Here is a 72,089-nt window from a genome sequence, read left to right as displayed (position 1 = left end):
TTCACGGAAACACACATTCTGCTTCTCCAGCCTGCGTGGACTTTGTTTAATCTCTCCGCAGCAAACCTGCCTCCGCTGACGTGCGTCTCAAAGCACAAACAAGCACAAAGACACTGATTTACTAATGAATCTGTCCAGCTCTCTGATGGCTGATAAGGACAGGAAGTTATAATTGAAACTGACCAATCAGCTGTCTGCTAGACTAGATAAGGAAGCAAAGCTTCACCAGAAACCTGCAGCATCCTGCTCTGAACCAAAAAATGGACTTTCTGTCTAATCACGGATTCATGTCCATCATGTTTGTTTCAATTTTAATCTAATTAAACATCATCAGACTATGTACGTCTTTTATTGGGCTGTACTAGATGATTAAACAAGAATTTAAATGGACTGAAATTTAGCGGAGGGATTTATTAGGACAGAATAAGCGTAATCTGGTTGGACTTCACTAATTTAATTTGGATAAATTATGGTTTTGGTTTTTATTTCATGTACTAATGCAACTTTTAATCAATCTAAACTGGGTTTTATTTGGGCAAAACTAAAAAAAAAATCATCTAACTGAGCTAAATTTGAATTGTGTTTTTAATTGCAGAAAACTATGATCTGATCCGCTTAAACAGGTTAGAAACAGGATTGCAATCGGTTTAGGTCAGTTTTTTACTAACACGGGTCTTCAGCGTCCACCGTCCTTCATGTCTTTGTTGTGTCTTTGTTAAAGCACATCTTATTTAAATGATTGCATTACATCCTGAACCATTAAGTACTGCAGAAGAAGTCAGGTGTGAGGAAGCAGGAAAGGCAGCACTGTCTTTCCCACGGAGGAGGAGACGGTGAGCCTGCAAGGATATATATGGAACTGAGGGAGGAAAGGAGATGCCAACACGCTTCAGTAATGAAAGAACCGTGTTTTAATTGGACTGAACTGACTGACTTAATGACCTGGATATTGTTATATTCATTCCTCTCTGCTCAGGTTACATGTTTATTTCTTGGCATTCTGCTCCTGTCGCGTTAATTAGTCGTCTCCTCTCAGCTTCTCTGTCTTTCGCTCTGCCTCAGCTGTTGCTCATTTTCACCAGATTGCTCCCACCTGCACTCTATGCCTTCCTCCACACTTCCCTCAGTATTAAATTGTATTTATATAGCACCAATTCACATCACGTCATCTCAAGGCTCTTTACAAAGTCAAATTAAACCAGATCCTCCAGGTTGGTGAGAAAGTTTCCTCTCTAAGGAAACCCAGCAGGTTGCATCAAGTCTCTCCAAGCAGCATTCACTCCTCCTGAAAGAGCGTAGAGCCACAGTGGACAGTCGTCTGCATTGTTGATGGCTTTGCAGCAATCCCTCATACTGAGCATGCATGAAGCGACAGTGGAGAGGAAAACTCCCCTTAAACTGGGAGGAAAAACTAAAATTTGCACCTCCAGTTTTCCCTGTGCCACGCCGCCTCTAAGTTTTGCTGTTAATTTTATTAAAGGTCCTGGATATCTGTGCATGACATCAACACTGTTGCTTATCAGAAAAAAAAATTCCCTGGTTTGATTCCTGGGCTGTTTCTCCATGTTATTTGGATGTGCTTTCTGTGCATGCATGGGTTCTCACCGGGTACTCCAGTTTTATTTTATTTTATTGTTGAGAAGTGGGTTGCATTTGGAAAAACTATTTCAGCCATAGATTCAGCTATGCTTTGACCAGACATCACTAGAATTAGCTAGATTTTAACTGGACAGAACTTTACGTGATGTATTGTGTGGTTGAAAGCAGGACCAAGATGCACGCAAGAGTTTGGAAGGATCACGGTTGAGGTTTAATAAAGTGAACTTGCAGAAAATGCATGAGGAGAACAGAACATGGAGTTTGGGCAGAGTAATGGGAGGAGCCAATAATGAATAATAGATATGTTTCACGATCGTATTAAAATGTTTTCAGATTAAATAGTCGGATTGTACCGTTTATATAGGCACACGATCAATTAATACGATCATAATATGCGTGTATATGCGCCTGGCTTTATTCAGAATAGAACCACTCTGACGTACGCAGTTATCACATTTCCCAAAAAAACAAAACAAAAAAAAAAACACAGAAGAAGCATAACTTCCGTCTTTGTTTTGAACAAAAAATAGGAAACAAAGCAGCATTATAGGAGTCTTTTTCTCTTCTGAGCTCCCAGGCTGGACTTGCACCAGCTTCTAATTACGGTTGAAATGTTACTGAACAAATAATAATTTTGATCTTTTTTAATGTTTCTAACAGAAAGGTTGTATTGGGAGCACAGACAGTTTTACTTAACGACGTATTTCCTGCACTCACAAACGTGGAAATACGTCACGTTAACGTCGGACGCACATGCGCACCGCTCCTCTCATTCGGATTACAATTTCATTCTGACTGAAATTAATCTGATCACAATATTCTGAATGGCTTGTTTACGTGGCATATTTTTACTTCTGATTAGTTTTGTCCATGGGAACGTAGCTAATGATATTTATACTGAGGAAACAGTGGAGAAAAGGTGAGTTAATCAGGGGGATTTAAAACAGCTGTGGAGGAGAACAAACCAGGGAACAGGGAGTAAAGGTGATTAATTAACTCTAAGCAGGGATAAAATATACAGACACTGGTCTGAGTGGACAAACTATAACAAACAGAGAACAGAACACAAGAAATAAATTAGAAACTAAACCTGAAGAAATGAACATATATGGCAACACTAGTTCAACAATAATGTAGAGAAACAAACTGTATATGGCAAGACCATTTGAACATAAGTAAACAACCAAGCGTGTCAAGATGGTGATTATTTGAGCTTTATCACATTTTAATAAGAAAGAATATATTACTAAACTAGAATTGTTTGAACTGTATGCTATTATTCTGGAGTTACTTTTTTATCATGTTGCTAAACTGTTTTAATTGGTCTCTATGAGTCTGAACCACACTCGAATTAATGTGATCTGGATGAGTTTTAATTGAAAAACTCTTTTTTTAAAATGATCTCATCAATTTTCTTCTGAACTGAATGAGAAGAGTTTAAACATCAAGGTAAAAAAAAAAAAAAACTTCCCTCCTGTCTTTCTTTATCTGCCAAAGATTCATCCTCGGTGTCAGAAAGCTGCAGAGGTGAACACAAGCAGAAAGAAAAGATGTTGAATAAAACATAAAGTCACAAAGCAGCCAGACCGGCACAGACATGTATACGCTTCCTAAAGGTGTAAATTTATGGTAGGTCTCCTCTCTTTCACACATTCATTACAAAGTAAAATAACTCAGGAATTTGACTTTTTCCCTCTTCTCAGGTTGTTAGAAAGTGAGGACGAGGTTTTAAATAACAAGGTCCAAGTCGACGCCTGACTAATCCTGACACACGAGAGACGGGCGTTTAAAAAAAAAAAGACGACCACGAGTCACAGAGGAGGCACCGGGTCCTGAATCGGATCTGGCCCCCAGGCGGAAATGTCCATGTGAATTTCAATTCAAGCTCAAAGGATGAGGAACGAGCGACTGAGGCTTCTCGTGAGGGAGCGAAGACTCAGAGCAGCTTCCAGTTTAATTGACGGACAGCCGGGGAAATCTGCTTTCACACAAATCTCCACAATCAGCCGCCAAGACAGAACATTTACAGGACTTTTCTAGCTCTCTTCCTTTTATTTTTATTTTTTTTAGCTTTTTGGCTAAATTAAACATTTGGGATAATTAAAAGAGTCTTTAAATCAGGCAAAAATTCACTTGATAAACACAAAAAGCTGCTTTTTTTCAAGTAGTTTCATTTATTAAGGCAAAAAGATGTCAACACCAAACTGGCCACTAGTGAAAAAATAAATTATCCCCTAAAATCTAAAATCTGGTTGTTCATTGGCAGCAAAAACTGACATTTAGGTGTTAGCCGGCAATAATCACTCTTTTACATCTCTGATGGATGCTGGCCCACTCTTCATTGCAGAATTGATTTAATCCAGCCACATTGGAGGGTTTTTAAAAGCCTAAACAGGAATCAACTCCAGACTTTAACTGTTTGAGCAAACAGCTCTCTGTAGCGCCGCCCTGGTGGTAAAAGTCTAAACAGGTTGTGTCCAGGATGTGCGGGATCTGCAGAGACGTTAGCTTCATCTTTCCTGATCCTTGACCTGTACAGGTCCTGGATGGAGGGAAGGTCAGCCCTGAGGATCTTCTCTGCAGACCCGATTGGTCTTTGCAGCTTAGACCGGTCCTGTTTTGTGAATAATGCCAAATTACTCAGTGACGGACGAACACAGGAGAGACTGAATGATGGCGGTAAAGAGAAGATGACCAGCAGCTGCTGTTGAAAGTTCGGCTTCTTGAGTTGCCACAGAAAGTCCAGCCTCTCCGTCTGAAGAGTGTCTATGTGTGAGTAGGGAAGTTCACCACCATAATAACCAGTGGTAATAAAAATGATTTGTACAATCCAATGAAATTTGCCATCTCCGTTTAAACCGTCGCTTAGGGAGAAGTGGGCTGTTTTCTGGAGTTCCAAAGCCTTGGAAATTACTTTCTATCTCTGTCAGACTGACTTTGGTTCTCCTCTCTTCTTTAATCCCTTTAGATCAGTGCTTCTCAAATAGTGGGGTGCGCCCCCTACGGGGGGCGTGAAGTTATTGCAGGAAAGGCGCAACAGCAGCCCTGCCTTCTAAATCCTTCTAAACGTGACAACAGCACCCCCTGCTGTTCGTTCTGTACCTGCAGTCAGAATTACGATGAATACTATTAACAAAAAAAGTAAAAAACTTAATGTTAACTGGACTTTGTCTTTCACAACAATGGCTTGATATTATTTTTGCCACATGGAGGTTTATAGAGCAAAGTTGACTGCAGGTACGAGTCGGGCTACAAAACTTTTATGTTGTTGTCAATATTATAGTTAAAAAAGTGTCACAATGTTGAAACATTCTAGTTATTAGAAACCATTGTTATATGTTATAAATGAACCCGTATATATGTTAAAAATTTCAAAAGGGATTCTGGGTAATCTTCAGTACAACAGTTTTAATGCATTTAAAACACAAAAAAACGATAAAAGTTAAATTTTTGGCCCATTTTATTGGAATCGGGTGTGTGTGTGTGTGTGTGTGGGGGGGGGGGGGGGGGGGGGGGTATCAGATAATGAAGTAATCAGGATCGGGTGTGGTTTGTGAAACTTATCTCAATTTTCCAAATAATTTGGATTAATCTTTACTAATTAAGATTAATTAATTAATTATCCCCCAGTAAATAAAATCATCATTTGAAATCGTCCTTTTGACGTTTACTCAGGATATCTTTGACTGATTTGAACCATTTAGGAAATCTGCTAGGGCTTATTACTTTTCATAGCACAGCATTATTTATCAGGCTTTAATTATTTGTGGCGTTTTGATGATTTTATTTTGGTTTAGTATCAACTTTTCTTTCATTTCCTACAACACCTGTGCTCAAGTAGACACTCTAGTTTACCATCATTTACAGGATGTTACAGCTCCTGTCTGGAAACAACAGCAGGATTCATGTTTAGTTGCTTGTCATCAAGAAGTAAAAGAGTTGCCGTTAGATTGAAGATTTCTGTTGTGACAGCCAAAAGTGAGAAAGGAAGGAGCGCGCATCCGTCTTCTCATCCGTGTTGTCCGTCACCGTCCTTCCCTCCCGCTCTGCAAAGCGGCGGCCATCAGTCACGTCTTCCTCTGCCGTAAAGGCCCACTCCCTGCATGCACCGAGGCGAGGCTGCAGATTTACAACTTTAGCCTTTCCGTCCAAACTTCGCTCTCCTTCCCTTCATCAGACCCGCTGATCCGTGAGAGTTTAGCGAGGCAAATCGATGGAATAAGGCAGAAACATGCAAAGGAAAAATCTCCATTGATTTGTGCCTCGCTGTGACAATAGATTAAACTCAGACCGGCGCCGTCTCTTGCTTCTGTTCTGGATTATAGAAGTTTGGGTTTTAGTCAAAAAGAGGAAAGTTGTTGAATTTAGATGCACCGACTGTGGAGTCAAAGCACGTTTTATGTTACATGCAACTTGTAGTGTTTTCAACTAAATCTCGGCAACATAATCTTTCTATCTATCTATCTATCTATCTATCTATCTATCTATCTATCTATCTATCTATTATATATATATATATATATATATATATATATATATATATATATATATATATGTATATATATATATATATATATATATATATATATATATATATATATATATATATATATATATATATATATATATATATATATATGTATGTATGTATGTATGTATGTATGTATGTATGTATGTATGTATGTATATATATATGTATGTATGTATGTATATATATATATATTGCACATATACATACATACATACATACATACATACATACATACATACATACATACATACATACATACATACATACATAAATCCAATATATATTCAGAGAAAACTAATATGAACCTCTACATATTAATACTGACTGAATATACTTTGTTGTATGTGCAAACTGGTGTTTGAAATTATATCTTCTCCTACTAAACATAAATAAAAAAAAAAAAAAGTGTCCTTCTGCTTCTCTTTCTTTTCCTGGACGGACAAATTTTTACCTTCGTTCACCTGCAGATAGGGGCCACAAAAAAAAATATCACAAGAGCTGCAGCTGGCCTTCGGGCTGCACTTTGGACACACCTGGCTTAGATATTACCTGCATTGTTGTGTGCAATTTTAAGTCACTGTGGATAAACGCATCTGTCAAATTCAGAAAGATCAACACATCCCACATATCAGCTCTTCGTTGATGGAACAGAAACATTGACTAAAAACGACAGATGGAGGAAATCCCCAAAGACCCAGTTCTATCCATCCTGACATGAATACATAAACCTGACGAATGCATAAAATAAGAGGCAAAGCTGCTTTAATACCCGATAAAAGCCTTAAATGTCATCAATTAGGATACGACAAGAGCTTTTCCTTCCAAGTGAAACTCTGCTGCTGGTTTATATTTTACTTTTAGCACGGTCAGAGTACGACGGCACAGCAGGCGGGAGAAGCGCCACCGGATCTCAGCCCTTCAGACAACCTTCATACCGAAGGCATGAATCAAGTCCGAGCAGGCAGAGACAAGACGGAGCGTCAGGTTCTGACACCGGAGTCCCATTTCACCTGAGAAACAGCCCGTCTGAGCAGGTGTGAAATTAAATCATGACCGCGGTGATTTAAAGCAAGGAGCTCAGACCCGTAGGGCTGCTCTGACGGTAGCCTGCAGGGTTGGACACGTGGATCCTACATATGTTCCTTGTAAAACTTCCAGACGTTCCCAGACCCAACTTTAAAGAGTTTTCAGTCATTTCTGTTAATTTTATCACACATAACGAAAATCACCTTGACTTTACGACTGATAACTCAGCAGCGGACAAAAAAAAACAACAAAGGAAGGAAGGAAGGAAGGAAGGCAGATACAGGGGAGGAATGATTGAAGGACTAAGGAAGATAGGAAACGGACAGAATGATATGATGGAGGAAGGAAATGGACAATGAAAGATGGAAGGATACGTTATGGGAAAAAGAAAGGACAAAAGGGAGGATTTGAGCTAAGACACAAGGACGGAAACAAGGACGGAAGGAAGGACACAAAGGAGGACAAAGAAGAGGAGCAAAGAAGGGAAAGAAAGCCCGAAAGGAGGGACATTGGTAAGGAAAGGAGATAATGAATGTAAGAAAGGAGATGAGGCAACACGATGGAAGGAGAGAAAGAATAAAAGACAAGGAGAAAGAGAAGAAAAGGTGCACGAAACAGAGGCGGAGGACTGAGCTTCCAGCTCCTCAGTGTTTACAGCTCGGTCCTCCAACACTTTCCAGAGAGATTACATCAGCATCTCATCATGATTCAGGTGACCAAGTCCTCCACTCACACCATGCAGTAGTTTCTAATGACTCACGGCAGTGATGGTGGGTCACTGACTTACATCTGACTCCATGTCCCTAAAAACAGCAGCAGGTTGCTCAGTGAGAGCCTCCAGAACTGACAAAGACTCCTGGATAGATGTGAAACGTCTTCAGAAAGGACTGAACAAATGTCCCGTTGCCTCCAATTTAAGCCTGTTTGCTGCTGCGATGACCCGGATGACTGAGAATTTACACAGACATATTGTTTATTTTGTGATTTATGTTTAATTGCAACTGTTTTGCTTTGTTATTTACTTTGTTGTCACTGCAGCCTTGTGACAGAGTGCTCCATCATGCTGGAAAATCCACCGATTATCACCAAACTACTCCTGGATCGTTGCAGGAAGTTCATCTTGCATGGTTGGGATAAATCAGAGAAAATAACTCCAATCTTCTGCTGTGCATCCTGCAGAGTTTTAGTATGTCCCTAATGTCTTGTCTTGTTTCCATCCAGACTCACCTGCAGCAAGCTCTGCACCGGTGGCAACACAATCCTCTATCAGATGGTCCTGAAGGAAGCTAAACCTCTTAGCTCTGCTCTTTCAGCTATGTTATCAGCATTACTAACAACAGAAGTCGGTGATGTTTAACCACATCTGTCTCTCTCTTTAAAATCTGCTAATTGCAAACATTCAGAGCAGATTCACCTGTGGCGAAACAAAGCTGATCATCTAGGCAAGAATACAGGGAACGTGGGTTCCTGGCATTAAGATGAGGTTTTAAAAAGCTTCAACACAGCTGAAAAGTTTTTATTGTCCCATTTTTACAACTTAAACGCCTTTTGATGTGATGCCACAGAAAGTGACAGTTTTCTGGCTGAAAGAGGGGCTTCTTCACTTCTTCTCGCTTAAAACAAAAGTCAAATTTGGATGTTTTGAGATATTTATGGTAAAAAAAATGATGTGGAATCCATAGAAGCAATGTGCATCTGAAAACCACTACTAAATTAGGGGTTTGTTCTATATTTTGGAATCAAAATGAAAATACATTTTAGCAGCAGTAGGACTAATCCTTTATTTCACTTTTGTTGTACAATTACACCAAAACCGTAATCTCTTCTAGTTTCTGGTCTCTTTGCACAATAATCTCAGAACAAATTTAGAATGAAAACTGAAGCTGTAAAAGTCTGAAAAACAGATTTCTGCATAAACTCTTAGGCCAGGTCTGCATTTTCAACTTGCATGAGTGAAAATGTGGGAAAAGTCCTCAAACTAAACTAGGAGAGTCCTTGCAGAAGCCCCCCCCCCCCCCCCCGCCCCCCTCGCTCCCACTAAGCCAAAATAATGAATTTATTAAGGCTTCAGATTTGTTTATTGGTGGAATAGTGAAAGTTATTCAGAAAAAGTGGTAATTTTTACAAACTGGGCACAGATAACTGAGTAAGATGGTGGAAAATACTCGAGGCGACCTTCAGAACGGATGGGATTTAGGTGGAGGTCCTGATACGAGCGGCTGCTAGACGCAGATATAGACAGAATGTCCCATTAGATTAGGAAGGAGGGAAGCATTTCTGCAGGTTCATCCCAGGGTGAAATAACCTGCAGGTCAGCATGCAGTCACGGATGTCTACAGGCAGGGAATCTGGACAATACTGGAACGAGCTGAGCTGTTTGCTCAAATTTACAGGAAATTATTTCAATAATTGTATATAGACTGATATTAATGTAAACATGATCCCTGAGGGAAATGTGACAAAAATATGCAACCATAAATGCATTTTAAAGGCACCACTGTGTGCAATTCATCCAGGGAAAAATTAGCACCAATATGACCTTGTTGTCCATCCAGACACCGCAGGAAAAAACACAAATAGGTGAAATCTGTAAATGAGCTGAAAAGGCTGTTTTTTATGGTGAGCGTGTTCGAGCCCAACATGGTGATAAACTAAATTAAACCCACCACTAAGCACAATCTGCAGCAAAATGAAGGATTGTATCGAGGGTGAAGTTAATGACTAATGAATTATTTAACAGCTGTCTGTTTTTATGATCCAAGAGCTTGTTAAATATGTTCTGTTTACTGGAGCACAAATAGCTCTTTCTCTCCGTTTAAAGCAAACTCTTGCAGCATTTATGGGAGTATGTCATGCTGGATATGGCTACATAATATTTTCACGACTTTAAATAAACTTATAGGTTACCTTCCTGGAAGGAACAGGTTCGTTTCCAGAATTTACAGGAAAGTCATCTTTTCGTTCTGGGTTAAGTTTTGGAAAGGAACCTGCAAGTTACTGTTTGTGGCCTCCAAAGTAACGTCCACAATGAAACTTGAGGATATCAAAAATGAGCTTTTAGGTTTTGAAAAGTATCCCGATTCCAGAAAGTTACCTATAAGTTCTGGTTATGTTTTAGAAAGTAACCCATAAGGTCTCAAATGGAAACAGTTACTTCCCGGAAAGTAACCTATAAGAAACTGTAACTTCCAGTGCAATGGCAGTAAGATTGGGAAATTAAACTAAAAGCTCTTGAAAAAAGTATTCTTTTAAGATCAGGAAATATATTTCAGAAAGTATCCTGTAATTTTAGAAAGTAGCTTTTAGTTTCAGAAAATTCACAAGCAATGAGTTCCAGAAAGTGGCTTTTGAAAGAAACTTGTACATTTTGGAAAAGTAATCTAGTTTTGGGAAAAGGAACTTTTTACATCCAGAGAATAGTTTGTAAATTCAGCATCAAGATTTGGAAAGTAACCTGTAAATGTTTTGGACAAATAACATGTAGGTTCTGGAAAATGAACTGTGAAAGTAAGCTGCGTGCAATCAGGGAATGTGACCTCTAGGTTTTGCGAAGCAACTGGTAATTTCCAGGATGTATGCTGTAAATTTCAAGGAAATCAATTTGTAACTACTGGAAAGGAAACCATTAAGGTTCGAGGTAAGTTTCAGAAACATTTCCATATCCTCTGTGAAATAACCCTGGAAGTTCTGGATACGTTACCACAGCGGTGAAAAGGGAAAAGTGATGCCTGTACATTTCTGAAATGTAACATTTAAGTTTCAGAAAGTAACCAAGTCCTAAAGCATTGATTCCCAAAGGTATGGCCTGGACCCTACTTGGGATCATGGATCTTGTATCTGGGCATAAAGCCTTGGGAGGGTTTGAGAAAGCAACCTATAAGTTTCAAAAACGTAACTTATAAAGGCTGGAAAATAACCTGTAAATTGAGGATGGTAACCCATAAGTCCAGAAAGCATTATTTCAATGCAAGAGAGCAACTCCTGTGTTTTAGAAAGTATGCTCTGTAAAGTAACCAGTAGGTTTCACAAAAGTAACCAATAAGTGTTCCAAAAATAACCTATTTGTCATTTATTGTGTCTTGCAAGTTCAGAAAAAGTAACATGTAAGTTTCAGGAAAGTAAAATGAATTCTCTGGGAAAATAAGAAAAAACATTTGGGGAAAGTGACCTGTAGGATTTGGAGAGTAACCTGTAAGATTCTGGGGAAAAGTAACCTGCAAATTCCAGGAAAGTATTATACAGGTTGCAGAAAGCAACCTATGTGTCTAGTCTGGAAAAGATTACCTTATAAATCTGGAAACCTGTGAGTTTTAGAACATAATCTCTATGATTCAGGGGAATAATGTGTAAATTCTAGGCAGTAATGCGCAAATTCAATGATCTTAACCTGAAAGTTTCAGAAAGTGACCATAAAATAATGAAGTAAGTTCAGGAAAGTGTGAGATGTGGGTTGTACTGCGTCCCAAGTAGATCTATGTGAAAAGTCCTTTAAAACCTCTTTCAAAGTTTCCACTTACGTCTGATCTCTCTCTTTTAGAACTTCGTTACCTCCTCACCTGCATTTATGAATAAAAACAAACATTTGAATGAAATTAAAATCGGAGTTAAAGGTAAAACCCAACTTCTGACTCTACTCACACACGAGATCCACATTTAATCCTTTCAATTTGATTTGTTTTTAACAGCTCAAACATCAACTCTCATTCCTTTTTTTCAACCTTCATGGAAAAGTCAAACCTGAGCTCAAATAGCCAAGACATTTTCCTCTGACACCCGGGTCAGGCCACGCAGATGTTCAGATATCCATGGAGCACGAATCACCTGAAAAGCTGCCCTGCTTGTTTGTTTTACCAGCACCATGAACGCTCTGAGGTGAAAAGTAAAACAACAGTTGCTTTTTCCTCACAAGAAATCTCAATAGATAAGACTCCAGAAAGTAAATGTGATCACTTTCAGAGCCCAGTGACTGTTAGTCCGGAGCAGATGCTGTAAAAAACAGTCGTCACTCATCACCTGGTACCAGAGCCAATCGGGTATTAGCATTACTGATGAAATGAACCAGGATTAGGTATGTCTAAAAGAAGGTTGGGGGTTTATTTTGTTATATAAGGTCTTCCGAGGGCGTGATGTGTGTGTGTGTGACTGTTTTTAAGGCGGTTTCTTTCCTTAAACGAGTGTTGAAGCTAATAGGATCAGCAGAGTGCTGTGAACACAATGAGGAACAGCTGAAGGGATTTTGACTTGGCTGCTAACCTTACCAGGCAGTTTAACTGATGGGCTGAAGTCATCAAACATGGGAGAAACTGTTTTCATGTAAACAAAGAAACAAGGAATGATCGGGGGTTGGTTTCTGTTGTTTTAACACAGTTGTTAAAAATCGTTGAGCAACAGCCTTCTGTTGTATTTTCCAGCCAAGCAGCCGAAGGTTTCCCCCAATCTTTTAAAGTAGTCCTGATCAAGACTCAGCTTTCTTGAGGTCTTTCAAGGTTTTTCTTTGGATTAATGTATTTGAGCGACCCTGTGAGTTGAGAAGTCGTCTAACAATCGGAAGGTTGTGGGTGCAATTCCAGCTTTACCCTGTCACATGTCAATTGGTGCCTTTCTCCAGCGGTCATTGGGTGACAGTCAGGGTAGACCTTTGACAGCTTGCCAGTCTGACAGAAATTCACATATTTTCCAGGGAGCATTTGGACCACATGGGTCGTCTGTAAACAGGAGATGGAGACTCCAATAACACTTTGAGCCTTCTGGTTGTCCCAGGCTGGGTCATACAGTAATGGGTTTAAATGGGGAACCCAGACACCCCTGCCCTTAGCAACCATATCCAGCTTATTCTGGTGAACCCTGGGATTCATTGTCCACACAGTTCTGGGCCTTGAAAGAGAGAAAAAACCAAGGAGAATCCCTGATCCGATGATCAGCATCTCTACTCTGAATTTCCTGAAAATGATGAAGCTCGTTTCTGGGATCTTGTTAGTCCTTGGGGAGAGCTGGACTGAATACAGAGTGGTAATTAAAGAGGTTTGCCGTGCCTGCAACACTGCAGACAAAGCCCCAATCCATCTAACCATATCCTGCTTTGTCACACAACCACTTTGAAAAGAGTAATTTGAACTTCTTCTGCTTGAGTCAGAGACTGGCCCTGATCAGGACAGAGTAGTTCATATTTTTCTGTTTCATAACCACAGCCTCTGATTGAAGAACAAGATCTGTGACCAGAGGCAACCCAGCAGTCTCTGATCTGTACTAAGGATGCTGATCCAGATCTTGCTTGAGTTGTTGCTAGAAGCCATTATTCAATTATATTCAATTTTATTCATATAACATAATATAGTGTCAATTCACAAGACATGTTATCTCAAGGCTCTTTCCAAAGTCAGACTCCATCAGATCCTCCAGGTTGGTCAGAAAGTTTCCTCTCTAAGGAAACCCAGCAGGTTGCATCAAGTCTCTCCAAGCAGCATTCACTCCTCCTGAAAGAGCGTAGAGCCACAGTGGTCTGCATTGTTGATGGTTTTGCAGCAATCCCTCATACTGAGCATGCATGAAGCGACAGTGGAGAGGAAAACTCCCCTTTAACAGGGAGGAGAACCTCCAGCAGAACCAGAACCAGGCTCAGTGTGAACGCTCATCTGCCTCGACCCACTGGGGCTTAGAGAAGACAGAGCAGAGACACAGAAAGCACAGAAGCTCACATTGACCCAGGAGTACTTTCTATGTTAGATGGTAATAGTGGATGATCTGCCTCCCCTGATGATGTCACAGCTAACAGAACACCAGACCAGGTGTACCTTCTATGAAGAGAAAAAAACAGAGAACAAAAAGTTAAAAGCTGAAATAACAACAAACAATGCAGATTTGAGAGCAGTAGGAGAATTCAGCAGAGTGAGAGAAATAGACCCTGATGTCCTCCAGCAGCCTAAGCCTATAGCAGCATAACTATAGAGATAGCTCAGGGTAACATGAGCCACTCTAACTATAAGCTTTGTCAGAAAGAAAAGTTTTAACATTAGTCTTAAAAGTAGACAGGGTGTCTGCCTCACGGACCAAAACTGGGAGTTGGTTCCACAGGAGAGAAGCCTGATAACTAAAGGATCTGCCTCCCATTCTACTTTTAGAGACTCTAGGAACCACCAGCAGACCTGCAGTCTGAGAGCGAAGTGCTCTGTTAGGAACATACGGGGTAATCAGAGCTCTGATATATGATGGAGCTTGATTATTAAGGGCTTTATACGTTAGAAGGAGAATTTTAAATTCTATTCTTGATTTAGCAGAAAACCAAAGAAGCGAAGCTAAAAGTAGAGAAATATGATCCCGCTTGTTGATTTTCATCAGAACTCTTGCTGCAGCATTTTGGATCAGTTGAAGACTTCGAACTGCATTTTGTGGACTTCCTGATAGTAAAGAATTACAATAGTCCAGCCTTGAAGTAACAAATGCATGGACTAGTTTTTCAGCATCACTCCTGGACAAAATATTTCTGATTTTGGCGATATTCCAGAGCCTATCCCTTCAGAAAGATCTTATAAATGTTTAACTTTACACAAAATAAAAGAACATCTATCACACCTGTGCCACTTTTCATTTGTTCTGAGTGCAAAAGTTGAGATGGTTTGTCTGATCAGGATGCCCCCTGGGCGCCTCCCTTTGGAGGGTTTCCGGACACGTCCCACAAGGAGGCGTTCCCGTCTTGCCTGGGAACACCTTGGGATCCCCCAGAATGCACTGGAGGATGTCGCTGGGGACACGGATGTCTGGGCTTCCCTCCTGGATCTCTTGCCCTCATGACCCGATCTTGGAGAGTTTCAAATACCTGGGTGTTCACGTCAACAATAAGCTGGACTGGACACATAACACCGACGCCCTGTATAAGGAGGGCCAGAGCCGGCTCCACCTCCTCAGGAGGCTGAGATCCTTTGGAGTGAGCAGGCCTCTGCTAAAAACTTTCTATGACTCTGTGGTGGCCTCAGCCCTCCTCTACGCTGTTGTCTGCTGGGCTCCTGGCAGTGCAGAGCGGGACAGAAAGAGACTGAACAAGCTGGTGAGGAAGGCCACTTCTGTCCTGGGCTGCACTCTGGACTCTGTGGAGGAAGTAGCTGAGAGGAGGGTGTTGTCCAAGCTCACATCCATCATGGACAACACCTTCCACCCGCTGCACCAGACTGTAGAGGAGCTGAGCAGCTCCTTCAGTGACAGACTTAGACATCCTGTCTGTAAAAAGGAGCGCTACCGCAGGTCATTCATTCCTGCTGCTATCAGATTTTATAATGCTGCACTGTAACTGTAACCATAACTGTAATAATTAATGTGCAATAACTAATGTGCAATAATCTATTTAATACACTGTACTACAACCCGTGCAATAATCCTGATCTAGTGACTTCTGCTGCTATCAACACCTGAACATATGTCAGTACACATGTATGTATGTATGTACAAATGTATACAATGTATATGCACATATATACGTGTAGGTACGTATGTATGTAGGGGCATAGATATATGTATATATATATAAGTATATATATATGTTTATATATATATAGACCACTATGAATGTAAATAAGACATCATATGCCCATTCCTATTTCTTTTGTATTTCTTGGTATTCTTTTTGATCCATTGTATATATGAAGATTCACTGTATATAACTGAATGCACCTTCCCTACTCTGCACCTTCTTGTATGAGCCGATGTGACGAGGGAATTTCTCCATTGTGAGATCAATAAAGACCATCTTATCTTATCTTATCTTATCTTATCTTATCTTATCTTATCTTATCTTATCTTATCAGTGGAAGACAGTGGATGGATGGATAAAGTTGAAATTTCATGTAAAGAAATCAGCAGATGAAAGTTATAATGAAAGAAAAATTCATTTGTCACTGATGAGAACGCTTTATTAATACTACAACCACTGTTTGTAAAATCTAATAATGTCCAATTTCGTGATTTGGTCTATTACAAAATAATGCAAATAATGTACAGAGCAAAATTAAACATATTCCCTGTTGGTGTGCAAAGATTCTTTAAATTATACAAATCCAAATATGAATTGACACAGGTTTGTAAATTTACAAAACAGCAAGTTAAAAAAGACTTAAAGGAGACGTATTTTTGTTGCCAGAATTAAATAATAGAATGATGAAAGCATGGATCCTCGAATGTGTAATTCATTAATAGTTTTTAAAAAAAATTTATAAGTTTTTTTTATGGTTTCTCTTTTCTTCTTTTTCAGAATATTAATTTCTATATTGAAGTAATCATAAGATGTTTTTGCTCTTGTTATGTTCCATTTTCGTCTTTCCTATATCCTAAGAACAGTGATGGTTAGTTTAATTTGATGTGTAGGACAGGCACAAACATGAGCATTGTGCTTCCACCTTATCCCTTTTCAGTAATTTTTCTGTTGATGCTCTTTGTCTTGTTGCCTTTAGTGCTGACAAATTATTTGATGATTGACTGAAAATAAATAAATAAAAACATATATATATATATAGAATTAGTGATGCAACATGAATATACTAATGAAGAAAATTACCTGTTATAATATTAAACATAAATAACAGCAAAACACAAGCAGCTATTGTTGCTATTTTAGTGCTAAAAAGGGTAGTCACTGAGATGTTAATGAAAAAAGTAATTTTGGAAAACAAACTATCATTAAGTTTCTGAGCTGGATCTGTGTTAATAAGCAGCATCTTAGAAGAGTTTTCCTTCAACCGGACTGCTTTGATGAACATTTTTCAGCATAGATTTCAGTGTGTGACTTCTTTAAAACTCTATCACAGGTTTACAGGAACAAGCTCAACAACAGTTTGTCCCATAAAAAACTCTGAGACTGAAGCCAAACTAGTAAACAGTGAAGTCTGGAGTTTGTGTTGTTTATTGTCTCCAGTAGCCAACCCTGAGATGGGTTCGGAGCTGTGCTTTTGTGGGCGTGTTGCTGGGCCTTGTTGATGATGATGTTCTGCCTGGGGTGTATTGCGTTACCTGCTGCTGCAGTGAGCCGTGTTAACTCGGACGTCGTGATCTACCTGCAGCAGCAGCGATTTAATTCAGGCTGCAAAAGAAGCCGGGGCGAAAAACCCCCACAGATGGCCCGATCCATCCGGTGGGAAATCTCCGACATGGGCATCTGCCCAACAACACTCCCAAGTATATGTGGATGTGTTTGTGTGAGAGGGGGACTGCAGCCCTTTATCTGACTTACGGCTGTATTTTTGTAGCTTAAGGAAATGGAACGCATCAAACTCATTTTGTGTCTGAGAGGACTGGATATTGCAGCCAAAAACCTGGAAAACATGTTTTGATGTTTTGTCTAAAAACAGTTTGTAAAAGTGTAACCAGATCTCCTGACATGAGATCCCCTATTCTGGGGAGATATTTCTTGTTATCTGGTTCAGTCTGAGCTATTATTATGAGCCCTTAATAAGGGCTTTAACGCTTGACAACACATATCTACACTATACTGCCAAACGTATTTGCTTAAGATAAGATAAGATAGTCTTTATTGATCTCACCTTGGAGAAATTCACTAGTCACATCAGCTCAAAAGTCAGGCAATAGTCAGGAGAAGGTGCCAAAATTAGGAACTGCCATGACTCACATATGAACTTAAGTGACATACCATTTTTAATAAATAGGGTTTTTGCATTTCATTTCTGAGCTCTGCACGCTTCTTGGCTACACGTCAAGATGGAAAGCTCTGCGACCTGGAGGAGGCGGGGTGTGAAGTGCCTCCTTTAGATTTAAAGAGACAACACCAAAATGAGTTGCTCTCAGACGCATCTCAGAGCAGGGGTAAAAAGAGGGGATGAATTAACAAGGAATTGAGACCAAAGCGTTCCAGTTCGACTTTATTTAAACCACAATTGAATAATTTCAATGCGAAAAGGAAGGATTTAAAAGCATATGTCCCCTTTAACACAAACCGACCTCGATCCAACCCATCTTTTTTGGAGTACAGTTGCAAGACATCTGGCAAAAATTAGTCCTGAAGGTTGCTTTATGTTTGATGCAGGTACTCTAGAGGGCAGTGTTGCACTCCTGTGCCAAGCATACAACACCCCATTACACGTAGAAGTACATTTAAAAGCTCAGAAAAGTGCCATGGCATCACTGTAGAAACTATTTCATGCAGTTGATATTGCTGCATATCTAAATTCTCCAAATAATTTAATTAAAAAATAACATCAGCTTGTTGCTTTGTCAGGCCCAATGTCCCTCCTAAGTAAAAGAGTTGGTTGTAGTAATGATATGTGGATCTACCTAATTGACTTCACTCTGATTGGCTACAACCATATTTGGAAAACTGGTCAACCCCCCCCCCCCCCCCCCCCCCCCCAAACCTCCTCAATCTACTCCTCTCTCCCCACAACACTCAGTCATAAATCTGTATTATGGTACCAGTTCCAAACACTTCTTCCATACATTTGAGAGCATTTAGAAATTAAACATTTCTGACCACCGTCAGACATATCAGCTCCCCTTTTTAGTAACCGCTGTGAAGTATTAGGTTGAATATGTGATATTCGTGTTATGATATGGTGAATCAGCTGTGACAATGCGACAAAGTTGACCGCCTTTGAGCTGGTCCTTTGGTGTTCACTTTTGACATTCAAACGTCCTCATCAGAGCACAACAGATCATATTATACCCCTAAAACCTCAGAAAAGGTAAAGTTGCTGTCATGACCCCTTTAAGCTTCTTACTTTCTTTCAAGAGTGACGGTGATTTCTGTTCAGGAATTGTTCATTTTTGGGCCGAATCATAAAGATATCTATATTTACGAACCTCTGCCAGAAGGAGTGCGTGTTCGTCAGCCATTTTTTTTCTGTGTGGGACTGTCCGCATAGTTAAAAAAGTTCCTAGCTGCGCAGAGCGGAAACTTTTGGCCGTGGTAGCCAAAATGACGTAACATGGCCATGCAGACCTTGCGGATGCTTCAAGCATAAACCAGGCTTTAGTGTTGAAAATGCTACTTTCATTGAATAGGAAATGCAGAGGACATCGTCTCCTTCGGCTTGCAGCAAACGTTCGCTGCTCCAACATCAGAAACCTGCATTGAATGAGCTGCTCCTGACGTTCAAAATGACGTTGTACCTTTAATAATGGCACAAATGTGCACGATAGCAATGCAGTACCAAGGTGTTCCATGTTTGCATTTGTGAATTTCCAGATCTGTGCTACTTCACTCTTGTTATAAGTTATAGCTCACTTGTAAAAAGTACAATGTAAAAGCAAACCACATCAAACTAAATAATGAGATACAGTCTGTTTTTGGTCCGGGCCGAACAAGCAGACCAAAGGACTTTCCTGGTGTGGATACACCCTCAAACGTTAATAGGGTTCTTTTGCTTTCTAAAGTCTAAACCTGGTTCTGTGTTGTTGATTTTTTTTTTCTTCCTGTTACATTAAGGAAACAATAGAAACAGAGCATTGATAGTTTAGGTTTCCAGCTTCCGAAGGCAGATAAATCTGACAGCGTAACCTCAAATTAATCAGCACACGGTTTTCTGTTCACTTCATTGACTCTTGTGACGCTCTGTCAGTCTGAATCAGAGGGACCTGCCGTACATCACACATCCAGCACACACTCACAGGGGCCGTATTGATCTGAAGGTGGGAGCTATAAAATGAGCGGTGATGGATTGGTGTGGTGGGCGGCTCGGCCTTGTCACTGGTGATTTTCCTGCCAGCTCCCTGCCGGTTGATCAATAAGGAGTCGGTTTCTGCATATTCACTAAATACATCATTCCTGCGAAAGCAAATGACAGAAAAGCATGTTCCAGTCTCGCATAAATAAATAACACCTGTTATACCTAGAGCTCAACATTTGAAGAGAAACGACACAAGCGTCTTGGCTCTTTCATCTTTTTCTTAATTTGACTTGTTGAATTGAAGGTGAACCTTGACTTTTTTATTTCATTTGGAAACTCCCTGTAGCATGAGATTGAAAGAGAATGTTAAACACTGGTGAAATTTTAAAAAGTCTAAGGCCTTGACTGTCTTAGGCAGAAACCTTTATCGCTGTCATATCTGAGTTTTCCATGGAAACAGCCTCTGGCTCAGTGCTTATATATTTAGCTGTGTCTATTTACTGAACATTGACTAAAATATTGCCGTGAGTAACTCCCACTTTTTCTTTTATCCATGGAAGGTACTCCTGGCTCAATTCTGTACTGTATAGCTGTCTCCTCGTTGTGCAATTGGCACAATAAGCCTGTGAACACTTTATGCTTTATTTCCTATTGAAAGCACCCCTGGCTAAATGCTTCTGTTTAAACATTTAACTATACATTATTAATTACATGTACTCTACCAGTGTCTTTTGCCACTGTGAATAACTTTGTCCCCTTCTTGAGCGGCGCTCTTGGTGCCCTTTGTTTTTCATACTCATAGAAAGTAAGGCTGGCTCACTGCTAATGTGTAGCTGTGCTTCCTTTCTGGACATAATTGGTGGTGCTTTAAAAGACATGCTTTCGTTTTTCTCATTAAAGGCTGCCTAACTGTGTCCGTTCCTCAGATGGAGCTATTGGTGTCAAATACTTAATTATTTCCTGTATTTTTCCCATAGAAAGTGCCCCTGGCTAAGTGCTTTCTTGAACGGAGCTATTGGTGGCATAAGAGTGTTCTCTTGGTTTTTCCTCTTTCACAGAAAGTACACCTGGCTCAGTGCTGACGGGTTTAGCTTTGTTTACTGTCTTTGAATTACGTGTAGACTACTCTCACACTGTTTTGCCTATAGAAGGTTCCCTTGGTTCAGTGCCTCTCTCTGTTTATCTCTGTATTTTTCTTAGGTAAAGTCAAGATAGTCCAAAATGTTGATTAGAAATATAAACAGCAATAAAATTTACATATTCACCATCTTTTTTAAATCTATTTAAAATGATTCATTGAAAGCAAAGTGGAACCAAAGTCAGCTTTCTTGTTTGTGTCACAAACTTGGTGAATGAAGCTGATCCTTATCTTGTAATCTGTTTTATATTGTTACCGCAACACTTGTTTTCTCCCTTTGTTTTGCACATTTACAACTGTTTGATGACGATGATGAGGCTTTTGTCTGCTGCTCTTCTTCATCCTAAGTGGTGGCATGTCGGATGTCAGAACTTGGACTGCTGCTGATGGTGAAAATATTTAATGATCTATAACCGATGTGTGACGTTTATCAGCGAGGAGCGGGGAGGCTGGAGGTGTGAGCTGTCCATGGGCTCGGTTCGGTCCGGGCGATGACGCACAAGAGAAGGAAAAAGGAGAGGGCTGTTCCGCTCCCAGCATCACTTCTCCTCCCCTGAACTCTCTGGCTGAGCAGCTCTCCGCTGCAGGAACTCGGCAGCGGAGCTGAAGTAGATGGAAGAAGACGTTCATTATTCTGAGCTGTCAGTCTGCGCCGAGCACCGACCCGCGGGAAGGAGACGCGCGTAAACGCTCCGCGCCATGCCGGCTGTCCTCTCCCTCCTCTGACCGCCTCTGCCTCGCTGCTTCCCGCATGGTTCTGGCGGGAAACCATGAAGACCACGCGGAAATGTCGCGCGCTGCTGTCGGTAGCTTTGAACCTGGCGGCTCTGTTCTTCTCCACCACCGCCTTCATCACCACGTACTGGTGCGAGGGCACCCAGCGCGTCCCCAAGCCCAACTGCAGCAAGCAGCGGCGGCACAACTGCATCGACTACGGCGTAAACGAGACGGACCAGAGCAAGGTGCACTACAGCTGGGAGACCGGGGACGACCGCTTCCTGTTCCGCCGCTTCCACACCGGCATCTGGTACTCCTGCGAGGAGAACATCCACGGAGCAGGTGGGTACGTCCCCCCCGGAGACAGGAGGTGTCCAACAGCAATCCAAACCAGCGCGGAAAATGGGGGTTTGGCTCTCTTTTTACCTGCCTGCATCAGGAGAGTCTCTGTTTAAACAAACGTCTTTACTATAGGTTTTGGCGTCTTTACGCACGCAAAAGATCAAACAAAAAACCCTTCCTTCAAAATCAATTTGTATGTTAGTTACCTTCTATCGTTGTAAAGCGGTTTTCTTGCATGCATGCAGTTACTATAAATAAAACAGGTACTAGAAACGCTTCTCGTCGTTTTGAGGTAGAGATAAAGTTTAAAGAGTTTCCAGGTTTGGGTAAAATGTGGAGCTGCATGGATGTGGAAAAGTTTGGATTGTGCTGAGGGTTTAATAATGAACGTTTAACAATTAATCTACAAAACAGTCTGCAATTTCTTTTTCAAGTTTTAGACTGTTTACAATCACCACTTCAATGGATTTTAATGGGATTTTATGTGATGGACCCACAAAGTAGCGCACAATAGGAAAATGACGTATTGTGTAAATTTGTATTCTAGGCAAGTTTATTGATAAAGCACTTCCCAGTAATAAGACAATTCAAAGTGTAATAAAATCACATTTTAATCAGAAACTCCTTTAACATCCTGCCTGAACAAACAGCATCATGGAGACCAAGGAACCCAGCGGACAGGTCAGAGAGAAAGTTCTGGTTCAGTTTAAAGCAGGGTCAGGTTCTACAGCGACATCCCAAGCTTTGAACATCTCCCAGAGCTCTGATCAATCCATCATCTGCACAGGGAGAGAGAGGATGGTTCCTGCAGTCAAAATGTGCAAATCTGACCTCTTTGGAATAGTGTAAAGAAGAAAAACCTTAAGGGGTGTCAATCCAGGATGAAAACCCAGTAGAGGCTGGATCGTCACCTTCCTTAAACATACAGTCAGATTTACTTCAGAGCGAGAATCTGATGGAGGAAATTATGTTCACAGATGATTTTCTTCCTAAATGCCTTCAGCTGAAACTGCAGTGAAAGGTTGTTTTGGAAAGCATCAACTTGTTGCATTGTGAGGTTTTTATTTGGGAAAAATGTTGAAAACTTGGTGTTTTTTCATTTAATTTATAGATTATGCACTTTGTGTCGGGCCTATTACACAAAAAAACCCGATAAAGCACATCGCTCTCCTGACTCTTTTACTCTTCTTGTGTCTCTGTGGCTTCCACTAAACTCATTAACCCCCCCCTTCAGAAAAAAAAAATACACCAAATTATTTACAAAACCATCAAACTGTGTCTTTGTCAAGGACTCATTTCACAACATATGAATTAGTGAGATGCAAAGAGTCTCAGAGAACCCTGGTTCTGTTGGTGGTTCTGCTGTTTTTTTTTTTCTATCTGAGGGAAGGAGATTGATCATTTATTTGGTAATTGGCTGAAAAAAATAGTTCCTGGTGTGTTTGGTGCAACAAATCAGAGGGCAGAAAGCAGAAGATGTATCCTGGGTGAAAGCATGTTCTGACTCCCGTTTTCAAGGCTGTTCCTGAGGTCCAATTTTAAATAAAAGCATTAAATGAAGCATGTGTGAGAAACAGAACCATGCTTCCCTTCTTTCGACTGAAAGTAAGAAAATTTTACTCTCTTCTATTCGTCCTCAGACCTCCTGAGTTGTTGAGAAAAATGTGCAATTAATCGTGACTTCAGACTGTTTCACCAAAGACTCGCTGGGTTAGAAAGCTCATGGCACCCCTGAAGTGACTTTATCTGGAAACTCTAAGTATCAGAAAACACAGACTGCCTGTCAGTGTTTGGTATTAACTCTGCACAAATAAATAAAAAAAACGGCCAGCAGCAGATTCTGCAGATTTTTTTGGTGGATGTTATATTTTGTTGAACATAATTTAACGTGGCTGCCTGGGTCACGATAAAACCTGGTTTTGGGATGTTGCATCACTCCCAGCTGCGTAAGTTCATGTCAGGCTTCCAGCAGAATTTAAGGTCATCGTTGGGTCAACTGGTTCTTGCATTTAAATCTGAGCTCTTTAAGCAGTCTCACGTATTTAATGCTGCAACACATTCCAGAAAAGGAAAAAAAAAAAAGGTGACTTCATTCAGATTATCTTACTTTGAAAGGTTCCCAATCCTTCTCCCAGCATTTAAGCCCTTCTGGCGCTGAGGACGTGAAGCACTGTTTTGTTTCCGTCTTCCTGCAAACACTCATTTTTCACCACAAAGGTTGCCAGGAGGAAGCGAGGATGAGGAAGCACAGACGGATCAGGCTTCGTTTAGAGTAATGATGTTGCTCCGGTCTGTGGCGGTGACGGAGTAGCTGAACCCAAGAAAAGAGCTCTCTACTGGTTCGTCTACGTCCCAGCAGCCCATATTTATGGTCGTTAGAGATGGTTGTCCCATTTTTGGTTATTAGATTAATGCAACACATGTTCTAAAGTCTCTACCGATCTTTCCCGAATTAATGTTTTACCATCAGGGACGTGGAAATGAGAGCTTTGCCAAGGACGCTGATGCAGCTGTTATGGATCGTCGTGTAGAAGCGCAACCAGGAGGCTGGCTGGATCACAATAGATGTGATTTAATTAGAGACTTAGACTTAGAAAAACTTTATTGTCATTTTGTGTGCACAGAGTGTGTACAGAACGAAATTTCGTTTGCATACAGCTTGAGAATTTCAGTGAATTGCAGTGGATTTCAGAATAAAGTAACTTTGCAGGATAAAGTTACAGGATAAAGTGCAGCAGTGATTTCACAGTACAGCAATTAAAATGTAAACAATGCAGGACACATGTGTACAGAGTCCAGTTTTAGCTTCAGCAGTTCAACAGTCTGATGGCAGCAGGGAAAAAGCTTTTACAGAACCTGGTGGACCTGCAGCGGATGCTGCGGAACCTCTTCCCAGAAGGTAGCAGGGAGAACAGTCCATGGTGGGGGTGTGATGGGTCTCTGATGATGTTACGGCTCGGGACACACAGCGCTGCGATGAAATGTCTTTAATGGAGTGAAGAGGAGCCCCAATGATTCCTTCTGCTGTCCTCACCACTCTCCTCACGTTCTTCCAGTCAGAGGCATTGCAGTCTCCACACCACACAGAGAGACAGCTGGTCAGAATGCTCTCTATGGTGCTTCTGTAGAAGGTCTTGAGGATGGGCGGGGGCAATGCTAAGTAAAGTCATCTAATCAGAGAGATTGTGCTTTTATTTTGAAAATCTTAAGTGCTGCAAGAACTGAAGGACGTTCCTTTGCTCTTGCCGCTCTGATAGCAAATGTCTGTTCTTGCGGAGAACGTATTGTTCTTTAGTAATGCGAGGTCTGCTGGAGAGGAAGCGGGTGTAACGATTAACCGCATGTAGACCAGAATTAACCGAGGGAGCTGGGTAGCGAAATGTCGAGCATCAAACACAGAATTACTATACTGAACAGGACTAAAACCTAAAATTATGAAATGAACCGAGGGAATTTAGTGATGGGGGAAAAAACTAACAAAGATGAAGTGAGGAGAAAACCAGGTTATCAAAATAAAAACAGAAACTAGAAGTCAAAGGAACCAAACCAACTCCTAAAAACATACAATGATCACTGATCAGCTGAAGACAATATCTTTATTTCTTTTTGGGATTTGTCAACAGGCTGGATGCTCCTCTTCCTCTTTGCTCCAGTTCTTCCAGCAAACATCTGACCATGTTCCCACCGTCCAGATGCCTTCTCTGGATCAGGTTAATAAAAGCTTTATGTCCACCTGGTTCTCTCTGGATTTGGCACAAATTTCAACTCCTCATTTGGATTTCTGTGCTTCGTGTCTGTAGAGTTGACTTAATAGGAAAATATTACAAATCCTGGGTATTTTCTCTCAAATTTACACTTTTTTTATTGCCTAATTTTTTACCCTGACCTTCTGAATGGATTTCAAACCCTCACAACTGTCTCCTATCGAGCAACACTCTGGTTCTATTTGGCTTTGCAGGTTTGAACGTGTGTCTGACCCAGTTCAGTGTAAACCTTATTAAGTAGCTCAACTAAAAGGGTTGAATTTCAGCTCAGTTTCATGCTGTTGTGGTGATGGTTTAAAGCGAAATTAGCGTGAAAACAAATTTCTGTAAATTTAGTTTGAGGAGAAAAAGCTAAAAAGCAGAACGGCCTTTGATCCGGACAAGATCCTGACAGGTTTACTCACTTTTTTCTCTCTTCAATCATTCAATTACTTATGTCTCTGACATTTCTTTAAAAATATGTTTGTTTATTAGTGTTAGTGGTTATGCTGTAGCAAATTTGGTAGCACTTGCAGCAAGAAGGTCCTGGGCTCAAATCCTGGCCTGGGCTCTTTTTGAATGGAGTGCGCATCCTCTCCTTGGGCATGTGTGGGTTTTTTCTGGTTACTCCTGCTTCTACGGCCATGACTATTGTATTTGTGTGTACGGTTGTTTGCCCTGCATGTCTCTATGTTGCAGAACCCAGCCACCCTACAGAGAAAGCCCATTTCGGATGCTTTTACCCGGGTTCTTTCTAATTTAAAAAGACTTTTAAGCTCTATTTGGTTGTAATGAGCAGACTGGACTAAGCAAACATTAATGTCCCATCAGTGTATAAAACCCACATGGAAATAAAGTTTGCTATAACCGTAAATACGCACTCAAACCACATCAGCAAAGTATTGTTTCAGGGTTGCTAGCGGGCGGCTTAGCCTGCTAGCTCCTAGTCCTTTACCCAGTCAAACCTTCAAAACAAAAAACAAAAAAACACATCAAAGATTAGATTAGATTAGATTCAACTTTATTGTCATTACACAGGTACAGGTACAAGGCAACGAAATGCAGTTTAGGTCTAACCAGAAGTGCAATAGCAGCAAGTGCAGGATAAACAATGTTCTAATAAGTTCAGGACATGGTTTTTTACTGAATAAACATAGAGATGAATACTATTATAGACAGACTTTTACTGATAGATTTGTCCTATGAGTATAATATATAGATAACTAGTATTGTGAACTAAATTTACAGCTGGATATGTACCGAATATAATATACAGGTGGATATTACTATAAATAGAGTTTTACAGATATGTACAGATATGTATATATAGATAACTAGGGTAAACCATTCTAACCTTCCCCAGTTTATTTCTCTGCCAAACCTTTGCATTTGTCTGTCAAAGAATATATATTTGTAGTATACATGTAAGTTGAACATTTTGAAATCCTTGCAGTTCCTCCCTCGGTATCTGTGTAACCCCAGCAGCATGTTGAAGTCTCTTGCTCTATTATGGCATTAGTCTACAGCGGTGGTGTCCAAGTCCAGTTCTCTAGAGCTGCTAACTTGCAGGTTTTGGTTGCATCCCTGCTCCAAGCCCTGAAGCTAGTAGAAAATACAGACAATTTATTCATATCATTACTGTCTATTTAGTATTTCTGACTGAATTATCTGAGAAGTATACTGACTGATTTTTAGGAGATGTCTTGTCAGTTAGGCTGTTTTCTCTTCCGCATCCCACAATGCAATGCACACGTGGCTATGGGAATGCTTTTGGACCAGGTATAACTCTGGTAGCTTTGTCAGATGGACGTCAGATCACATTCACACTATAAACGAACCACTCTAGAGTTCGTTTGAAGCCGTCTATGTTTATCCAAACAGGCTGGTGCCTATCTCCAGTAGTCATTAGGCAAGAGGCGGCGTCCACAGGTCGCCATTACAGACACACCAAGACCGTTTCCTCCAATCCTCCAAACTCTCGAGCGGCTTGTTTATGGTTTGCTTTGATCCAAACGGGACCAATGTTCACGAGCATGCAAACTACTATATTTGGAGGGGCAAAGTCAAATTTCGACTTGCACCATAAACCCAACATCATGTATCTTCTCGTAGGGCTGGACGATATGGCCTAAACTTAATATCACGATATATTGAGCACTGGTGCGCGGTCTGCATTCGTCATCGATGTAATGTACAGTCAGACTAACGTACGGGATCATAGTGCGGCTGGACAAGGGAGCAGATGTGGTTGCAATGTACTTAACAGCTGCTCCTCTTCCTCCTCTACCGCCGGCATGTGAAATTTCCTCCATTTTCTCAACCTCCCCGTCTTCTTTCACCTCAGATAGGATGAGGTCACGTGACTACAGACTGTGCGTCTTAAAGGGACATGAACATAGCCTACACAGTCAAAAAAAAGTCAAAATTGGCTTTTCATTTATTTTTTTTAAAGGTATACTATGCAACGGGGTTGATTTTCCAGCGAGGCTCCCCCCAGAGGGCAAAAGTAAAAGTGCACTGTTGTAAAGATGCTCAGCTGTTCTGGTTTCTCCATCAAGCCAGGCGCGGTTGTTTTGAGCTTAGCAGACAGGCGAACGCAACGAAAAGTGGAAAAACAGCAGTACAAACAATGACTAACACAGTGAAGGTATGAACATCAAGCTTCTTGCAGCGCTATCTTGGCGCGGCGGCCGCCTCGCCAGTTTTATTATTATTATTTATTTTTTTTTATGTTGGCGAGACGCTACCGCCACCGCCTCGCCAAGCCACCGCCGCCGTCGCCTCGCCGCGGCCGCCGCGGTAGCGTCTCGCCAACATAAAAAAATAAAAATAAAAAATAATAATAATAATAATAATAATACTCGATATGCTTGCATGTTTATTTGACGTTAACACGCGGTTCTTTGTTGTTGCTTTCACGCGTGCATATAGTGAATGGCAGGGCAAAAACACATGGAGTTCTCGCCGTAAAGCGAGACTTCTGTGAGTGCGGGCCGAGGGCTCCTGCAATTGCAAGTGCGGTATTTCCCCCACAGACCCCCAGGGCGGCCGAGAAAACCTTTGTTTGACCTGAAATGACTCATTTAATCATCCAAAACGGTATGGAACACATTAATTAACTGAAAAATGTTGCATAGTATGCCTTTAAATACCAAAAACACTGACATGGGCCAAATGACATCGGTTACTTTCATTAATCTCGGTATTGGTTAAATTTTTGGTTTATCGCCCAGTTCTTTCTTCTCATCTTGTCGGCTTGATGTATTGTTGACTCTTTACCCAACACCAATCTCATTGTAGCCTCGCAGTGCCAGGCGGCCACGCCCAGAACACCTTAAACTGTGAAAAATTATTTATCTGTCTGTTTCTATAGAAAGTAAAAAAAAAATGTACGCGATTCTACTACAAAAGTGTGTTGTTACTTATCCTGTAGCTGGAGAACAGAAATAAGACGATATCCTCAAATTACTTTGATGTATTTTGGTGCTCAGAATGAGATTATTCAGCGTCCCTGTTCTCCTTTTCCACACGCAGCTTTCTCTGAAAACACCATTGTATTTACGAGTGTCTGGGGTCTTGAAGCGTTCACTAACTCGTGTTGGACCTGACGTGGAGAAAAGCCTGACTTACTGAAGGTCAACCAGGCGGTTAAAGGTTAAATTAAAGTAGTCATGGACTCTTCAGTGAGGATTATTCGCCTCATTACATCACAACAATCTGCTCCGACTGGCTGAGAGACACATAAGGAGCTCAGCTTGGTACTGTTTTAACGGCAGTAATGAGAACAGAGGGGGCTTAAAATTCAGACCATTTCATGCTGAAATGACCTTTGTCACAAATACAGAGTTGTTAATGTTGGTGCTTTAATCTTATTCAGTTCTTCTCGGCTGTCTTAAAAAGGTCCAAGGAGCCATTTAACTTTTGGTTGATCAGTTTTTGTGTGATCTCTGGTTTATTGTGTGGAGTTTGGACCCATGCGGCTGGAGGAGAACGTGTAGGAGCGTCATAGCTGCTGGTGCATTTTGTGTTTTCGCTGGATTAAATATTTGGGTCTCTGTCTAGGTGGTTGGTAAGAAGTTAAGTTGTTATTTCTGTGTTTTTGGACTGAACTGAGATTGTCTGTTCAATTCAATTCAATTCAATTCAATTTTATTTATATAGCGCCAAATCATGAAACATGTCATCTCAAGGCACTTCACAAAGTCAAGTTCAATCATATTATACAGATTGGGTCAGATTAAATCAGTTGTGCTTTAAATCAGAAAAGGAATTTATTTTTGGTTCAAACACTCAATGTTTGCTGAACAGGAGGAATTAGAGCTGCTATAAAAGCTACTATAAAAGAAGTACATGAACGTTATTATCCTCTATCCCTCCATCTCTGCTTCCTTCCATCTATCCACCACCAATTGGCCAATCATCCAAGTCAAGTTTATTTGTGTAGGACATTTTAGCAGCAAGGCTAAAAGTACTTTACATCATGAAAACATGGAAACAGTCACTGGTTGTGAGACCAGTAACAAACATTAAATTGTATCAGGTGAACACATCAATAAACATCAATTATGTTGGTCAGTGTTCCTTTTATTATGGCTGAAAGCAGCTCTAAACAGGTGGGATTTCAGTCTGGATTTAAAGGAACTCAGGCTTTCAGCACTTTTACAGTTTTTTTGGAGTTTGTTCCAGATCAGTAGAGCATAGGAACTAAATGCTGCTTCTCCATGTCTGGTTCTGGTTCTGGTTCTGCAGAGCAGGCTGGAGCCAGAAGACCTGAGTGGTCTGGAGGGTTGATGCCCTGATAACAAGTCTGTGATGTATTTAGGTGCTAATTCAGGGATTTATAGACTAACAGAAGGATTTTAAAGTCTATTCTCTGAGATACAGGGAGCCATGGAAGAACTTCAGAACCGGGTCCATGTTCTCTACGTTCTTAGTCTTAGTGGAAGGACTTCAGAACCGGGTCCATGTTCTCTACGTTCTTAGTCTTAGTGAGGACTTCAGAACCGGGTCCATGTTCTCTACTTTCTTAGTCTTAGTGAGGACTTCAGAACCGGGTCCATGTTCTCTACGTTCTTAGTCTTAGTGAGGACTTTAGAACCGGGTCCATGTTCTCTACTTTCTTAGTCTTAGTGAGGACTTCAGAACCGGGTCCATGTTCTCTACGTTCTTAGTCTTAGTGGAAGGACTTCAGAACCGGGTCCATGTTCTCTACGTTCTTAGTCTTAGTGGAAGGACTTCAGAACCGGGTCCATGTTCTCTACGTTCTTAGTCTTAGTGAGGACTTCAGAACCGGGTCCATGTTCTCTACGTTCTTAGTCTTAGTGGAAGGACTTCAGAACCGGGTCCATGTTCTCTACTTTCCTAGTCTTAGTGAGGACTTCAGAACCGGGTCCATGTTCTCTACGTTCTTAGTCTTAGTGAGGACTTCAGAACCGGGTCCACGTTCTCTAAGTTCTTAGTCTTAGTGGAAGGACTTCAGAACCGGGTCCATGTTCTCTACTTTCCTAGTCTTAGTGAGGACTTCAGAACCGGGTCCATGTTCTCTACGTTCTTAGTCTTAGTGAGGACTTCAGAACCGGGTCCATGTTCTCTACGTTCTTAGTCTTAGTGAGGACTTCAGAACCGGGTCCATGTTCTCTACATTATTAGTCTTAGTGAGGACTTCAGAACCGGGTCCATGTTCTCTACGTTCTTAGTCTTAGTGAGTACTTCAGAACCGGGTCCATGTTCTCTACGTTCTTAGTCTTAGTGAGGACTTCATAACCGGGTCCATGTTCTCTACGTTCTTAGTCTTAGTGGAAGGACTTCAGAACCGGGTCCATGTTCTCTACTTTCCTAGTCTTAGTGAGGACTTCAGAACCGGGTCCATGTTCTCTACGTTCTTAGTCTTAGTGAGGACTTCAGAACCGGGTCCATGTTCTCTACGTTCTTAGTCTTAGTGGAAGGACTTCAGAACCGGGTCCATGTTCTCTACTTTCCTAGTCTTAGTGAGGACTTCAGAACCGGGTCCATGTTCTCTACGTTCTTAGTCTTAGTGAGGACTTCAGAACCGGGTCCATGTTCTCTACGTTCTTAGTCTTAGTGAGGACTTCAGAACCGGGTCCATGTTCTCTACATTATTAGTCTTAGTGAGGACTTCAGAACCGGGTCCATGTTCTCTACGTTCTTAGTCTTAGTGAGTACTTCAGAACCGGGTCCATGTTCTCTACGTTCTTAGTCTTAGTGAGGACGCGGGCAGCAGCGTTCTGGATCAGCTGCAGTGTTCTGATCCACTTTTTAGGCAGACCTGTGAAAACACCGTTGCAGTGATCAGTTCCACTAAAGATAAACATGGATTAGTTACTCTAGATCTCGTTGGGACATCAGTCCTCTAATCCTGGAAATGTTCCTCAGGTGATAGAAAGCCGACCTTGTAATTGTCTTTAGATGCTTTTGGAGGTTCAGGTCTGAGTCCATCACTACACCCAGATTTCAGGCCTGATCACCAGTTTCTAGCTGAAGCTGCTGAAGCTGCTGATGACTCTAGTTTGTTCATTTTCAGGTCCAAAAATAATAACTTCAGTTTTGTTTCTGTTCAGCTGGAGAAAGTTTTGGCTAATTCATGCATTGATTTGTTCTAAGCATCCGTTCAGGTCATGGATGGGTCAGATTCACCTGGTGACATTGTAACGTAGAGCTGAGTATCATCTGCATAGTTATGGTTACTAGTCTTGTTTCTTGTTAAAATCTCAGCTAATGGGAGCGTATAGATATTGAATTGAAGGGGTCCCAGGACTGAACCTTGGGGAACCCCACATGTGACTTTTGTTCACTCTGAGGAGAAGTTACCTATAGACACAAAGAAGTCGCTGTTCTTTAGGAAGGATTTGAACCAACTGAGTTCTGTACCAGAGAGTCCAGCTCTCCAGTCACTTTAATAATATATCATGGTCAACAGTGTCAAAAGCTGCGCTGAGGTCCAACAGAACCAGAACTGTGATTCTTCCAGTCTTTATTTATGTGGATGTCAATGAACACTTTGATGATGGCGGTCTCTGTACTGTGGTGACCACGGAAACCGGACTAAAAGCATCAAAGTGGTTGGTTCTTTGCTTTTTCAGTAATTTTACTGATAAATGGCAGGTTGGAGATTGGCCCGTAATTCTACAGATGGGATTTGTCCAGATTGTTCTTTTTTTTTTATTATTAGTGGTTTAGTAACTGCTGTTCTTAAAGCCTGGAGAAAAACCCCAGATGAGATGAATTTACTGTTTGGATCAGGTCAGATGAAATGACAGGCCGGACTTTTTAAGGAAGGTTGTAGGTAGAACATCAAGACAGCAGGAAGAGGAGCTTAACTGATTTATAATTTCTTCTAAGCTTTTATAGTTAAGTGGTTTAAATGTAGTCATTTTCTCTGCATTTATTATTCATCCATCCAGTCCTTGGTATTTGTCAGTTTCGTATTTTAGCCTCTTCTGCTTCACCTTCTTTGAACTCTTGTTTTTATACTTTAAAAATGTAAAAAATTAACCATGAATTCTTATAAGGAGAACGAATTTAGAAACCCCTGCCAAAGTCATTTCTATAATTTCATTTGGATTTGGTTCATATCAGTTAAAACAGAATAGGATAGAAATATCCTTTATTGTTCTTCAGATGGAAAATCAGGAGCACCAGCAGCAATTTGACAGGCAGATGGAAGCATGCAGATCAAACAAAGCAAAATATAATAAAATAAAAATAAGAGAGTTTACAGTAATGGCAGATTCACATGAGTTACATAATGTGCTGTCATCACTGGCATACTCAGATTTAAATAAATATGCTATTTTATTACATATACATATAATTTGACAAAGTTTGTGATAAAAACATGAACTTACAGTAATTATGCCAGTCTGCTGTATAATTAGTCTGACTATATCTGCATTTCAATACTTTCCACTCTTTATGTTTTAACTAAATAATTCAGATTGACACTCAGGTACATTACCTGTTGTTTCTCACAACCATCCATACTCATCAGAGTTGTAATTAACCTCCAGACGACATCAAACCCCTGATTAAACAGGCTGCACAGCTGCAGGGGGATTGCAATGAAAGGCTGATCCCAACAGGAATTATGCGACTTTGAAGTGAAACTGTGAGAAAAGATGTTTGAAAGCCCCTGAAGCCCGAAATGAATCAGTTTCATTACATCCTGATGTACTGAAAATGTGATAAGTGGAGTTATTTTTCTCTCTTTTTTTGCATGTAATTAACATTTCATAGCGGCGCTGTGGTGCCCTGCGTGCCGTAGGAAGGTGTAAGTAGGAATACTGATTGTGCTGTTGGTCCTGTCGTCAGGTCATGGATGAGCCCGCTCACTCTTTAATTACATTTTAAATTCATGTCCTAATCAGACGCTGAGCCGCTCACCTTTTGGCTGCTGCACACTTTTAACGCAGCGCAGCCGTAACGTTCCCTAGATTATTTTATTTTTTTACCACTTGATCTCCTTTAACCTCAGAGAGAAAAAAAAATGGAGAGATCTTAGATGAGATTCTAAAATAGATCCTAACTTCACACAGATTGCAGTTACAGGCTAGCAAAACTGGTTTGGCCCTTTTGGATTTTTCCTACCAAGCAGTATTTTGTCTAATACTAGCAGACAGAAACAAGCAGGTAAAATAAAAAGACAAACACTTGAAAGACCTTCAGAAACCAAGCTCCACTGATCCAGATAACTTTAACAGAGCGAGTCAGTATGGGAGCGGATCCATTAAACGACTCGACCTTTTCTTTCTCCACCTGAAATCAGGTTGCAGAGGTGTCCAGAAGTGGATAAATGGTGTTGTGGCCCAGGCTGCTGTAATGTTGGTCACGTTTAAGCTGAGCCGAAAGGCAGAGCTTTCCTTTTTGCCGGTCCGTACACGTTCCAGCTCTCCTCTACCATCAGGAGATATGGATGAAGAAAGAAAGGACGAGGTGCTGGAGGCAAGCGGCTGAGATGAGCTTCCTGCATCGGGCTCTGCTTTAGAGAGAAGGTGAAGAGCTCCTTCCTCTGATGGTGATCAAAAGTTGTCCGTTTCAGTAGTCCAGGAGTCTGATCAGGAAGCCTGTTCAGCTGGGAGGAGACCCTGAAATTGGTGGACGGGCTATTTTTGCCTTTCTTATTTTTTCTCATTTTACGTGTCCTGTCTGGCAGTGTAGCATTAAGAATTGCCGTCTTAATGCCAAACAGAGCTCAACAGATTTTAGTTTAACATGTGGAGCATTACTGATTTTGCCATTGTGCTTCCGGCGGCACCAAGCGGGAGAACGGAAGGTAAAATGTGTGATTAGCTAGCTGAGCACCCAGAGCCGTTTCTTTACCAGCAGGCTCCCACCTGTCAGTGAGAACAGAGAGAGACGGTGACGCTGCGTCCTGCAGACCTCCTGTTTGGAGCAGCTCAGTGTGACATATGAAACAGTTGGATGTAAAGACTTCTTGTTGCTGAGAAGTTTATAGTTTGACATGTACCTAAGTACGCCTCGAGTACGCAGGGACCTCTGCGAAAGTTAACAACCCCTGAGTATGTGGGGGGCCTTTACATGAATGCACTTCTAGTTTAGACATTACAGTCAGGCAGTCTGGTAGAAAGCTCAGGGGTCCTATCAGGTAATGACACATGCTGCGTCTCAATTTGCAGGCTGCATCCTTCGAATGACGCAGCCTGCAGGCTGGTTACGTCAAACGATGCACAGAGTCTGTCCCATTTTAAAAGGGAGCCTTCGAATTCCCCAAATTCTGAGGATGCACCGCTACCATCCTCAGTGGCCTCGCCTGCCATAAGATTACCCGAGGTGCTTTGCGTGCTTTTTTAGTGATAGTGAAAGTAGTGATTTAAAGGCATACTAGGCGGCCGCCTCGCCAAGAAAGCGCTGCGGGAAACCCTGATGTTCATACTTTCACTGTGTTAGTCATTGTTTGTACTGCCGTTTTTCCACATTTCGTTGCGTTCGCCTGTCTGCTAAGCTCAAAACAACCTCGCCTGGCTTGACGGAGAAACCAGGACAGCTGAGCATCTTTATGACAGTGCACTTTTACTTTCGCCCTCTGGGGGGAGCCTCGCTGGAAAATCAACCCCGGTTGCATAGTATACCTTTAAGTCAGTTATTTACAGGGTTTGTACACATTTAACTATTCAATTAAAATTACTAAAGTTACAAACATAAGCTTATATCAAGTCTTACAAATAAATATAAAATTTTAGATTTAAACATATTCGCTGTTTTTCCCGGGGTGGGGTAGACATGATGACGTCGTGTCGCAACCAGGAAGTGTTCCAAAGGCTAGACCGTCCCATTTACCAACGGTTGAGGATCCTCCGGAGCATCCTCCGATGGCTGGGTCCTCCTAAGGCTGAGTAGGCTGGGTCCTTCGAAGGACGCAGCTACAGTGTACCGTAATACTCTGAAGATCCATTGAGCGGAGCGGCTTTGTCGCATTTTAACCGATTTTTGAGAGCATTGTGCCACATAAAATCGGCCAGTAAGCAGAACTGTTTAGGTTTAAGCAATTTAAGTGATGCAGGCCGCAGGACAGGATGTGACGTTCTGGCAGAGAGTGCTGGAGTGAGGCAGGTATAAATAGGGAGAGTGACAGGTGAGCAGAGTTGGCAGTAATTAGTGCAGCAGGTGGAGCTGATGGTGGTGCGGGCTCCGCCGAAGTGGATCCAGTCACGGGCCCAGAGACCCGAGGCCCTGGGCTGCCTCGTGAAACAGCCGTCAGGTGTTTTTCCTTCCTGAGAGTGGAACGTGACAGGATCCTCTAAAGTGAGCAGGAAAGGGTCTCTGGACCTGATACCCTGAAACCCAGCATCAGATATGTGAAACACAATGAATGGGCGGATGGTGGGACGAGTTAAAGAGACAGCAGATCGCTGAGTCCCCGCTGCAGGCCCACAGAAAGTAATTTCTCTTGTCGTCCTACCAGGCGAGCGACATCAACTCCTACCTGAATGTGCTGATGCCATGATTTTTTCTGGGCTCCTTCCTGGTTTTGACTCTTCAACATTCAGCAACTACTCTCTTCTACTGTATGCATGCAGATGTATGCTGCTGGATTACTTTTATCTGGTTCTGATTTCTGATGTTTTCTACTGTTCAATTTGAATTTATCACTAAATTAAAAATGCTCCTGGTGGATAATAAATTGTCCGCTGTTGATTCTTGCATAGGTTGTTGTTTTCTTAACACACATACACATGTCTATATATATATATATATATATATATATATATATATATATATATATATATATATATATATATATATATGTATATATATATATATATATATATATATATATATATATATATATATATATATACTAGGTAGATAGATAGATAGATAGATAGAATGATAGAATGATAGAATGATAGATAGATAGATAGATAGATAGATAGATAGATAGATAGATAGATAGATAGATAGATAGATAGATAGATAGATAGATAGATAGATAGATAGATAGATAGATAGATAGATAGATAGATAGATAGATAGAAAAACTAAGCTTAAAGAGTTTCTAAAATGATAAACAAGCATACTTGGAGCTTAAATTAGTCCCGAGAACACAGAAACCACCTTTACTTTTGTCACAAAGCAAAAAATTGTAACCAAATCCATTGAGATCACAGTTGGAAATCTAAAATGTGAATTATTAGGTCTTCCTGAACATTTATGTCCGTTTTAGGGCTAGTTTCATGGAGCTGTGGCCTTATGTATCTGATTTGCTTTTTCACTCAAACTCTAAATCTGCATCTCAAAAAAATAGACTAAACCGGAAAAGGTAACATTTAATCTGATGACCCAAAGGAAAGATTGGGTTTAATAATTTGCATTGATACAGCAGCTCCCTTCAACAAATTTTAATTTAACTTGAAAGTTTCTCCAAATGTTGTGCTGCATTCCACACTGTGATGGTGAGGACTGGTGGAAGTTGTGCAGAGGACAGACGCTGACTCCCTCCACAAGAGGGCTAAGCCACACAGGTTCAATGCAATAGAAGCTGCTGTGTCCAAGCATATTTAAGGAAAGTTGAGTGGAAGGAAAAAGTGTAGTGCAAAAAAAAGGTGCACCAACAACAGGAGTAACCGAAGCCTTGAGAGGATTGAGAAACATTCATAAGGTGCGGACAGCAGCTGGAGCCCGAGTTTCAAAATCCATGGTAACGCGAAGAAAGTGGAGAATCTATGAAGTATTGTTAAGAGGAAGATGAGAGACACCAACGTTGCAGATGAGCTGAAGGACGCTATCAGAGCCACCTGAACACAGCACATGAACATATTTTTCAGCAGGTCCTTATTTCTGTTTTAAAAATCCTGTTTAAGTGGTTTGATGAAATATTTAAATTCTCAGAGGAACTGAACTTTGGGTTTTTCGTTATCTGTAAACCACGAGCGTCAGAATTAACAGAAGCAAACACCAGAAATTTACTCTGCAGGCGATGAATCTGTGTAATAAACGAGTTACACGTTTTTTTAAATTAATTCCTGGATTAAATTAGCTTTTTAAAGAAGCATTAAAACACTCTCAGTGCGTCTTATGAGCAGCTTCAGTCATCGTTTCAGAGCACCTCTAGGTATTCTGGTTCTAACCGTCTGTCTCAGCGCCTCAAACTGAAATTATTCAGTTGCCTTGTCTTTATTTGGGCTTTGTGGAGCGTGTTTGGTCGGGGGTGTCAGCGGCGGTGTGGGGGCATCAGTAATCAGGCCGGTTATGGATGGCCCTGCTTCTTCTCCGTGGCACCGTAGAGGTTGAGTTATGGCTCGTGTTGCAGCTGCTGATCTGTGACCCGCCGGGTCGCCCTGAGCTCTGATGAACTCCCTGCAGCCGCCCGAGCGTGCCAGAAAGAAATAACACGAAGCCGAGGAGGCTCCAAACACCCCCGGGGAGAGAAGTTATTAAGTCCGCTCTCCGCCGCTCTGAATAGTGGATAAAATTCATCAACTACAACAAATGTAAATCATATGACAATTATTACAATAGATGTGCTTTCAAAATGAAGTTTGCCTCTTATTTAGTGCCGGAAATCTCTCTAAACTTATATTTGTGTTACATAAATTTCAGAGGACTCAACACGAAAGGCACAACCGCAACAGAAACGCTCTTTTTGCTTAATATACGCATCTATATTTTATAATTAGGGTAATTAAAGAGTCGGCACTGACTCACCTCACACGTCTCCAAACATGTCCAAACGGAGATTATTCAGCGGTTGTTCTCAGTGGAAAGCTGCAGCCGGCTGGTTAAAGGTGAAACTTCACTTGTCTTTCCTGTCCTTCCGTCCATCATCAACGCCCTCGTGTCCATGCGGGGTCAGAGGGGGGCTGGCGTCTATCTCCAGGAGGCGGAGTGCACCATGAGCAAGGCATCGGTCCATCACAGTCACAGCTGAGGGCAATTCAATTTAGCCAATTAACCTAACTGTCATGTTTTTGGACTGAGGGAGGAAGGCGGAGTACCCAGAGAGAACCCACGCATGCACAGGGAGAACATGCAGACTCCAAGACTCCAGGCTGGGATTTGAACCCAGGACCTTTTTGCTGCTACGCAACAGTAGGGCTGGACGATAATTCAATAACAATATATATCGATCGATAGACGTGTGGCGCGATAGGGAAAAATAGAGTCGATAAAAGTTCGATATAGAAACAGTTTTCCTTCCAGCCTTTCAGCCTATCATATTCGTTGATGCTACAGTCACTACTTCCTCTCGACCAATCGTAATCGCGGACTCAGGCAACGCCGTCACAAAGCGCCGCCCTCTCAAACCACAACACAGAGCACGTGAATATGTCGCAGCAAGGATCGGCGGAGGAAACGGTCCTAAAACGGGGTTTTACTAGTTCGCCAGTCTGACAGAAATAAACCAAAGTGATTTGTAAAACTTACAAGGAACCGGTAAAAACAAAGTCTGGTAACGCAACCAACTTGTTTCATCACGTAAGCCGCTCACTCCGCACGCGCTGCTGCGCGAGCTGTGTCAGCCCCACGCGGCTCCGCGGATATGCTGCTGTTGTCTGCAGCTGAAAAACCTGGCTTCAAACAATTACTCGCCACTCTTGATCCGCGATATAAAGTTCTGAGACGCAAGTTTTTCTCTAACAGCGCTCCCTAAATTGTGCAACTAGTGCAGAGAATCAGTGCAATATGAGCTGCAGTCTGCGTCCTCCTTACACGCCACAACCTCGGACCTCAGCCGTGCGTCAGCCTCTCAATTATGAAACCTGAGAAGTAACTAGTGTACTATTCCCACCTAAATTTCCTTTTATTTATTTATTTGGTATATTTATTTTGGTCATTTTACTGGTTACTATAGTTTATTCTTTGTCATTATTTAATAACGTAACTCAGGTCTCTTAAGTTATTTTGTTTTAAAAAAATTCTGTTATGTTTAAAAAAGTTGGTTAAATAAAGATTTAATTGAAATTCTGTGTTTTTGTTCTTTATTAAAATTAAATCATTTAGCAATATCATAAAATGTCCAGGCAGAGCTGCACATAAAATATGGTTTTAAATATTTTCAATAATTATCGATATCGATCATATGCATTTTTTTTATCAATAAGCTTTTTTTCTATATCGTCCAGCCCTACGCAACAGTGCTACAAACACACAGTTCAGTCCATGTATCATGTGTGGTTCTATAAAAGTTATAAATAGCATAGTTTATACAATATTAATGTGCCTTATTTACAGCTTATATCATCATTTATACATCTAAACACACTATTGACCTACAACTACAATGTATAAAAATTACCCAACTGTCCAGATTTTATTTTTAAATTTAAAACATTCTTTTTCTTACATTTTAACAGTTTTAGTACTTGGATACTTCTCTGTTTCTCAGCTGTTGGACTGGCTGCTATAAACCTAAGTTTATTGTAGCGACTTATCCACACTTTGACAAAAAGGCTGATTTCTATACATCTACAATAAAGAACGATTACTATCAGGATGGTTCCTCACATTTAGTAATAAAATTAAACCATATTCGCCAACCTAGAAACTGTATGATTATTATTAACCAAGCTAATGACCAAATGTCACTTAACTATCCAAAATGCAGAAGATTTTTGACAATTATATGCTCGTTTGGTAACTCTAGAAATGGTGCCGAGAAAAAGTATTCACCTCCTCAGAGACTTCTTTCTGTTTTTTTTCCCCTTTTTGTTTTGTTACATTTAAGTGTTTCAGATCCTGAAACTCGTTTTAATATCCAGGAGGAAATGCTAATTAAATTTCTCCAGCCACACTCAGGCCTTAATACTGTTCTACTGTCTAGAAATCAACCAAGTAGAACCCGTCCGCCAGCATGAAGCAGGCTAAAAGAGCAACAACACATCTGACACCGATGAAATAAACAAAATCACTCACATTTATTAGTTTAAAAGAGGCTTTTCTGGTCAGAACCTTTATCCACACATGGCGTAAACGCAGAACAGTGGAGAACCTCAGACATGGCGGTGGCAGAGGGATGGTCCGGGGCTTCTTGGTTCTTCAGGACGACTCGCATTGATTGATTAATCCTAAAATAGAAGGTTTTGGAATGGCCTAGTCAAAGTACTGACCTGAGCTACTGTGATATGACCTTAATCAGGTCATTCATGCTTAAAACGCTCCACTGGTTAAAGGCTTTAGTGTTGCAAGGGTTGGTACAAATGTCCTTTTTTAAACGGTGCATAGTTGTTGCAGATTGCTTTTCTCCTATCAACAAATGAAAAAATTTGAACACAGCTTTTTTTTTTATTATTTCACTGAGAAAGAAACAAATTCAGGTTGTCTGAAAAGGGGGTCTGGAGGAAAACCAATGGAGGTTTCTGCTTCTGCAAGCTCACTTCAGCCAAATACTGGACGCCTTATCTAAAAGACAGCAGCAAAACTATGATCAAAGATCAAGATCGACTCAAAACTGATCAGCTAAATGAAACAAATTTAATTTTAAACATTGATATTAGTAGCAGCGATAAATAAACCCAACACATCTTTGATAAAATATTCTAAATTAGGCATCTTTATTGCTGACGTCTTTGTAACCCTGGCTAATATCTGACTGCCACAGATCAGTTTTGAAGCATTTAAACTCCAGTTTTTAAGTAAAATCAACGTTTCTTGGACACAAAATGTGAAAAAACGTGAGAGTGACGAGTTCTGCCCTAATAGGGAAGACAAAATAAGACACGAATTAGAGATTCAGAGTCACCGCCTGTGTTAACAAACCTATTATAAGGTTTGTAAACCTTATAATAGCTTATATTATAAGTTATGCCAGTTTGATGCTCTAATGCTCTTTTCTGTCATTTTCTCTCCCCTTTCTGCTTTAATTTTCATCCCTTTCTCACTTCTTCTTGGCCCGTCCCCGTTGTTCCCTGCTCATATCACCTTTTTTTTCACCTTTTCTTTGCTCCATCCCTCTCTTCCCCGCCCTCTCCGTCTCTCCTCTCAGGTGAGAAGTGCCGGAGCTTCATTGATCTGGCCCCAGCGTCGGAGAGAGGTGAGTAATGACGGTCATTAAGGCTCCGCCGCCACTCCCTGCTGCTCCCCACCTGTTCCCAGAGCCGAGGGAAATCTGAGGAAAGGATAAAAAAAACAAAAAAAAAAAAAACAGGCACATCTCTTTTCAGGGCTCTCTGCGTGTGCCAGGAGGTGTCAAACGAGTGAACCTGCAGAGACCAAAATGGGATTTTTTTTCCTTTTTTTTTCTGCAGCCAGTTCAGTTAAAGTTGATTTTTGTAGAGCATCAGACCTATGAGTTCACATTAAGGATGCAGCTTTGCGAGCTCTGAGAGGAAAATACTAAAATCCTCTTTAAATGATTTAGTAACAGAGACAGGACAACAAAACGAGGTTGCCGTTTCTTACGTTCTCTCATGCTGTCATGATGCAGTTCAAGGAGGACACAAAGTTTAATGATAAAAAAAAAAGAAACTTGCAAAATATCTCACACACATGTGGAGATCCAGCAGGAAGTTCAGGAGCTGGACTGGGCACGGATACATTTGCAGAACAGAGGGAGACGAGGGATACGGCAGAGAAAGGAGAGGAAGGGAAATGAGCCGCAGCAACAGGGAGCATGAAAGCAACGGGAGAACCCAGCGAGGAACAGAGAGACGTAGAGAGAACGTATACCGAGGCAATCAGGAGGAGACGAGGAACAGCAGAGACCAGGTAAAACAGATGAGCTGAGGGAAGCAGAACCTGAGGAGAAACATGGAGGAAATATTACAAAATGTATTCATAATATCGTCTACAAAATACAAAACTAAAATGGGAGCAACTAGAATTAAGGAGGAAACACATCGGATATGTTGCGGTGTGTAAGCGCAGCAAAGCATCATAAATCCTACGCTTAGCTTAAGCTTTTTATTTTCTTATTTTTAATCAGTCAATAAATGTACACTAGAAGCATAATATGCGCGTATTTACGCTACGCAACGCCTAAATTAGATTGGAGTTCTAATTTCAGATGTGTATACGCTCCTGTTTGGCAGGGAATAAATGGGAAAACAACATCATGTGTCAAAGTTTACTTCCGAAAGTATCCCGAAAGTCAAGTCTCAGTTCAGCCACAAGGTGGTAGAGGAACCTTGTTGACGCTGCTGATTGATGGGATGCTCTAATTTTAATCTCTGCCTTTCTTCTCACAACAGTTCGTCAACTAGAAGAAGGAAGACCAAGGCCCGTTCTTATCAGAAACATGCAGTTGTGGAGCGTACTTTGCAGCGTCTGGTCTAAATTCACGCTTCTTTTTTTACACCCGTAAGCCACGCCGCTTACGTTACTCTTACGGTGTATTTCCTTCTTCAACGAGGAAAAAAACAGAACCCTAAAAAAAGTCCCAAAACACAAACACCTAACAATAATGAGCACAAGAAAAAAACTAACACTGCACAAAAAAGGAACTAAAAGTAAGTAAAAAACTTCTTGAAATTAGTGTATTTGTCCTTGACTTGAGCAGGGAAATAAGATTATCTGCCAATGGAATGAGTATCTTTACCCCTAAAATAAGAAAAATAGATAAACTGCACTTTAAATAAGAGCATGGAGATGAGTTGTTCCCATTTAAACTTTCCTGCTCAAATCAAGGACAAATACACTAATTTAAAGAAAGTTGTGCTTACTTTTTGGTTCCCTTATTGCAGTAAAGCACATCATAAGGAAACATAACAGCAAAGAAATAATCAAAAATGTATTCTCAAAAGAAAAGACAAACATTTGGAGATTGTGACGCATTTATATTCCAGCTTCCTCCCACAGTTCAGAAACAGTTTGCTGTTGGGTTAATTAGTTTCTAGGGCTGGGCGGTAAATCAGTTTAATCGCTTGATTGGAATTTACAATGTATTCCGATTTAATTTTTGGAAAATCTGGATTTTATTTTGCCAATGATCTCATTGGGCTTCCATGAAGAGACCAGCAGCAATGATGAATCTATGTTTAGGAAAATACGTTGTCAAAAGATTGTAAAGAGGAAACATATTTTTTTACCATAATACGAGACACTTTAATTCACTAATTTACTTATTTTCTTTTAAGTTAGTTTGAAGTTACACAAGTAAAGTCAAGCCTGTTCTCTGCTCATTGTGTAAAACCTCTAGCAGCAAACACTTTCTTTTAGTTTCATTGTTTACAACTGCAGGGCGGTTTCAAAGCTTGTAATTAATGCACTTTGAATTCAGGTCAACCCCCGGACGAAATGCTTTGCATAAAAGCACATCCTAAAATAATTTCTTTAGTTTCTTTTTGTGAAAGGAAAAGGAGGAAATAAACTGATTAATCTGATTTTAAGCCATTTCGTCCCGCCCTGCTTGTTTCTATAAATTGTCTTTATGTGTGACTGTGTGTTCATAATTGTTGATTTAGCGATGCATATCTGTGTGCAATAAGATTTAGTTGTATTTAAATCTCCAAAGTTTTGGAGAAAGCAGTTTTGTGCACGAAAAGTATAATCTCTGTGTTGATCTGCACTACGAATTTAGCCTCAAAGATGGAAAGGTTTCACTGAACTCACCCAGAGGCCTGCATCAGTTTATATGATTATGCAGCGACAGGTGGAGGGAAACGGACATGAGCTAATTGATAGATAAACAAGCTGAGTGTTTTTAGTTGAGCTGTCAGTGTTGATTTATTGAAGCTATTGGAGCCTAAAGCACGGAAATGATCAGGATGACACCGTGTACAAAATCCATACAGACAATTAACCTGTTTTCCAAATGAGCGGAACACCCCGACTGATCGGGTTTCCATCCGGCTCTGGGTGTTTATGGAGCAGATGAAAGGAACATCCTGGAGAAAGAGAGGATTTTAGGGAAAACGAAGCAGAGATGATGGGATGAGCCGGACAAATTTCTTATTCTGCTGTTGTTTTGAAGCCAACATGCTGCTTGGTGGGTTTTAGGTGAAAATGTTGTAACTCATGTTATGCAGGTTTCTCCAGAGTCGTTGTAGATGCTGATGGCTGCTAACCTGACTCCGCCAGATGTATTTCGTTCCGCCTAGCTCGACTCACATACATCTGGAACATCGCCCATTGAGAGTGATTTCTCCAACCAATTTTATGGTCCAGCCAATCAGGACGCAGGGCTGGAGTTTCATAGATGTGACGTAGTGGAGAAGCGACCGTGACGTGAGACTGTTTTGATTCAGATAGCAATGGCGGCTCGCATCAAGGAAGCAAGCGTTAACATTGATGCTGCTATTTCTTCCGTGTTGTCCAATCTACCTAATATTGTTTCATTAAAAGAACATCAGAGAACGGCTCTGAAGGCTTTTGTTGGTGGAAACCATGTTTTCGCCCTTCTCCCGACCGGATTTGGAAAGTTTTGTTTTCCGGGGCGCGTCCGCGGCGGACGTGGACGCGCCCCGGAGCGGTTAGCGGTTAGCGTGAACCATGTTAGGAGACCTTTAGTCCTCAACGTGGTCGGCCCGGGATCGACTCCGACCCGCGGCGCTTTGCCGCCTGTCTTCCCCCCTCTTCCTGTCAGCTCACTGTCAATAAAACACGTGCCACTAGAGCCGCAAACACATAAAATTTTTCCTGCGTCGCTTTTATCAGCGTCACGGGTTAGCTTCGGTGTGAGTGGTTGAAATAGCACGTCAATAAAGATGACAGACAAGTGGCTTATCCAATCATATGCAAGGATTTTTAATAAGGCCCAGCCTTCAATAAAGGCAATTCCTATGGAGAGGTCCCAGATGGATGTGAGTGAAGCTAGGCGGAGCGACATACATCTGGCGGAGTCAGGTTAGATGGCTGCAGGGAGGAAGGATCTCCTGTGGAGGTCTGCCTTACCGCTGATCTGGAAAAGCTTCTCACTGACAGTCTGATGAAGAGGATGCTCAGGGTGGTCCATAATGTTCTTAATTTCATGAAGAATCCTTCTCTCCAAAGTCTAGAGGTTCTAGAAGAGTCTCCAGAACAGAACCGGCCTTCTTTATAAGCTTGCAGAGCTGCTTAAAGTTAGTTGCTCAGATTCTGCTACCCCAACAGATCACACTCTCCCGAACAGACTTCTAGAAGATCTGCAGCATCTTGCTGCAAACCCTGAAGGACCAAAGCTTCCTCAGGAAGTTCAGTCTGCTCCGTCCCTTCTTACAGCTCCAGTCCAATTGCTTAATTTTATGTGGTATTGAAATCCCTGCCAATAGCAGCGATTCTGGGTGGATATGTGGAGCCGTTTGGAGCTATGGCCATCTGGAGAGAGTCAGGTTCTATCGTATTAGCAGTATGCAGAAACCAAACTGTTCTACTCAGTTGTCAATTAAGCAATTATTTAAATTCTGGCTAACTCTTAACCAGACAGTGTCTGCGTTTCTCCTCATGCTGGCTTTGTAAAGTGCCTTGAGATGACGTGTTGTGAATTGGCACTATATGAATAAAATTTAATTGAATTTTTGTACTGCTGAATGTATCCTAAGCAACCCTGCATGGCAACAGCTAAATAGCATCATCAAAATAGCCTGACTAATACCAGAAAAAAATATTTTGCTGAAAGTTTTCTGGATCATCAAGAACTTCAAGCTAAAAAGGTCCAGCTTTGCAGTGAAGAAGGCAAGGACCCTAAAAGCTGCAGGAACGCCTCCTGCTTCAACCATGGCTGATGTTCTGAAGGAACTACAAGGCTGGAGAGCAGATGCCTGGTGCAAAGTTATATTCTCTGATCAATCCTCTCTGGTGTGTGGACCGTATGCTCCTCTATCCTGGAACAAGCTGCCACGAATAAAGCAACGGATCACATTCTTCCAGCCATCTAGGAACAGTTTGGTGCTTTTCCAGCATCAGAAGACTAAAGCGATAACGAGCCTCAGAGATCAGAGGAGTTGTGTAAATCTACCACTGCCTGAGAAAGCGGTAGTCAGCAGCACGTTACTACCAGGTTCTGGTGAAAAACATCAGCCTCTAATCAAGACGAAACATACACTTTAATAACTATTTGAAGATAAAAAATGCAAAATTTCAAATGGTGAAATTTTCTGCCTATCTCTACAGTTTTGGTCGGAGTCTGTCAGTATCCCACATCTTGACTTCTGTAAAGTTTCACATTGTGAGAACATTTATTAGATCTTTGCAAAACTTGAACACCCCCTCCCTTCATAAAGTCATTTAGTTGTTGATTTGGATGAATGTCAGCTCAGGTTATCCCAAGTTATCTTAGTAGTTACGCTGCAGGACATACCGACCAGCTTTCTCTGCTACTTTCTCCTACTACTCTCCCAATCAGCATTAGCTGCTGACAACTTTCTTTAACAGTAAAATCCAGATAGGAAATCTGAACTGTGTCTTAGGCTAATTAGATCTGCTACATCTGACAGAAAGCACGGATTTAAGAATACTGGATGGTGAAATTAAATCAACAATGTTTATATTAAGGGTTTGCACGTTTGTGGCATAATTATTTTTCACATGAGCAGACTTGTTCAGGATTTATGTCACATTTGAAGCCATCAGAGCTGCAGGTTCCAGGCCGATGAAATGTTACAAGAGTTGCAATTGAAATATTTGACAATTAACTTTTATATACACTTGGTTAAAGACAGATGTCAGAGAATACCTTATTCAAGATCAATTGGAAACACATGCCTTTAAACACCTTTAAATTAAATAGCAATATCCTAATTAGTAACGGAAAATCAAAAGTCTGCGTGAAACATAAGTAGCAACTAGTAAATGTTCCCACAAATTAACTTACTTTGCATAAGTAATTCATTTTTTTAATCGAAATCTTGCTGTATATTGATTAACGAGGATTCTGTGTAGCCGGACTCCCCGAGGGTCTAAATTTAATTAAATCTCCATTCTTGTTTTGGAAATCTATAGAGAAGCCCTGAAAGAAAAAAAAAAAACGACGCTAAACAAGCTTCACACTCAGGACCTGCCGACGTCACACACCGCTGACACAAACACACACACGTGCACACGCTGTAATTAAAGCAAGTAATTATACCCCCTTGTGTTGAGACTCGGTCTGATGAGCTGCTGCCTGCCTGTTATCAGCAGAGTCCCTCCCAACACGTTTTATTGACTGTCTGCAGTTCAACGAAGTCTGCTGATACATATTCAGGATGACAGAGATGGGAAACACAATATTGCCTCTGCCTCACCACGGGGAAGGAGGGGGGGGGGGGGGTTAGGCTCCTGGTTGTTGTCTCTGTCGGCGGGTCGGGAAGACAAACTTTCAGCTCCAGGGACAGAAAGTCAGTGGATGCAACAATGTAATGGATGCAAAAAGCAGGATTTGTCTCTTTCTTATGAGGGAAATTACTTCATCTGAATAGTCATGAACCTTTGAATAATGTAATAGGGTAATTTATGATGGGAAATAAGTTTGAATATTTTGATTGATGCTGTTTATATGTGGAACCACCTTGATTGTTTTCAGGTCTTTGTTTATTCTTAGTCCTTTAGACAAAACTTCTCTAAGTTTTTCTCTGAATTTAACTAAGTTGTGGATATGTATCCACATAGGATATATGGATGGATATAACATTGAATTTTGGCCATTTTTTGCCGGGTTAGGCATACATCCTCGTCCTCTGGAAAACCAATTAAATTCCATGGATATATAGTGGACTCAGACGTCAGGATAAAAAAAAAAAACCTCACCTGGACCCTTGCACAGAAAACTTGGGGCTCTCCAGTTCCATAGATGTGTCTCTCGTCCGACGTCTGTGTCATTTTCTGAGTTACCAACTGAATAATAATCCCACAGGAGTTAGTCAGACTTCCTGTTCATGCTGGGTCCTGGACAGACGGAAGTACCGCTGGAAGCGAACCGTCATCCAGACGCAGCTCCAGTTGGTGGTACTCGCCGAACGGGAGGTGCATCTCTTCACTCTCTCTGTGAGAGAAAGGCGATTTGGTGTGAACATACCTTTACTAAAACCCTGATAAGATAAGATAAGATAGGATAAGATAAGATAAGATAAGATAAGATAAGATAAGATAAGATAAGATAGTCTTTATTGATCTCACATTGGAGAAATTCACTTGCCACATCGGCTCATAAGAGAAGGTGCAAAAATAGGAAAGGTGCATCAGTTATATACAGTGAATCTTCATATATACAGTGGATCAAAGAAAAAGAGAAAAATAAGAATAAAAATACAAAAAGAAATAGGAATGGGCATATGATGTCTTATTTACATTCACGGTGAAACCAGGGACCTTTATGTTGTTTACAAAAGTCATCAGTGTAATGCAATTAAAATAAGTTCTGGAAAATGGGTCAAAATAAGCCCTAAAAGCACTGAAAGATGACCTTAGAAAACAGAACTGGGATAAAGTATAAATGGTGTAAATATGGCTTATGATTTGTTCATGATGGTATTGGTAGGTCTATGAAAAGAACTGTAAACTCAGGAGTGTTGCCAAGAAATACAAACCATGGATGACCAAAGGATTACGCAACGCCTGCAGAAAGAAAAATGTATAGATTTTTTTTTGTTTGGTTGATTGTTTTGTTTTTGTTTTTGTTTTTTTGTTGTTTTTTTTTGTTTTTTTAAAAAGGTCAAAAGAACCTGATGACAGCTATAACAAATACAAAAATAAATTAGTATGGATAATAAGCAGACAAAAAAGGATTACTATGGTTATTTATTGAATAAAAGTAGAAATAACATGAAGGCCACATGCAGAATATTAAATTGTGTAATAAAAAAGGATAAAATAAAATCCGTTCTTCCAAATTACTTTGTGAAAGGAAATCACAACATTTATGATAAACCGCAAATAGCATTTGAGTTTAGTATTTTTTTCTTAAATACAGGCCCTAGTCTGGCAGCAAACATACCAATAATAAAAGATAATGTAGATAAAAACACAATCATGGCTAATGTGAATAGCATATTTCTTGGTAAAATAGAAAAGGAAGAAATTCTAGGTGTTGTTGATAGTTGTGCAAATAAAGGATCCACTGATTATGCATACATGGATAAATGACACTAAATACATTATTGAATGCGTTCTCCAACTACAGACCAGTGTCATTGCCTCCACAATTTAAAAAAAAAAATATTGGAAAAATATTTGTAAGTAGGTTGGATAAATTTATAAAAAGATACAATGTTTTAAGTAATGGTACGTATGGATCCAGTACCAATCACTCTGAAGAAATATGCAATGCAATTGACAAGAGATCGTTGAATGTCGTTAAAAAATAATTCAAGAGAATAAAGAAATGGTTTCATGTAAAGAAATTATCATTCAATTTTGTTAAAATAAAACTCCTTGATACTCAGGTAAAAGCACTGATTTGACACTTAATACTTATTCTGCCACACTTTTTCCTTCCACTCAACTTTAATATGCTTGGATACAGCACTCAAAGGCCATTAAAATGGTCATAATCGAACATTTGTCTTAAAAAATTATTTAAACATTTAAACATTTTCTGATGAATTTTTTACCTTAAATTACAGTAGCTGTGAGAAAAAAATCTTCTAAAATTATATATATAAACGCTTGAAATATATCACTCTTCTTGTAATGGGCGTATATTATGTAATTCTTCGATCATTTTTAAATTGAACTACTGAAACTCCCGTAAATCTGTGAGTAACTGTTGTTTTTTACAGGTGTGCTGTGGCTGTCGGTGGTTTCGGAGGTGCTGTACATCCTGCTGCTGGTGGTCGGCTTCAGCCTCATGTGTTTGGAGCTTTTCCACTCCAGCAACGTCATCGATGGACTCAAACTCAATGCCTTTGCCGCCGTCTTCACCGTGCTGTCCGGTAAGAAGCAGAATAAAGCCACTGGGAAGTTTTTTTTTTTTTCTCCTGCTGTTTGCTTCATTTCTGCACTGGATTCACAAAGCAGATTCCACTAAATACATGCAGACACAAAGACCCACCAGGACCAATGGAGGAGAGCAATCTGCTCCTATTTAAGGATTAGGTTGAAGTTGTTCTTTCTTCCACCACGAACACAAGAGATGCAGAAGTGATCAGAGAGAAAAAAGCTTCCACTTTTTTTGCTACTACTTAAAGGAGCTATAAGTAAGATATTTACTGTAAAAGCAACCTTAATCATTCTCATTTGTCACCCAGGATAGAAGTAACATTCCCTAGAAACAGTTGTTACTCTCCATCAGCAATGTCTTAATCACATTTTTCTCCTTTCAAACCTAGAGGTACAGTGAGGAACTACTTCGGTTCAGAGTGTAGCCGTGTTTATTTCCTGGTTCCTGGGCCAATCAGATGAGAGTTCCCAGGATTCCCTAAACAGAGTGCAGCATTTCATATTTTATCTTGGTAAAAGAGCAGCAGCCTGTAAACATGGAAGCCGGTAAGAGAAGCGGACCAGAACCAGAACAGAATACAACATCATAGACCCGTCCTGTGGAAGTTAAATTCACAACAGCAACACACTGTTTAAAAAAAGCATATCAGATTGTTATGATTGGGAAGCTGTTTGAGCCACAAGGTGTCAGAATTACTTATAGCTCCTTTAGGTGAATAATGATTCATTATTGCATTATTGTCGATTGCACAAGTGTTGCTCCACTCTCATCTCTCTTGCGCTCCATAAATAAAATCAAATACAAAAGAACATTTTGGACACTATTGTACTGTTCAGATAGAGGCTGACCGGACCCAGCAGCGATATTTGAACTGTCCTGCAGTCCCAACCTTTTGTAGAAACATCGTCCTAATAACCATTTTCAGACTGAAGGTAGCTGTAAACTCTAAGTAGGCTTTTATAGTTGAGACAACAAAAGAATGACATAACCCCAGGATTATTGCACAAAATGATGGTATCCTGTCCAATCAGAGCTACCAAGGTGTCATATATTAACACACAAAACACTGAATGTTGGCCCATGGGCCAATTTAGACCCTTGGAAAAAAAGTGGTGGGTTAATAATGGTACAAGCATCATGCAGATGTAAACAACATTTTCAGGGTGAGTTTCAGTTGTTTAGAATAAACAACAGCAAAAATAATTGTAGACGTCGACCTAAAAAAGTTTGGAAACAGCGGCTTTTTTTTTTTATTTTTTTTGCAGAACTGTGCAATAACCTTTTTATTTTATGGCTCCACAACTATTTTAAAATCCATTTTCAACAAAACTCTGATTACTTTCTGTATGTCATTAAAACATTACATTTAGTTGCATTGCTTTCCTGTTGCATGGATCAAATCTTTTCTTTGCTTTAAATGAGATGAAGAAAACATTCTGTATAAAACTTACATTGGATGTAAAGTGACAGGCAAGTCAAACTCTTTCATTCACTCTTTTACCTCCTTTATTATCCGTCTGTAATAATAAGAAATATTTGTTTTCAACATAGAGAGTCTTTCAACCGGAGAGTGTGTTTAGAGCGTTGGTGTCTGTCTGACGTTAAATATTTTACAGACATCAAAAAATGCCAAACATATTCATGGAGCCTTATAAGTGGTAAGAGGAGTCAGACTGATGCAAATGTTTTGGGTCAGATGGTTTAGCACCGGGTCCACATCTCTGCCAGGAGCGTTTATCCTGACTAAAGTTAAACCTCTTACACAAGACGCTGGCTCTGCTCGCTGCTCTGCTCCTCAGATCTCTGAGGACAAATTTACCGAAAACTTCCTCTGACGTAAAGGTTAAAAAGCTTTACGCTGCTGTTCTTCACTTATCAGACGACTGAGTATCTAAGTGACATAAAACCTGATGGCTTTAACGTTCAGGCTCGTGGTTGGTGGGACAGACCTTTTAGAGAAAGTGGCTGGAAACGGGACAGATGGACTGTTAAACAGATGTGGAATGGGATTCACGTATAAGTTGTGGAAAAGCCAGTTTTCCTCCACTCAGATTTGGAAAATGCATCCCAGCTTTTACAGACTTTGTAGGAATCCAGTCTCCTGGAGTAGAACCTTAGATTGTGATATCTAAGTAAATGTAGCTAAGATAAATTGTATTTACATTAAAAAGGCTGAGAAACAGCAACAACTGAGATATTAAGAGACCATTTTTAAACAAATCTAAGACGGAGGGAACCACACACAGTCCAAACCTTAGGCATCACTCCGTCATTCTGGAGTCAGAGTAATAGTCATAGAGAGCTGCAAACCTGAAACATTTCGGATTTATACGGAAACACAATGATGTCCACATTAACAGACACAAACAGCGTCTAAAACACCTTCCTGCAGAACCCAGGCAGGACACCCAGCGTATGCTCTGATTATGATCGCTGACATGCTCCCTTCCACTCAGCCGCTCTCTTCCCTTTTTTTTTTTTTTTGATTGGCTGTAATTTCATAAGTGATTACGGCTCTATGTCTAATTGATTGGATGCCTAATAACCGGTGCTTTAAAGAAATTGATTCAGTGTAATGACTAATTCTGATGACTGGGAACGCTGTGATTTATTACCCAGGAAGAAACTGAGCTGCAGCTCAGATCAGCACTGATTTACTGCTGTTTTGCTTCTACTGATGGTGGATCAAGGGTAATGCTGTTATGTAAAAAAAAAAAAAAAAAAAAACATTACCTCTTTAAAAAACTTTCCCATATATGTAAATGTAATACCTTAAGAGTTTGTTTATATTGAATAAAGTATGTTTAAATGTGGTAATAAGCATGCATTGTTAACTGAAATATTTTTAGAAATTGCTTCTTATCAGTAGTTTCATCTGTTTGCATTTACAATAGATGTCTGTCATGGCAAAAATTACTTAACAGAAAAATAAAAATCGATTAGGTCCTGAAATATGTCAGGTTGAGATAAAAGCTATTTGTGACATTTTGCTATAATTTCACTGGCTATAGATATTTTAAATTATGACATTTCTTATTTCTAATATTTTAGGAAAAGTTTTCACTCCACCTTACTTTATGTCCAACCTTATGTTGGGCTTTTATATAAAATCCCTAAAAAAATGTAAGATGACAAAATGTAAACTAAAGTTTTCTTATGATGAGCACTAGATATTTCAGAATCCCAGAAAACAATTTTAGGAACAGTCAGCATTATGGTCAGCATAATCCCAAACGTAAGCCTGGAATAAAAAATGTCATGATGGTCACATGATCACCAGAGGCCAGATCCTATTGGTTGGAGGTAACACAATGTTATCTGGTGTTACGGCGCATTTGTTCTCCTGATTAAGGCGTAAAGCTGGTTTGATTCATTAACTTAAGACCTTGAAAAAAACGATCCGTTGAACAAAGCAACAAAGAATCATTAATATTGCCAGACAGATACTTGATCGAGCAAATAAACCAATTTATCAACTCGAGTATGGCATTGTTCTCCCTTTGACCTTGATTACAAAAAGCATTTTGATTTCTTTGTACAAGTTAAATGTTTCCAAAGATATTAATAAACATGTTTCTGCTCAGTGTGAATTAGAAATGATGAGGTCCTGTCCTATGTACGTGTTTTCTGCAGGTCTTCTGGGTATGGTGGCCCACATGATGTACACTCAGGTGTTCCAGATCACAGTCAGCCTAGGTCCTGAAGACTGGAGGCCCCACAGCTGGGACTATGGTTGGTCCTTCTGGTCAGTCCGTACACCAGCAAACAAGTCGGGTTAACTTAAAACGTACTTCAAGGACAAAAGTGGGGAAAGTAGAATTATATACTTTATTTTTGGTCATTGTAAATTTAATCACAAAATATTTTGAAAATTAAAATTAGATGATGTACTAATTCTGATCATATTTATGTTACCAGTTATTCTTGTGGGTATTTTCATCCATTGGTCCAGGGTCTCGTTCAACTTTTGACTAACAAATAGGTATTTGGTGGCACCAGTTTTTTCAGGCGCTTGCTTCGCATGATAAAGTACGTCTAACAGGATCAAAAGTTTTTATTATTATTTAAAATTGGGTTATAATAGTGATAAGAAGAATCATCTTTATAACATACATTACAATGAAATTTGTTCTCTGCATTTAACCCATTCCCTTGGGGAGCAGTGGGCTGCCACTGTGCAGCAGTCTGGGGTTAAGGGTCTTGCTCAGGGACCAAGAGTGGCAGTCTGTGGGAGTTGAACTCAGAACCTCCAGGATCCAAGCTCAATATTCTAACCACTAGGCCACCACTCCCCCTAAAGTATTGGAGTATTGACTAGAAATTCTTCCTATGGTCGGTTAAAGAAAAGCTGACAGGTTTGTTAGGTAGAGAATCGTATCATCAGCATAGAGGGAGATCCTGTCTTCCAGTTGTCTCCAAAGATGACCTTAAGCTTATATCAAGAGCTTTTAACACCAGAGTTTTCTTTCCAATTATTGTTCAGTTCATATTGTTCTGATATGTGATCGTAATCTGATTGTCCAATGACAACAAATCCAGCATCTTGACACAGTCTAACTCAGCTCACTATCAGTAGTGTATACCAAGCTCAAAATTGTTGTTTTGCGATATTTTTTAAATACACAACGTCCTCTGCGTCATTAAAGAGGGTTAATTCGACTTGGATGGGGTTAATGGTAAGATTTCAGCCGATTAAAACATGTCTAAAGAGCATTATAGTCTACAAATTAAGCAAAATTGTAAAATTTAAATTAATCTCATAATGTGATTTTAAAAGTAACTATATTTATATTACCCCGTGACCTTATCTTGGTCGTTGGATGGATAGATGGGTGTCCACTTTCTCTTTCCAATTTATCCCATCGACTAAAAGGTACCATGATTAAGAGATAATTAGTGGCATTCACTGCACCTCTTAGTGGTTATAATGTTATGCATGACCAATATATCTTTATTTATTATGAGTACAACTCAGATATTGATCTTGATAAAGGTCCTAACCTTGTCCTCAAAGCTCTCCAATGGTCTAGTTCATCAGGTGAGAGGTCTTCTTTCGCTTTGGTCCATTTAACTAGTGCTCAAACTTTCTGTTAGGAGCATATAATCCGGCGGTGTTAGCATTCCTAAACCACAGCTAGAAGGTCTCTGGTTTCAGTAGCTTTTTGGGCCCGTCAGTGTGAAGCTGCTTCTCCTTCCAAGACTAAATCTATACTTTAAAAGTACATTGTATTGGAGTTTCTGATTCTTTATTGTGGAAAAAAAACAAACATTTTACATGGCAGAGAAATAACATGTGAATTAAGAGAATCTGTGAACCCGAATTCAAGCCATCAATCACATGAATGCGCCTCATCAGTTCACCGAACCCGAATGCGTGCGGGAGTGCATTACCAGGTGGTGGCGGTCAGCTCTCAGGTATACGCTGAGCTGATGTTGCTCAGATAATTATCCAGACAGGACCTTCACAGCTCTCTGCTCATTGTTTAAAGCCGAGCGGCAGCTGCTGTCTGAACGCCAACAAATCACTCGTCAATCAAGGACAGAGAGAAGAACCTCATCTGCTCGATACTCTTCTCACATAAACCTTTGACCTCGCGTGTCATGTGCGTTTATTACAACATGCGGTCAGGTTTTATTGTCACGCTGGCTGCCTGGTGCCTGGAAGCATCAGATGCCCCCACATTCATGCCCTGTAACTGATGTTGTTCTTCTGCAGCATCAAGGGCTTTTTAAAAGTATTAAAAAATACTGTACCATATGTAAAAAATAATAATAGCACAACAACTAAAATAAAAGAGCAATGCTAAAATTAGTGTTGCACCGATGCCATTTTTTTGGCCCCGATACCTGGCTGTGCAGAATTGGCCGATACCGATACCATCTGTTTGAAATTGATGTGTGTGTATAAATGAAGAACTGCATACTACTTAGGGTAGTAGAACTTTTTATTGCCTACCTGGAATGGGTGACAATAGTTAAATAAACTTTTGTCTCTCAAAAGGCCAAAATAGTGCAACATTGGTGAAATTATAACATGGATAATAGTAGTGCAACAGTAAGACAGTAAAATTACATTAATTCCCAGGAGTGAATGCTGCTTGTCGGGACTTTGATGCAATCAACTGGTTTCCTTATATAGGACATTTTTGACCAATCTGTATAATCTGACCCAATCTGTATAATATGATTGAACTTCACTTTGTAAAGTCCCTTGAGATGACATGTTTCATGATTTGGCGCTATATAAATAAAATTGAATTGAATTGAATTGAATAATCTCTTTTAAACCCTGAGTTTTGGCTCTTAAATGCCAAAATAGTGCAACTTTCATTAACTTATATAACATGTATAATACTTGTCGGGAGAGAGAAGGCTGCGTTCAAGTGACATAAAAACATCAGAATGGTATCGGTGCCTATTTGTTGGTACTCGCCGATACCGATACCACCATTTTAGTGCTGGATCGGGGCCCCGTCCGATACTGGTACCGGTATCGGTGCAACACTAGCTAAAATATTATTACTTTGAACACAAAGCCTTGCCTAAGATCCGCTGCTCTTTTTCAGATTTTGTTGAGCAGTCCCGGTCCTGAAGCAGCAAAGCAGCCCCAGACCATCACACTGCCGCCACCATGCCTCATTGCTGTGATGCTGTTTTCCTGAAGTGAGACGTTATTTTTCCACCAGACATAACGGGACCAATATATTCAATACAGTCTTTTCCTAAACTCCAGAGGATCATCAAGATGTTTCTTTTGATAGATGTGAAATGGGGTTGTTCTGGTCTTTGAACCCCCCGTAGAGGCCATCTTTGCCACAGTCTCTATTTTGTATTGTTGAATAAAGACCTCTGATCCAGTGAGGCCTGCAGGATTTTAGTTGTTGTTCTGGGTTCTTCTGGATGAGTTGTCTGTGAGCTCTTGGAGTAATTTCCTCCTGGGAAGGTTCCCCACTGTTCCATGCTTTCTCCCGTGGTAGATAATGGTTCTCACCAGCATATTTACATGCACCAAATTTCATGATCAGATTAAAACGTATTCAGATTAAATAATTTGATTTTACCGTTTATATGGACACACAATCAATTAATCTGATCATAATGAGTGTTTCGATGCTCCTGGCTTTATTCAGAATAGAACCACTCTGACATGTGCAGTTATAAAATTCCCCTAAAAACAAAAGAAGAAGTCCTGCCATCTTTGCTAAACTACAAAAAAGTAAACAAACCATTTTTGTACGAGTTTGTTTGTCTTCCGAGCTTACACCAGGCTCTGGTTGAACATTACTGAATAAGCAACAATTTTGAGCTCTTTTTTTTTTTTTCAAACAGAAAGTTTGTATTGGGAGCCCCGACAGTTTGCTTTCCCACGTATTTCCGCCACAATACGTCACGTTTACATCGGGTACACATGCACACTCGGGTCAGTTTACCTCATTCAGAATAACTTGAGCCTGACAAGCGTTTCTATGCACTTTGGTCGGATTATCAATCGGCATAAACCACCTCTCTCACAATGATTACAATTTTATTACGATTGAACTTAATCCGATCACAATATTCCGATTGGCTTGTTTACATGACGCTTTATTTATTTCCGATCGGCCGTTTATTAGAGCTGGGCGATATGGATTAAAAAATAAATCTCCGATTTTATCATACCAAATCCGATTAATCGATTTTTTTCCTCCTTTTTGTTTCATAAAAAGAAATTAAAGAAATTATTTTAAAACCTTGCTTTTATGTCAAGCATTTCGTCAGGGAGTTGACCTGAATTCAAAGTGCAACTAAAAACAAGCTGTGAAACATGGCAGCCGTGTCATTATAAACAATGAAAATATAACAAAACATTTGCTGCTAGTGGTATTACACATTGAGCTAAGAACAGGCTTCACTGCACTTGTGAACTTCAAACTAAGTTAAAAAAAAAAAGTAAATAAGTAAATGAAGTAAATCGTATTATGGTAAAAAAAAAAGTTTCCACCTAACAATATTTTGACAATACATTTCCCTAAACATATATTCAGCATCACATGCTGTTCTCTTCATGGAAACCCAATGAGTGTATTGGCAAAATAAAATCCAGATTTTACAAAAATGAAATCTTAAAGAATTGTGAATTCGAATTAATCGATTAAACCTACCGTTTATTCCGATTACTTTTGTCCATGTAAACGTAGCTATTGTGGTTCTCAGGAGTCCCATAGCCTTGCCAGTCTGATAAATGTCAATGAATTCTGATTTGTTCCTTGAATTTCTTTAGATCTGGGCATGACATGCTTGTTCTTGAGATCTTTTAGCCTGTTTCATGTTGCCACAGGTTCTATTTAGGTAAATTCTTGAATGTAAAAGTTGGGCAGTAGTCAAGCAGTAGTTGTTACTGGGGAAATTAATCCAAAACTGTGGTCAATCACAGTTCATTCATAAGTAAACAGGGTGGGGGGACCTGTAATAAATTAAACAATCAATTGAAAACTGCGTTCAAAATTAGCTTGATGTGTAACATGTGACCCAAAAGAAACAAACAAAAGCTGGTTAGATCTTCCAGCACCAGTGTGACTCTCACTTTGCCTTTGTCTGTCTTGGACCAGCATGGCGTGGGGTTCCTTCACCTGCTGCATGGCCGCCTCCGTCACCACCCTCAACTCCTACACCAAGACGGTCATCGAGTTCCGACACAAGCGCAAGCTGTTCGAGCAGGGCCTCCGCGAGGAGCAGAACTACCTGGACCAGGAGGCGTTCCACTACTTCCAGGACCGCTCCCTCCAGTCCATCTCCAGCACGGTGGAGGTCTACCCCAGCGGCCCTAGAGCCGGTCTCATGGTCGGCGGACCAGGACCCGGCTCCGGTCCTGGTCCGGGTCCAGGTTCGGCACACGGGAAAATGAGAGGCACGCCAGCTTTGGACCTGGGGGAGAACACAGACTCTCTGGGGGAGGAGCAGTGCTGAGGGCTGGAAGGCTGACCGTATCTTTGACTCTGGACCCGTTTCCTCTGCCGCTGAAAAGCACAGCAGTCCTTCGGTTTTGCCCACAGGAGTCAACAAGCAAACCTGCCCTGAAACAAAGCGGGAAACATATAGAGTAAACGCGACAGTTGCTGTATGTTTTTGTCCGATTAAAACGATGTCAGTGTAAACTTGTGAAGCGCTGATTGAAGTCTGTCAGACGTTTGGTGGGGAAAACTAGATGTTGTTCCAGCATTCGTTCATTTCCAGCATCCTAAGGCACCGCTTTGACGACATTAGCAGTGGAGCTAGTGCGACTGTTGCTGATCAGAGTCCGCTGCAGAAGGGTATTGTCAAGAAGCAGAGATACAACGTTTTATAGGGTCCCTGATCGCCTACTATCAGAGAATCCAGCGTATACCAATGTCCTTCGTTTAGATCTATTAGTTTAATGCTGAACAGTTGGTATCCATTGTGATTCTCACTTTTTTTGGTGACTAGGGAAGAGGAGCCCACAGCGTCACTCAATCCTGTGTCACCAGACGGGCAGATAAGAAGAATTAAAGCCTAAACCAGTCCATACAGCCGTTGTCTATAACCACTAATCTGTTGCAGGGGTGGACAAGTGGCAGGATTCAACCAGGATATGTCACCAGTCCATCACGGGGCAACGTAGCAACACACAGGACAAACAATCATGCACACCTAAGGGCAATTTAGAGAGACCAATTGGCCTAAAAGTCATGTTTTCAGACTGTGGGAAGAAGCAAGTTAATTACATACATTCCTAATTGATCCTCGTTATCAATCAGTGGAGTCAAGTTCAGTTTATTATTCAGGTTGCTTAAAGGTTTTCTGTCTGAGGAAACCCAGAAGGTTGCATCGATTCATTGACCTGCAGCATTCACTCCTCCTGGATGATCGTAGAGCCACTGCGGACGGTTGCTGGCATTGTGTCGTTGACTTTGCAGCAATCCCTCATACCGAGGATGCATGTAGCGACAGTAGAGAGGAAAAATCCCGTTTAACAAGAAAAAACCTCCAGCAGTGGGAACGGTCATCTACCCCGACCCTCTGTTGGTTAGAGAAGATGGAGCAGACTTTACTCTTGAACCTGAGTGAAGCAGAGTCGTTACCCTTAACAGAAAGAAATGGTCCTTTGACCGGACAGCAGCTACATGACATCTTGTGGCCAGACTTGTGATAAAAGCATTAAAGAGGTGTTGGATCACCTGCAAGGACTTTGAAAGAGTTGGACCAAAACAAATAATTTTTTCATAAAAATACTTTGCAGTGTAAAGCAGAGCAGGCCCATTTATTTCAATAAAAGGCTGGGACCCTTAAAGGTGAATATCCATGTTATTTGACTTTTTTATATATTTATACATTGGTAGCTCACTCTCGTTGCATAAAAAGTTTTTATGAAAGATTATCACATCCTGCTGGTATATTAGTTGTTATTTTGGTGTTTTTTGCTTTATTTTGGCTCATGTTAGTAAATAAAACCTTTACAATTTTAACCGAAGTATATACTGCACATGTGCAGCATGTGTTAAAACAAGGAAGCGGCTAACAGCTATTAGCGTCTCCCAGCGAAACAATGAAGAAAGGTCCAATATCCAGTGGAAAAAAAAAAAACACAAAAAATGATTTCAGAAGTGAAAAGCCTGAAATGTTGCTGGGAATACAGTCTGAATGTTGGTGTTCAGTGAAGCGGACTCTAAACCTGCTGAGGCTCAGATGTGACACAGAGTTGACAGACGTGAGTAAATGTTCTGATATGAGGCTCATAAAGTTGCTGTATATCGTTTTATTTATTTTAATAACGTTTGGTCTTCATCACGCCGAGCTGCAGCTTTACTGCGAGGTGTTGCAGAGGGTCAGTCTGGTCGGGCATTATTTAATACTATTTTATTATTTAAGCAAACCGGCGTTATGATAGTTCTGCGATACTGTCACTAGATGGCGCCATGTCTGTTTATATTTGCTAATTGCGCCCAGTGCAGGATTCTATCTAGCCCCAAAAAAAATGCCGGGCTTGGATCAAAGCTTGTGCACGACCACATGAGCAGCTCAACCTTCGTAGGATCAACAAGAACAAGGGAGTGTGTGCTGGTGTAAGTATTATTGCTTTGCTTTAATACTTAACGCAAATAAATAATACTTATTGCTTTTTATTTTTTTATTTATTAGCATTTTGTCGGCGGGGATGGGCCAACAGCGTCCCATCCTTATCCGACACCAGCAGACGGAGCGCGAGTGCATGCAGCTAGGCGCGCACGAAAAAGAGCATCGGAAAGTGCAAGTAGGCAGGACAGCAAAGACAAGAGACCATCGATTAGAGCAGAGAGCTTGTTAGTACACAAAAAGAAAATCAATAATAAACGCATCCATCATGAACAGCTTTTAGCTAAGTACAACATAACGGCAGTACTGATACAACTTTACACCTTCAAGACCGTGAAGCCTGTCTGCTACACAGTCTTACGTTAGCTAAACAGATCAATGTCCAACGTGTACTGTATCTGACATACACTAAATATTTTATTTTAGCAGAAAAGGCTTTGGACGAAACTGTTCCTCGTGTTAGCCACTCTAGCACCAAGTACAGCGTATCAGGCTAGCCACACAAACATTTGCCAACAAACCACAGGAATTATACACTGATTTCAAAAGTAACAGACAAAACGATGAATGCACAACTTACCCAGCCTTGCAAGAACAATAGGCATCAGTTATCTTGTCCACATCTATATTAATGCTGAGGGTGTGAGGGTCTGCCGTTTTCCTCATCGACCGAAAGCATTTTGCTGTGACGTGCACAACTTTGGAGGCATCGCGTGGCTCAAATACCTTTAACTCATCCAAAAATGATGACATGAACTTGTTAGTTCCTCTGTCCATTGTTGTAGATGATATTTGTTCAAAATCAGGCAGAAATGACGCACTAATCGAGTCGGGAATACTCCGCAAAGAATCAGTCCAAGTGGAAGACGCCATGTTTACATAGAAACTTCCATAGAATTAAAGCGCCGCGAGGCTTTGTTTGTGAGACTTCAGATTTTTTAGGTCAGTTGTGGGCGGAGCTTGGTAAGGTCCATGATGTTTCAGTCATGTCATGTAATTTAAACTTAAAAGCAAGCTTCTGACAGGACATTTGACCACTTTTCCTGACTTAATAATTCATTACAACCAGTCATTTAAATAACTGGCTTTCCTGGCATCAACAAGGCTGATAAACATGCTCCGTAAATTTCCAATGGGGTTAAAGGCCATCCCAGAAGGTACCAGTTTGACCAAGTTTCAATCGTTCCACTGCTGATTTGAGGTGAAGTTAAACAATTTGGAGATCATTATTCCACCGTGCATGATGCTGCCACTGCCATGCCTGACCACTGGAACAGTGTTTTGCTGCTTAAAAAGCTTCACCTTGGCTACCAAACCTTGTCATTGGGTCTAAACTGCTCAGTCTTTGGTTTGACAGTCAAACTTTTCTCCAGAAGGCATTTGGCTTGTCCATGGGGGGCATCTTGAAGGTGTTCTTTCTTGACAGCCTCCCAGCCCCTGGTGATGTGAACCTTGCTTCACTTAGAACACCGTTATCAATTTTCGCTTAAAGTTTTCGCTCACTTTAATTTCTTGGCCACATGAGGGCATCGAGGGTGAGCTGTGAACACAACTAACGTCATGAGCACATTTAACTCTTTAATTAAATCATCTACACCATATAAAAGGAGCAGCCCCTAGAAAATAACCTAATGAGATTATCTAATGGATCTAAATTGTAAAAGCTACCTGGTAAAATAAAACAAGAGGATGCTCCTATGAGTTTCTGCCCGAAGAAGAAACTTGTTGAGTTGCGTAATGCTTTGGTGGATTGTAAACAGCAGGGATTGAATTGGCTGAGAATCACCGAGGGTTGGGGTCAACGTTAATCCAGACACAAGTTGTAAAGCCCTGCGCTGCCTGGCTGCAAACTGCCGGTTTGTGGTGGATCTCAAATGTTCCCAGCAAGGATGTAAAACAAGCTGATCGCGAACAACATCCTGATTCTGTTTAAATGTGGTTGAGAATTACATTTTAACTCTTTGTGTTTTCTGTCTCTTTCTTTGCCTGACTCGGTTCCAGGTGAAGTGTCACTTTTTAGATAATAGAGACGTTCGCTAAAATATGAAACAGAATTCATGGAAATTGAGTGGAAGGAAAAAGTGTGGTAGAAAAAGTGCAAAATTAGATTAGATTAGATTAGATTAGATTAGATTAGATTAGATTAGATTAGATTAGATTAGATTAGATTCAACTTTATTGTCATTACACAGGTAAAGGTACAAGGCAACAAAATGCAGTTTAGGTCTAACCAGAAGTGCAATAGCAGCAAGTGCAGGATAAACAATAGTTCCATAAGTACAGGACATGGATTATTACTGAATAAATATAGAGATGAATACTATTATAAACAGAATGTTACTGATAGATTTGTCCTATGAGTATAATATATAGAAAACTAGTATTGTGAACTAAATTTACAGCTGGATTTGTACTGAATATATTGGGTACATATATATACCGATATTTGGTATATATGTACCGAATATAGTATACAAGTGGGTATTACTGTTAATAGAGTTTTACAGATATGTATATATAGATAACTAGTATTGTGAGCTAAATTTACAGCTGGATATGCACTGAATATAATATACAGGTGGATATTACAGGTGGAGTTTTACAGATATGTACAATAGCATAATATACAGATGATTATTATAACAGAGTTTACATGTACTATGAATATATGTACAAAATACAGTAAAATCTGCCTTTTAGTATTTTCCCTCAGCTTTAAATTTCTCTATTTAATAGATCTGTTCTCCCCTCAGGTCCATTGCTCTATTCCCTTATGTACTTTAAATTTCAGCTGAAATCCGGTCCCGAGTCTGGAGTAAAAGGTAAAACTGTATTAAAGTCCAGAGTAAAGTTTTCACAGTCAGTGACGAGCTGGGATGCCATGTCGTCTGCTGGTTCTGGCCCACCGGGTTTTCTGACGTCCAGAGACCTTGCAGCCATCTACCTGGACATTTTAGAGCCCTCCATCCTTTCTTCTGCTGACAAGCTTCATGGAGATGCTGATTTCCTGCAGTAATTCACGCAGAAGGAGCAAACACTGTGTGATCCACGGAGGTACTGGTCATTAGGCCCAAATTTCTGCACCAGAATTTATTCCTTATAGGTCTCAACTCAACTCAACTCAAACTTTATTTATAAAGCACATTTAAAACAACCGGGGTTGACCAAAGTGCTGTACAGATAAAAGATAAAAACTGAATGCTAAAATACATAAACACAATGCAAAAAGAAAATTTGAAAGCAGATAAAATATAATAGGATAAATGTTTCAATTTAAATAAAATGTTAAAATAAAATATAATTATAATTTGCCAAATGTCCACCAAAACTTGATTAAAAGCCAGGGAAAAGAAATGTGTTTTTAGAGAGGATTTAAAAACCTCCAAGGAGCCTGACGATCGAATATGCAAAGGGAAGTTATTCCAGAGTCTCGGTGCCGCTGCCATAAAGGCACGGTCACCTTTGGTTTTAAGTCTGGTTTTAGGCATGGCCAGTAGCAACTGATCAGAGGATCTCAGTGTTCTGGCCGGGACATGGATTTTGAGAAGCTCAGTCAAATACTGGGGGGCTAGACCATTAAGAGCTTTAAAAACAAACAATAAAATTTTAAAATCTATTCTAAAAACAACCGGAAGCCAATGCAGCGAGGCTAGAACGAGTGATATGTGGTCATGTTTACGTGTGCCAGTAAGGAGACGGGCAACTGCATTTTGTACCAACTGTAGACGGTGTAAAAGTGAGTGGTCCAAGCCAGCATATAATGAATTACAGTAATCTAATCTTGTATTAATAAAAGCATGGATTACAGTCTCCAGATCTCTGTTTGGCAGATACCCTTTCACTTTTGATAAAATTCTTAACTGGTAAAAACTGTTTTTTACGACCGAACTAACCTGGCGATCGAATTTCAACCTATCATCAAATATTACACCAAGATTTTTTACTGATGATCGAATGTTAGGTGTAAGAGGGCCCAAGGAGCCAGGAGGAAAAACTGCTGGACTACAACCAAACATAATAATTTCTGTCTTATTTTCATTCAGATTCAAAAAGTTTGAGGTCATCCAAGATTTTACATCGTTTAAGCAGTCAGAAAATGACTGTACAGGGTTGTTGGATTTTGATACTAAAAGAAAATAGATCTGGACATCATCAGCATAACAATGAAAGGAAAAATTATGGTTCCTGAAAATTGATCCTAATGGTAACATATATAGAAGAAAAAGAATAGGTCCAAGAATGGAGCCTTGGGGAACCCCAGAACTCAAAGGAGCTGAAGATGAGGTGAATTCACCTAGTTGCACTGAAAAGCTCCGATCAGTCAAATAAGACTGGAACCATGAGAGAGCAGATCCTGTAATGACCACCCACTGCTCAAGTCGCGCTTGGTCTGATGTAATAACTGATTTTCCGAGGAACAGAATTTTGCGTTTTCAGTTGCTAATTCACCACCGCCAAGCTCAGCGTTGTCCTGGGACGGCATCTTCCCCACCTGCATCAGAGCATGGCTACAAATGACCCGGCCCGACATCTGGAGAAGCTTTCCTCTTCCCTCCATGAATAGAAGAGGTCATCATGGAACCACTGGGACCATATGTGCTTCATGGCAGCTGTTGCCTGCAAATAACCCAAAAACAGCAGTTTCCTGCAGGGTGCTAGACCTAAAATAATAGATGTAATTTAGTAGAATTTCACTATGTGTGCATCATAAAGTGCAGAGAGACCTTAATCTGTTGCATTATATGTTTTGGGGGGAGTTTTAGGAGCAAACAGCTAAAACAAAATTAAGAAGAGGTGACTGAACAAGGGGTTGTAAGCGTTACATTTAATAATTCTACCTCTCCATCATTTCAAAATTGGGGGGGTTAAAGCGGGAAGACACAGAACACTGAAGCAGCTACTGATCAAAAAAAGAAAAGCCAAACCTTAAACTGAACCACGATGACTAAAGAACAGAACACAGGAAATAAGAAATTTAACACAAAAGGCATGAACCTCTATGGCAAGACCTAAACAGCAATAATGAATAACCCAGGAACTATTTCTATAAGACCTAAATAACAACAATTACACCATAAGACTAAAAACTAATGGATGAACGCCCATGGATCGTAACATTTTAAATGACAGACCAATACAAACTTGAAGAGGAAGAAAGACGAACGTGTTTTTTTTTTATTGTTTTGCAAATAATAAGAAAATGAGGCATGCATTTGTATTTAGTCCCCTTTAATTTGATACCTTTAGCAATCTAAATTAGTCTGAGTATAAATGCAGCTGTTCTGTTTCTGGTCTCAGAGGTTCTTCAGAGAACAACCAGCATCATGGAGAGCAAGGAACCCAGCAGACGGGTCAGGGAGGAAGTTCTGGTCCAGTTTAAAGCAGGATCAGGATCTACAGCAACATCCCAGAGCTCTGATCAACCCATCATCTGGACCTGGAGAGGATGGACCACCTGCAGACCTACCAGGACATGGACTTTCTGGCCTACATGCAAAAGTCCATGAGTGATGGAAAACTAAACTGCACATAATCCTGAACCAACCAAGGCAAACTATAGTGGTGGTGTCCACATTATGCTGGTAAGCAGATGTGAGTTTATGGGAAGATTAATGAAGCTTAACCCAGGACCTGCTGGATGTTCAGAAACTGGTGTTCCTGTTCACTGAAGCTGTTGATAAAGAAACTGACTGGATGTTTGAAGCGTGAGGCTGAAGACCAGATTTGGTTTGAATTCAAAGCCAGGTTTAAATATCTGTATTTTAAAATCGTTTTCTTTTATACAATAATTTTACTCTTATGCTTTTCTTGTTCTGTTCTCTCTGTCTTTCCTTTGAGGACCTATAAAGCACTTTGCAATAAAGCAGTTTGCATTGCCTTGTGCATGAATGGTGCTGTACGGCTGAATTTGCCTGCAGGATGGGTGCAGAGAAAGAAATCTGTTTCCACAAGTAACATTTTCTCCATGTTGGTATCAGAACTCTGTCTCGATTAATTTGCATGGAAACAAAACTAATAAAGAACCTCAGAGAGTTTTGAAGGTAATGAGGATTTGGGCATTCACATCAAATATTTGTTCCAATCTTCCAAAAGCATTTCAGCCATTTTGATAGAAAAAGCTTAATTTTTTGGGGGCCTTGGGCTTAATGAACACATGTATATTTTTGATAACAGAAAAGACACTTGTGATGACACAAACCTCTTGTTTGGTGGTAAATGAGGTAGGGCTCTTTCACAGTCCTTGGAGAAAGCATTAGAGGCCTGTCTGTGTGCGCCTCCTGAGCCTAATGGGGCTTGATGATTGCGACGCTTCGTCTCAAGGTGGAACTACATTTTTCAGGCAGCGCGAGAAAACTGACTGCATGACCTTCTCCTTTGATGACGGCACGGTTTTTAACGGGAGCTGCTGGATAAACATGCCCGCGGTTAGAAACACAAATAAACTGTCCACAGAAGGTCTGAAAGAGGAAAAAATGGGTGGAAATCTGCATTTAAACCTGAAACAGACCCATGTTCTGTTTGGGAGTCCCGCTGATGGACTGATGGTTTTTAAACCCGCTTTATAAATAAATTTGACTTGAAAGCTTGAGAAAATATATAATGTTAATTCAAACACAAATTTTGTTCTCATTTTCAAAAGATGCTAATTTTCATTCAAACTGAACACATTATTTGAACACACCTGTTTTATACTCAACCATACTGAGCTCTCTATAGAGTAAAACAAGTAAATAGTGGGTTTTATGGCATGACGGACCTCATTTTACAACTACTGTCAAACAACATTCTGTTTCAGGTAAATAAGGGGATTTTAAATATTAAATATATGTTTAAAAATAATTAATCATAGTTTAAATTATTAAAAAAAAAAAAACACCCAAATCTCGATCTCTATGGTTATTTTCTTTCTTATGAGACATCAGAGGAATTTGTTCGAAGGCTCGGTCCTTATAAAGTGATGTAAAATGTAGTTTTCTTGGATTTTGAAGTTTCTTTCTTCTTTCTTCTCTTTGAAGATAACAGTAACCGGATGGTGAAACAGGCGGGCAAAATAACCGGCACCAGCAAATGTATCCTCTTGATCTACATGAGCGAGCTTTGAAGAACAAAGTTATTCAGGTTTACTAAGACCCAACTCATCCCCTGCGCTCCTCCTTCAGGCTGCGTCCATCCGGTAGGAGGCTGATGGTCCCGCTAACAGAAACAAGCCGCTATAAAAACTCAATTATCACTTATCCAATTATTTATTCAGGCTGAAAAAGGAGTGCTTTGAATAAACATGCATAGATCAGATCACTGTTGTCTTTTATAATCATTCAATTTTAATCAGTTCAGTATCTTGACTTTATAACTATTTTAGCTATATTGTTTAAACAGAGTGTTTTGTTTCTTTTTTTTTTCATCCGTTATGTTGCATCGGTGCCAAATGTCAAGGACAAAACTCCATCTTTAAAGGCGATGGACAAAAAGTTATTTCACCCTTAAAATTGTCTTGATTTGTTTAGAGCAGAGATGCACGGGATCTAGTTCTATTGGTCATGATCCACATTCCATAAGGATCGTTATGGATCGGAAAATATAACACCAGTAATTATTGGTTATCGGCCATAACAACACTATTAACATCAGATACTGATATCGACACAGATTCTGTTATCGGTGCATCCCTAGATTAGAGACAACCTTAGTCACTGTTGTTGGAAGTTTCTTCTCTACTCTGAAAAAAACTAGTTAGCAAGCTAGCTAGCTAGTTTGGGGGGGGGGGATGTTACGATGAATGCTAAAATGAACTATTTAATTGGTAAAATGCTAATAAATAAAAGTCAGAAAGCTGGCCTTCACAGAGTTACAATGCAATGTCTCATTTGGTTTCTTGTTCAGCCACTAGATGGCAACACCACACGTGAATTGTTCATACTGTGCGGTACTTTTGCACAGCTAACAGGTTAAATTTTCAAATACAATAAATTTGGTTCCACAATATAACAGTTACACTGTGGCCATAAAACAAACAATTGTTTTATAATATTTTGCAGTAGAAATCACTGTTAGCACAGTCTGCTATATAGGGGTACAGAAACCATAGCGATATTGAGGTCAGATTATACTAACGAGTGCACGCTGTACATATCGCCCAGCATGCAGCAGTGTGTGTTACCAAATCACGTTCAGAGCCCATAGAAATTAATCGCTATGTCCAAAATTTGAAATAAAGACTCTTACCATGATTGGAACTTCTCTGAAATAGCCCCCAAGGGGCGGGGCTTCTGATTGGAGGTGGCTGCTGATTGGACAATATTATTAAGACTTTAGAACGGCTAAATAAACTCTTTTCAAGGCAATAATCAAGGCGTTTTATTGATATTATATGTAACCATAATAATAATAATTATTATTGGTAGTAGTAGTAGTAGCATTAGTGGTAGTAGTAGTAGTAGTAGCAGTAGTAGTAGTAGTATTTCAGTCTTCTTGTCCAATCTCTTCACGTCACTGTGACTACAGGTGCATTCAGGCCCACTTACAGCCAGCATTGAACAAGCTCTGCACTGGTGGCAACGTCATCCCGTAAAAAGCGATATGGGAGCTTGCTCAATCCTGGAAATCCTGAGGCCTTCTTCTCTAGAGATGACCCTCCAAGCTTGAACTTCTTGATGATCAAGAAAACTGCAGCGATGCTGACAGTAGATTCCTGCACATGAGGCTGTTTTGATGTAAAGTAATGATATCTGCTTGGTTTTCTTTCATCTGACCCTAGTTGTCTCCATGACAAAACCTAATTTCTCACAGAATAAACATTTAAAGAAAACACGCTCTTTATAAATAAATTATAATGATAATAAAGTGATAAATTGATAATAAACTCATATTTCTGCAGCATAAAATTGACGTAACTATCCCAACATATTCTTTTATACAATCTGTACTGTATCTGAACAAATAAAGCCGCAGCATCAACAGCCAGGTGTAATATTTATGCGTCAAAACTTCCGGTTGAATCGCCTCAGCATGGATCTTACAGATGAACGACTTCATTAAAGATAAAGGTTAACAACAGCCCTGTAAACCAATGATGAAACCAACCAGAGAATCCGGACCCTGCAGAGAGGAGAGATTCTGGCTGGCTGTCTAACTGGACCGTTACTTTGGGTTGCATCAGAACCAGGCTCTTTGATGGTCAGGGTGTTGTATTATTTAAACCTGATGAAAGAGGGAAAAGGTCACAAACATTAACAACGAAGAAACGTTAAATAAAGTCAACATCTAAAAACGGCAAAGAATTCTCCCCAAGTGGACCGACGGGAATATTTTTTTGAAGCTGCAGTTTCAGAGACAGGCTGAGAGCCGGAAGAAGCTCGGGATTTTTTTTTTTAAGCCAGATGAAGTCTGTGGATGAGCAAAAACAAACAGGTGTTAGAAGCAAAGTCATGCAAAATGACTTTGGTACGAGGGATTGCTGCAAAGTCAACGACACGATGCAGGCGACTGTCTAACCAGGCTCTACGCTCCTTCAGGAGGAATGACTGATGACAGTCAGAAAACATTTTGACCAATCTGCCTTGATGATGTGATTTAATAAAATTTGTAAAGTGCCTTGAGATGAATGAATTAGTTCTACATAAATAAATTGATTTTTTTTTGGGCAAATATTCAATTCAATTCAATTTTATTTATATAGCACCAATTCATGAAACATGTCATCTCAAGGCACTTTACAAAGTCAAATTCAATCAGATTATACAGATTGGTCAAAAATGTCCTATATAAGGAAACCAGTTGATTGCATCAAAGTCCCTACAAGCAGCATTCACTCCTGGGGAACCGTAGAGCCACAGGGAGAGTCGTCTGCATTGTCCATGGCTTTGCAGCAATCCCTCATACTGAGCAAGCATGAAGCGACAGTGGGTAGAAAAACTCCCCATTAACGGGAAGGAGAACCTCCAGCAGAACCAGAACCAGGCTCAGTATGAACAGTCATCTGCCTCGACCGACTGGGGTTACAGAAGACAGAGCAGAGACACAACAAGAGAGACAAAAAAGCACAGAAGCACACATTGATCCAGTAATTTGTTCTACA

General features: G+C 40.3%; 1 protein-coding gene across 2 annotated transcripts; it reads left to right on the top strand.

Annotated features, from left to right (window-relative positions):
* The first annotated feature begins 21,303 nt into the window (after positions 1–21,303).
* gsg1l (gsg1-like) lies at positions 21,304–60,082 on the top strand. 2 transcript variants are annotated; one of them, XM_036148029.1, is made up of 5 exons: positions 21,304–21,955; positions 42,158–42,205; positions 50,784–50,936; positions 54,578–54,676; positions 59,533–60,082. In XM_036148029.1, exons 1-5 carry the CDS (start codon positions 21,667–21,669, stop codon positions 59,826–59,828), a joined length of 885 nt encoding a protein of 294 aa, XP_036003922.1. In that variant the 5' UTR covers positions 21,304–21,666; the 3' UTR covers positions 59,829–60,082. The 2 variants fall into 2 exon arrangements, with proteins under 2 accessions (XP_036003922.1, XP_036003921.1); XM_036148028.1 differs by having other exon boundaries at positions 21,307–21,955; positions 54,578–54,689.
* Positions 60,083–72,089: the final 12,007 nt, after the last annotated feature.

This window comes from Fundulus heteroclitus, chromosome 16 (assembly GCF_011125445.2).
Source record: "Fundulus heteroclitus isolate FHET01 chromosome 16, MU-UCD_Fhet_4.1, whole genome shotgun sequence".
In the NCBI taxonomy this organism is placed as follows: domain Eukaryota; kingdom Metazoa; phylum Chordata; class Actinopteri; order Cyprinodontiformes; family Fundulidae; genus Fundulus; species Fundulus heteroclitus.
The sequence above is the reverse complement of the archived record's forward strand: the minus strand, read 5'-3'. Positions and strand labels throughout refer to the sequence as shown.

Bases quoted from the DNA above. Each gene is read 5' to 3' on its own strand.
- gsg1l (XM_036148028.1), top strand. From the start codon at position 21,667: ATGAAGACCACGCGGAAATGTCGCGCGCTGCTGTCGGTAGCTTTGAAC. The intron at 21,956-42,157 runs GTGGGTACGTCC...CTCTCCTCTCAG, and splicing joins GGAGAACATCCACGGAGCAG to GTGAGAAGTGCCGGAGCTTC. The intron at 54,690-59,532 runs GTCAGTCCGTAC...GTCTTGGACCAG, and splicing joins GACTATGGTTGGTCCTTCTG to CATGGCGTGGGGTTCCTTCA.